The sequence below is a fragment of the Stylophora pistillata genome, chromosome 14 (assembly GCF_964205215.1).
Source record: "Stylophora pistillata chromosome 14, jaStyPist1.2, whole genome shotgun sequence".
Taxonomy (NCBI): Eukaryota; Metazoa; Cnidaria; class Anthozoa; order Scleractinia; family Pocilloporidae; genus Stylophora; species Stylophora pistillata.
This window is the reverse complement of record NC_142532.1, coordinates 21,290,936-21,360,982: the sequence shown is the minus strand read 5'-3', so window position 1 is coordinate 21,360,982 and position 70,047 is coordinate 21,290,936. Positions and strand designations below refer to the sequence as shown.

The 70,047-nt window shown below is 39.8% G+C and overlaps 6 protein-coding genes and 2 pseudogenes across 11 annotated transcripts in view; 4 read left to right on the top strand and 4 right to left on the bottom strand.

Annotated features, from left to right (window-relative positions):
* Positions 1–1,487: 1,487 nt before the first annotated feature.
* Positions 1,488–6,869, top strand: LOC111330915 (homeobox protein goosecoid). The gene is made up of 3 exons (XM_022935910.2): positions 1,488–1,734; positions 2,165–2,346; positions 6,221–6,869. Exons 1-3 carry the CDS (start codon positions 1,608–1,610, stop codon positions 6,497–6,499), a joined length of 588 nt encoding a protein of 195 aa, XP_022791645.1. The 5' UTR covers positions 1,488–1,607; the 3' UTR covers positions 6,500–6,869.
* Positions 6,870–16,354: 9,485 nt separating this feature from the next.
* Positions 16,355–27,535, top strand: LOC111330895 (monocarboxylate transporter 10-like). 2 transcript variants are annotated; one of them, XM_022935877.2, is made up of 4 exons: positions 16,355–16,446; positions 23,479–23,818; positions 25,548–26,098; positions 26,248–27,535. In XM_022935877.2, exons 2-4 carry the CDS (start codon positions 23,578–23,580, stop codon positions 26,926–26,928), a joined length of 1,473 nt encoding a protein of 490 aa, XP_022791612.2. In that variant the 5' UTR covers positions 16,355–16,446; positions 23,479–23,577; the 3' UTR covers positions 26,929–27,535. The 2 variants fall into 2 exon arrangements, with proteins under 2 accessions (XP_022791612.2, XP_088601196.1); XM_088745070.1 differs by lacking the exon at positions 16,355–16,446 and adding an exon at positions 16,767–16,845.
* Positions 18,126–46,528, bottom strand: LOC111330894 (uncharacterized). Of its 2 annotated transcripts, none has more exons than XM_088745069.1 (20): positions 46,365–46,528; positions 41,310–41,371; positions 36,211–38,437; positions 35,693–35,922; positions 31,745–35,210; positions 31,361–31,460; positions 30,886–30,953; positions 28,208–28,270; positions 28,039–28,095; positions 27,536–27,604; positions 27,153–27,269; positions 21,690–21,824; positions 20,712–20,768; positions 20,406–20,468; positions 19,928–20,047; positions 19,610–19,681; positions 19,267–19,338; positions 19,058–19,115; positions 18,713–18,798; positions 18,126–18,345 (listed from the first exon to the last, which is right to left on the bottom strand). In XM_088745069.1, the coding sequence occupies exons 1-20, from the start codon at positions 46,407–46,409 to the stop codon at positions 18,283–18,285; spliced, it is 7,230 nt and encodes a 2,409-aa protein (XP_088601195.1). In that variant the 5' UTR covers positions 46,410–46,528; the 3' UTR covers positions 18,126–18,282. The 2 variants fall into 2 exon arrangements, with proteins under 2 accessions (XP_088601195.1, XP_022791610.2); XM_022935875.2 differs by lacking the exon at positions 46,365–46,528 and adding an exon at positions 43,770–44,068.
* Positions 46,529–48,833: 2,305 nt separating this feature from the next.
* Positions 48,834–52,572, bottom strand: LOC111330896 (histamine H2 receptor-like). The gene has a single exon (XM_022935878.2). It carries the CDS (start codon positions 51,846–51,848, stop codon positions 50,892–50,894), a length of 957 nt encoding a protein of 318 aa, XP_022791613.1. The 5' UTR covers positions 51,849–52,572; the 3' UTR covers positions 48,834–50,891.
* A 5,341-nt stretch (positions 52,573–57,913) lies between these two features.
* Positions 57,914–59,575, top strand: LOC148717048 (uncharacterized; annotated as a pseudogene).
* A 113-nt stretch (positions 59,576–59,688) lies between these two features.
* LOC148717047 (uncharacterized) lies at positions 59,689–64,309 on the bottom strand. Of its 4 annotated transcripts, XR_015995237.1 has the most exons (4): positions 63,861–64,309; positions 62,205–62,344; positions 61,815–61,942; positions 59,689–61,577 (listed from the first exon to the last, which is right to left on the bottom strand). XR_015995237.1 is itself a non-coding variant. In XM_088744781.1 (3 exons), exons 1-3 carry the CDS (start codon positions 64,201–64,203, stop codon positions 61,506–61,508), a joined length of 555 nt encoding a protein of 184 aa, XP_088600907.1. In that variant the 5' UTR covers positions 64,204–64,309; the 3' UTR covers positions 59,689–61,505. The 4 variants fall into 4 exon arrangements, 3 of the variants coding, with proteins under 3 accessions (XP_088600907.1, XP_088600908.1, XP_088600909.1); XM_088744781.1 differs by lacking the exon at positions 61,815–61,942; XM_088744782.1 differs by lacking the exon at positions 61,815–61,942 and having other exon boundaries at positions 62,218–62,344.
* A 1,559-nt stretch (positions 64,310–65,868) lies between these two features.
* LOC148717046 (uncharacterized) lies at positions 65,869–66,630 on the bottom strand (annotated as a pseudogene).
* Positions 66,631–69,270: 2,640 nt separating this feature from the next.
* Positions 69,271–70,047, top strand: part of LOC111330935 (protein Wnt-1) — a 5,876-nt gene continuing 5,099 nt past the window's right edge. The window contains exons 1-2 of the mRNA XM_022935939.2: positions 69,271–69,931; positions 70,028–70,047. The exon at positions 70,028–70,047 is cut by the window's right edge and continues 228 nt beyond it. Coding sequence (XP_022791674.1) covers positions 69,846–69,931; positions 70,028–70,047 — 106 coding nt within the window. The 5' untranslated portion in view covers positions 69,271–69,845. The remainder of the gene's footprint in view (positions 69,932–70,027) is intronic.

Sequence of the window (70,047 nt, the reverse complement as noted above, 5' to 3'; positions counted from 1 at the left end):
CCCCATGTTTCCCGAGTGTATGTGTATTTGACAAAAGCGCATGTGCTCAGATGAAGGTGGTTGAATAAAAAACAAAAATATTTCAAAACGGTCGAAAACAACCTAGTTTAATACCAAGTGGAACTTAAACAAGAACTGTTCAAAAACAATGATTGAAGGCTACTAAGAGTTGGTAGGTTTTGGCATCGATTTGAAAAACAAATTAAAGATTAGGGAGTAGAATAAACTAACAACAGACAAAAAATCATGTTCATTAACTTCAAGTAAACAGGTCCATGCAAATATACCCCCTTAAAGGGGCAAGAAATTATTAAAACAAAGCAACTTTATTAAGCTAACACATCACATTTGGGTTCCCCCCACGATGAAAAACAACAGAACTGTAAGAAGTTAATGAAAAGCCGTCAGACGGTAACGAGTTAACTTATATACCTTAATGGTAATGTAATTTTGTGTTTTGGTCTTGATAATTAAATTCTACGATGACTTTTCAATAAGAACATTTAGATGTAAGGAAGAAGTTTATTTTTGGAGACGTACAGTTCCTTGAAGGACCAAAGCACCGGAGACAGAATAAAGACAAAAGAAATTAAAGTGCTAATTAAGTAATTACACGCCAATTCAATTTTCTCTCGCAGTCAGTTGCAGATTACGGGTGCTTTGCCGCCAAAGGGTTTGCACGTCTCTGCTAAGGTGTCAAAACAGGTAGACTTGATAACAAGTTTAAAAAATTCTTTAATTTTCCCGAAAATGGATAAAAATGATCAGAAACAGTGTGAAATCATATTGCTGATAGTAAGGAATCGTTTGGGGCTAATCTCAGTTTCTGCATAACCAAGTGAACCAAAACCAAAAACATACGGCACCCAAGCAGGGTGTACTCTTAGAGAAACCCCTTCGTGGTATGTAACTCTACCCCACAAGAGGTACGGCCAAAATTTTTAGAAGCCTTCATTGACATGAAAGATTAGAAGTGTATACATTTCAGCTGTCAATCTACAGCCTTAGTGCTTCAACAAAATGTTTATCAAGAACAAAAGAGTTTAACAAGGGTTAAGTTGTTAGGTAGAACGTATTCTCAAGAGTTCAAGATGAGCTTCGAGGCGGAAAATATAAAGGGCTGAACAATTACTCCAATTCGTGCTACATTAACCTCTAAATCGATGGGGCGGTGCTTACAGAAAGCATTTCTGTCAATCATGACAGCAATGCCTTCACGATTTATGAATTGCACTTGCGCTAAATACTAAAGAGATGCTGTCAGTAAACTGCACAATTTCGAGCTAATTGACTTTGCTCCTTGTGTTATTTTAATCAAAATTCAATTATCTCTCTAGTTCGTGATTGGCTGATTTCCGAAGAGCTGTCCCCGGTCTAAGAGGGGTCGTTCACCGGAGACAAACACCTCTTATGACGTAACGAATTAACACTGTAAGTAATTCGTAAATCCTTTTGGCTACAAAGCGGCTGGCATATTGGGCCTATTAGTCAGTCAGTGTGATTCGGTGACACTGATCAAGCACATTTCTTCCGGGCGGTTGGTGAAACAGCGTTAAGAACCCAGCGTTTAAGAAACTTCAGTCTGAATTTATTTGGGTCAACGGATCATGTCTGCTTTCAGATCCTCCTTCACTATTGAGAGCATTCTTTCGCGGCCAACCCACCAGCGATGTGTGCCTTACACAATTCCACACCCGTACCCAATTATCCCAGCCCTGGCTCCAGGCTATATCGGTACAGTTATTTTGTTTCTTTTCATTTTACAGGCACTTAACTCGACAAGTGGATTGTGTTCCATCCAGGCGCTTTTCTGCAAAGCTTTCTATTGATCCATCGAAACGTGACGTGGGTCGGTTCTGGGGGAGCGGATTACACTTCGAAAAAATGGCAGTTGATTCCGTTCACGTGGTGTTATTTGCAAGATTATTGTATCATATAAGGACTTTGACGATTTGTAGCCCTTGGTGTCTCGATAACACTTTAATTCGCTACGGCCTTGGAACAGTTACACCCACAGATTAAAGTTTCAAAAGCTTAGCGAGTGCAACTCTCAACAGATGGTGACCATAAGACGTACAGAGAAACTAAGTGAAGACAAACAGACCAGATCTCGTGCACTCCTCGTCGTCACTAATTTATTTGTTTGTGCGATTCTATTTTTCAGGATTTCCGCGATTCGAGGATCTTTTACGTTCACAACCGAAACGTAAAAGACGACACCGAACGATATTCACCGAGGAACAACTCGAACTGCTTGAAGGAACGTTTCAGAAAACTCATTACCCTGATGTTCTTCTTCGGGAGGAACTCGCCATGAAGGTGGAACTCAGAGAAGAACGCGTCGAGGTAAGAACGGAGGGGGTATTTATTTCGCTTATCCAAGCCTGCGTGTTCCTGATGCTCTTGTTTAACCACCACAAATAGAAGCTATTGCTTTTAATATTGCTGCCACTTAGTTCCTTCTAACTTTGCTTTGTGAAGAGTAAAGAGAGTTGGCAAGAAACTATTTCAGAAGCTATTCAATTTGTTTATCAAAGTGTTTGATGTTAACAGAGCCGAAAAAAATTACGGAAGCGAAGCGTAAATGCAATTATGGAATCTCGCCGACTGAAACGGAGGAAACCAAAATATGGCCCATGACCAGGTAAAATGTGTACAATGAAAAACGCAAATGACGATAAACTCCAACCGATTAGATTTCGTGCAAACAAAGGAAAAGTTTCAAATCTTAGACATAATTTTCCAGTCTATTTTTACGATTCCGAAAAAATATTGTGCCTTTTGCGCTGTGGCACTTTCAAATCTGTTTTTGCATTGTACAAACATATCTCGACCTACTTGACGCTATCGCTGGCTTTTCTAAGGGCACCGCGACTCTAATCGTAATAATCGTGGAGTAAATACGATAGCATATTGCTGTCAAAACTTTGAAGATTAATGATTTCTCTAAATGCCACAAGTAGACGTGGCATGTCCAGAAGTTTGAGTGACATGGTCCTTCTGTAAATCTTGAGCAGTAAGCCCGTTTCAACTAAATCAGTCCAGGAGTTGTGCTATTCTTCATTTTAAACGTGAATAGAAATGGTACTGGAAATAAGTTTTGGTATTTACTGTTCAGTGGAAAGGAGTTGAGCAATGTAGATCTTTCAACTTTTGTAAGAGATGTCACTTCGCACAGATACGTGAACTCGTTGTTTGAAGCAGTGGCGGTGCATGGTCAGGTACAAAATCTTTTTAAAAGCACAACTACAAAACCCTAAAACTTAAAGCATGATTTTGTTACACGTTCTTGATGTCTGTCATACTTCTGCTGCACAACTATTAAGATTTTTCAAAGAAGCTTTAAAATATTTAGAAAGGAAAAGAGTTTCTACGATCCGCTGGCGCGCCATTTGCAATTGATAACAGTTGAGGTACACCCATTTTTCTTGGGTATTCATCAATGTACCAAAGTTCTTTTCTCTAGCGTGGTCACCTAATAAGAAGGCTATGATTAAAGAAATAAAGTTTTATGTTTATAAAAAAAAGGGCGTCTTACTAGAGAGAAGCTCAAAGGCCTAGACTAACGATTGCTAAGTATTCGTAATTTGCCAACGCGAATTGCAGAGTGGCGACCATAAGTCTTGAAGATGTGTGAATTCTCGCGCTTTATAAATCCCGGGTATTAAACTGGTAATTGAATTATGAAAGCCATACTTAAATTATTCAAATGGAGAGTAAACATCGGGAGCTTTTATTCTAATCACTTCCTTGCAAAAAGAGATCGTCTTTGCGAGTAAAGTTGACTCCGTTTGTGAATGACTCCATTGATCGGGTGGAATGCAAGGCAAAGACTTCCAGTCCTGTTCCATGATATTTTCAATAGTTTATACCACAGGCTTAAGGTGTTGAAGTCGGTTTAATATCAGACTTTCTTCCCTTAGTATCCAGTTTATTTCAAAGTAAAAAAAAATTAGGTTTTAGGGAGCATTGCTATGTACAACAAAGTAGCTTATCAATTGGTAGTTTCGACTGCGTTCTTCTGACGTCAACACACAAACAACTTTGGAATTTCCTAGATTCATGGAGCTTCACTGCGATCCGCAAAGTATAGAAAATAAACTTTCATAAAGAAAACTATTTAAGCGATTTTTTACTGATCTTATTTTCCTTTCAAATTATGCAGTAAAATTTAGGAATTGGCCAGTTCTCGGAAGACTGTGTTGATGAAATCCTAACAGCACAGTGAGCAAATTCTATGCACTTTCTGTTGTAGGTTGGTGTGAATCACTGTATTTCCTGATCTTTTTATTCAAGTGGTTCATATATCTCTTGCTTAGATAGCTGAAAACTTACAAACGATCTAATAGAAGGTAAGACACTTTCTCCGCAGAGGTCTGATTCTTTCGCTCATATCACTAATATTGGTGGATTTTGCTGAACATCGAGATTGAGAGAAAACAAATCTGAAAAGACACAAACTCAGTTTGTAAAGTCGCACAATGTTTCTAAATTTTCGATAAACACTGTTCAGTGGGTTTAATATTCAGTGCGTCTATTCATTGGTATCTAAACATCATAGGTAAGATAAAAATCGTAGCCTTTATGCGTTTCATCGGTTTTCATGTTTCGAGCTTCAGTTCCAATCGTATCAAACAGTTTGGTCGATCAAAGGTTTGTCGATTGGGAATCGACGGCTGAAATAATCTGTTGAGATTTCTCTTTTTTCTCGAGCGAAAGTGCGTTTGGATTTTCTTTCCGCTAAGATCGAATAATTCTATGATGAAGTCTTGGACTTTTCTGGATTAGAATACGGTGTCACTACGCACATTCACTGATCGCTGATCGCACATCAAGAAGTGAACACAATCAGGGAAAGGTAAAAAAATGATCCACGGCGTTAGTTCTCAAGTCAGACAAAAAAGATCCAGCAAAATAATGAAACATGGATTCTTGAGGATCTCTATTGTGCATCGGTTAAGAGATCTACAGTTAACACAACATTAATTATTCTCTCCTCGGACGGCTGACACGGAGGCGGATAGGAGTCGGGTCTGCGGGGTGTAGGATGAATTGTGGTTTCGAATTCAAGTGAGCCGGCAGGCCAAATGTAAAATTTTCACACTTAGACATTGTGAAAATCGTCCGATTCTTCAACAGATTTGTGTCTGGGTTAAAGTAATTTTAATATATTGGGTGCTAAGTCAATTAAGAGCTTAAACACAAATTTGTTCATGGACAAAAGTGCGGTTGAAATAAGTATGTCAAACAGTTAATTGCGAATCGTAAGCTTCGCTTTCCTGTTCCAGCCTTTGTGAGCGTTTTCTTTTAGTTCACCGTATACATGTTGATACAATTCCAGGTATCTTCTCTTTATTAGATGGCGAGCAAATTAATTCCTTTCCTCATTTTCGCTGCCTAAGGACTTATTAAGACCTGTTCTTCGAATCAGCTGTTTCTAATATTAGTTTCGCATATGATGAAACAACCTTGGCGGCTAACCAACTGCTTTTGATGCAAACAGCTAATCCGCTTAACACAAAATGTAACTTGTCAAACATCGATTTACCAGTTAGTGCTAAACTTACATGCAGGTGGGTTAGATTTGATGATAAAAATTAATTTTTTTTTAAGAATCATATTTTGAGAGCTATCATAAAAGAACGATATGTCGACGGAAACAGTCAGTATAATGACGACATTGAACATACATTGTGAAGTTAAAGGTAGCAGTATTCTTCAACAAATGTACATTAGTGGACACACTTAGCAACATTTGGCAACGTTTGCCAACGTTGTCTTTCATGTCTAACATACCGCATCATAATATTCCCTGAAAACCGGTAAATATGCAACTGTAAACAGTATTGGCCTTCATTCAGCTCATCGAATTAATGAACCAGTTATTATTGATTGCCTGAGAGGGGGGATGGGGTGAAAGATTTGGGGGGGGGGGGGTTACAAGGTTTCAGGGGAAACGGAGGGGGTTCAGTCTTCGCCAATAGAGTATAAAGTGGGAGGGGACTGTAAAAAATTGACTGCCAGTTAACCAATTAAAAATTGAGAGAGATTGTAAGAACAAAGGATAAATAAAGACCAGTCCTAACCATTCTTTGTCATGCTAAACTTTTAATTTTCATTTGAGCTGGTAAATGCGCCTTTTGCAATGAATTTACACTGAGGAAATGTATAAGCCTCAGACACTTTTTTGAATAAATTATATAACTAAATCTTTCTGCAGGTTTGGTTCAAAAATCGAAGAGCAAAGTGGAGAAAACAAAAACGCGAAGATCAGGAAGTTAAAAAGAAGAAAACACAAGCTGATTCCACGACAACATTAATACCAACGATTGAAGAGGAAATACCAATACAGAACGAAGAAAATGATAGAGACGATTTGTACAACATACATGCACCCAAAGAAAACAAGGATTCGTGCGTGGTTCCTCAGCCTTTCGCTGAAACATCAAATCTTGATGCAAACACATCCGGGCGACCGCTGACATGGAATTCTTTTTAATATTTCCAAATACGTATGGATGACACAATATTCGTAGATACACTGTACAATGTATATTATTACACAGTCAAGTAGAAATACATATTATTTATTGTTTATATTATAATGAGACTGAGAAGATAAACATTGAAATCATAGCATGTAAATTAGTTATTAAAACTATGTACAAAGTCTGTCAGAGTTAAAAATATATTATTTTGGATTTTAGATTTTTCAAGTTTAGTTTAACTTGATTAATTCAGATCAGCCTGCTAAGACTTGTGGGAGCCTCGTTATGCTGTATCTCTTTTCAAGCCAGTCTTTCGCAGTGGAAAGTGTGTACATCAACCTGGTGCTGACTAGTAAAGAGTTAATAAAATATTGGATTGTACATATCTTTGTCGCACACTAGGAGGAGGGACTGTGGGATTTTCGGTCAGCGGTATTTAGAGCTCGCCAATACCCCCTTCCCAACCCCCTCGCTCATCAAGTAGAGATGACTTAATGAAAGTAAAAAAAGGCTCCAAATATGGATACCCCAATACCCGAAACCCTTGGCCCGGCCTGAATAATCGCAGATATCTGGACATGACTGGGTCAGTGAAACGAACGTCTGCAATTCTGAGAACATTTCAGGCCTTCGCTCTTCAAGGATTATTTTACCTATTCAGAGTAAATTAGTTTTAGTCCCAGTTTCAAGATGGATCTTGATTGGGAAACATCACAAAATTAAAGGTCCTCAAAAGGGACCAGTGATTATCTATCGCCTGGTATAACGAGAAGAGGGGTATTTTTGGGGATCGAACACATGGTTTTCAGGGGAAAACAAGGGGGCTCAGACGTTGCCAGAAGAATATAAAGGGGGACTATAGCAAATTTACTGCCAATTACTACCAATGAGGAGATTATTGGAATATTACAGTGACTTATGGGGGATCAGACACCACCAAAACTTTCCCTCCCCCCCCAGACCCCCCTGCCAGCAATAAATAATGATTGTTTCCTGTTTCCTAACTAAAGAATGTGGAGTGTGTATGTGGCAGTGCCATAAGCCGGTATGTCTGGCGTCCGAGAAGTGAGGAAACAGATAGTTAATTCACTTGATAACTGTGCACACTTCCTTGGGCTCTAGTCATGCATAGGTCGATTCACATTTTTAACGCCTTGTGTGGCTACTGAGTGACATATCTCTAATCCTCTGATGTTATAACCGTATGGAGAATATGTATGCTCCCTTAATTAAAAAAAAAAAAATCCTTCAAATCAATGTATGCTATTGCAAAAAAAGAAAAAAACCACTAGGAAGCCTATTAGAACATTTCTTTAAACTGGACATAACCTAGCTACTTCAGACACTAGGTTAATTTTCCTGATTAGCTACGAGTAGGTATAACCGTATGACCCGGTGTACCCAGTGAGTGGCATAGATACTTGAATCTCACAGCGTTTCTTGCATTTTGTGTGCCCCATAAATTGGCTCAGACGACCTAATACTTGGTGCGTGTGGTATTCTGTGAAGAGATCAGGCAAGCCAGGCCAGGGAGGTCAAAATCGCTCCAGATGGAAAAGCAATCTTCAAGTCAAGCGTGCAGCTTAGTAAGTTAGTTGTTGACATTGTTAAGATAATGACCTACACTAACTATGGAACTGACAGGATGTAGTTTTTTTTTTATTGAGGTCAAACAACTCAAAAGTAAGATGGCAACGAGAAAAACGACTAAATTAGTGGAATGCCATGTTCCCACCAATCACGTAGTTCCTTTTTCTGCCTTTAAAAGCACACACAACCCACAATTACCCTATTTGCTCCGACGAAGGGCTAACGCTCGAAACGTCAGCTTTTATAATCGTAACGGTGGCCAATTTACCATTTCAACTTTGTTGATATATTCAAATTATTTCGTTACCCCCACCGACGCAGCCCCAAACAGTTTCTTTAGAAACTATCAGCCGTAACTCAAAAGTAAGGACTGTTATAAGCCGTAGGATGTTGAATGGCTACTTCTGATAACTCTGCACATGGAAGATCTGGTCAATGTCAATGTTGAGACGAGGTAGGGAGTTTTATCTGCAAAACTTTTACGAAAGCAAATCAAATCTGAAAGCCCATTGTGAAGATTGTATTACGCAAACAAACTCAAATAAAATTCTAATCATCGCAAAAAAAGTCAGTAAACCTACGACTTCCATGAAATAGTAATTAAAACGCTGAATATCTTTTTCAAATATTTATTGTATTTCAGTATAAAGGAAGGCTTCTAAGAAAATGCGCCACAGAAATCTTCTTAAGAAATCATAAATCATTGAGGTTACTTCTATTATCCCCTTTGACAGGGAAACAAATTTACTTTTGTTTGGTTGAAGACCGAAAGAATACCCCGATAATATTACAAAGCGAGATAAGATACGATTTGTTTCTCCTCAATTTTTCTCATACCTGTTAAAGAAAATCTCCGACCTTTACATTCCTTTCCCATCCCAAATTCTTTCTCTGTCTTCACAGCGCCTTCATTTATATAAGAGAGTTGTACAGCTGAAAGTATTTTCAGCTAAAATCACTGTTATAGAAGTAAACAGAGGAAATGATATTTCTTACTTTTGACAATTTTTAAATATCATCGCTCACATTATAATGCTCCATTTCTTTTCAGTGAAACTTATGCACTTTCGAGGCTCTTTCATCTTGACCGTAAATTTATATTCAGCCCTAAGCGTGACTTTTCCAGTACATCCCTCCCTTAACATACTTGTCTTGATAAGTTCTGAGACTTATTACACGACTCGGGCAGTCAGAGGGCCAATAACTAAAATCAACCAATCAAAATGCTCTGTTCTGAGACATACCTGCCCTGCCACATGAGCAAGATTACGTGTTGTAAAACTAGAAGATTTAGAAATAAGCGTAATGTTAATCCACAACAGTCGAAAGCTACTGTTAAAAACTAAAGTTTAATCGTTGATTTTCTGTCTCCTTTTGCAGCAAGATTCCCTTAAGGCTAACCCAAATGCAAGTATTCCTCAGAGTTTTTAATTTCGTACTGAAAGGTTTCAGAGAATGTGGCTGGCTTAGCTATCAGTCACGCGCATGACAAAAGTAGTACTGCTGAGTACATACCTGGCTTAGAAAAATGTCCCGTGGATAAGGGACCGGAGGATTTTTTGGGGATCATACGGCTTTCAGGGGGGACGGAGCGGGGATCAGTGGTCGCCAAAAGGCTATAATACAAAGGGGGAACTATAGAAAATTGACGGCCATTTAGCTGCCAAATAGGGAATATTGCAGAACCTTATGGGGGGGATCAGGTAAATATTTATCCTAACATAACCAAAATCCTCCCCTCCCCCCAGGTAATAGATAGTGACCAGTGCCCAAAATAGCTTCTACTTTTAAAAGTCCTCCCTCGCACATACTTATTCAAACATCACTGACAAGTCGCCATTAATGATTTATCATGCACGCATGGCATCATCAGAAACAGGAACTAACGTGAAATATCAAATGCAAAGAAAACACTCGTGGGGGTTTTATGTTGAGTTTCTTGTTCTGCCCCTAATGGTACTTTATCAGCGCGTGATCAACATGTACAATCTGCAGAAAGGCAGACCCAGTGCAATATAATTTGATACGACCTCTTTACCAAGCCATTATCTTTTGCATCTTGTGCTATTTGAAGCTGTTTTGGCACGGGTCCTCGCCTTTCAATTAACATCAGATCACTGATTCTCGCTGTATGTCTAATTATAGGATTTACGATCATGACATGGAATTCAAAGGGATGAATTATTAAGTGCTAATAGGAGGTTATACCAAAAATAGTCTGTATAAAAGAGAAAGTTTTAAACCTTTGATTACAAAAGACAGTGGACGATATTTCCGTACATGAACTGATATCCAGTAAAATGAAACTTAGGTTTAGGGTGAAAGTGTGTAACCGCGGCACGAAATGGCGGGAAATCTACGATCACGTTTACAAAAGCTAGGTGACACTTTCACTAAAGGGTGTAAAGAAGACGTTTTAGTGGTCTCAGAGACGGAGTTTAGTTTGCTTAACCCTCCACATGAATGTGTAGACAACAATGGTTGTTCATTCTCACTGTCCCTTTTGATTGCATACAGCCATGCAGTAAAATTATGTCGGCTTTTAAATTTGGTTTTTTAAGCATGCGCGAGATTTATCCCATGTTTATTCTCTCCTCAAACTGTAAGTGAATTCTTTTCGTATTTTCAGGATGTCGGGGAATCGTTTGAACTACACTCAGCGCGCGTGATGTTAAATGGAAGGAAAATACAATTCTGGAGGAGAATTCAAATATTCATGGGTGGTCTTGGATGGATATGCCAATACCTGACTGTTGATGCTTAAACCAAATCTGTAACGGCAAATGTTTACTTTGGCTTTTCAATTCCTTCATCAAGAAGGCAAACTGATCGATTAAAAGCGCAGATATGGCATATACTACGCTTTCCCAAAAGAATTATCTTTGTTTGACTCAATTACTTCCGGCCGGCTAGGATAAACACGCATGCATGTGTTGCACAAAACCCACTCCTCGCATTTTTCAAACGCCTTCAAAAGAAGTTGTGTGAGCTAGCTCAAAATATATTAACGAGCACGTGCCTTTCGGGACATCTGCACGCGTGCGTTTAAAACACATCAAAGATACAAAGTATTCTAGGATTGTCCAAGGGGCAAATATTTTGGTTGGAAGAGGGAACAGAATAGACCATCATCGGCCGCACCCAGCTTCCGACTAGTTCTTCCTCAGGCGCCAAACAGACTCCGTTTTATTGCGACAGAACTGGTGACAAATTTATATAAAAAGTTTAAGAGCTAAGAGCTTTTCTTAGAAACGTGCAAGAATTCAAAAGAATTCCGTTAAATATAACTCTTAATCGCGAATGACCGAAGAAATGTTTTCATCCAAAACAATGGAGAGTAGTTCTTGCAATTAAGTCAAACCCATTTGTTTTATTTCTTTGCATATGTCAATGGAATATAAATTTGTGTGTCTGATGTTAAGATTCCTATCGGACCAAGGTGAACAACGATCACTTTTAAGGATTAATCAATTAATCAAAAATAGGAACGTTCTGAAATTATGCCGGATGTTCTACAGATAATATTAAATAAATATTTTCGTCGCACAAAAAGAGACTTTGCACAAGATGTTTCCTCTAGATACACAAAGAATTATTCTTGGTAGCCCAAACGTCAAAGAGATCACAATGCGCAAATCGGATTATTCTGAAGTGTTGACTACTTTAAACTTGACTCGGGATTAAGCGAGTAAGACTTAGTAATCTTTCAAACTGGATATGCCTAAATAGAGATTACTTGGTAAAACAAGCCAGTGGAAATGGCCGCTTGTTGTTAAAAATGATCCACTATCTTGTTTATCGTTTTCCGACTGGATGCATGAAAGACAGTTATGGCTGTACGGCGAATCGGAAGAATCCTTATCTATCAAGTGCGTCCTCAAAACAAAATCTATACCAAAAAATGTTTTCGTTCAGCCAACGCAACACAAACGGAAATGTTTAGGTGTCTCAAAACGTTGACAATTATGAATGTCTTCCGACCACCACTAAACACACTGCTAAAAGTCATGCAAGGAAAACACTACCACAAAGGGACCGGTCATTATAAATCGTTTGGAGGGGGAGGGGGGTGGGGTTCTGAGGATTTTGGTTGAGTCATAACAAATTTTACCTGATCTCTCCATAAGGATCTGTAAGATTCTTATGATGCTCCCCCCCTCCTCGTTGGCAGTTGATCGGTAAACAATTTCCTAATAGTTTAACATGACAAAGGATAGTTAGAAGTGGTCTTTATTTTTCCTTTGTTCCTATATTCCCTCTCATTTGTTAATTGGCGGTCAATTTTCTATAGTCCCCTCTTCATACCCTGTTGGCGAAGACTGATCCCCCTCCTTTCCCCCTGAATATCATGTGATCCCCCCCCCCTCTAAAATCCTCCAGCGCCCCTTCCCCAAAGCGATGGGTAATGACCGGTCCTCAAAGGCTTCGCGTTAATATGTTATGATCCTATAGACTTTGTTTGTTTATTATTATTTTTAGAACATCAGAAGCAAATTTACACAACCCGCATGTAGCATTAGCTAGTCTTGGCGGGTATTAGTAATAAATAAGTAAATACTACACATTGAAATTTCATTACCACAATAAACTAAAGAGATTTTATAATAAACTAAAGAGATTTCATTACTACAATATTATTGGGGTTATAAGCCATGCATTAGTTTACTACATTATAAGCTAAAAGATACGTACAGTTGTCATACAAATTAAATACAATAAAATTACTAGTGAGTTAAAACAAGACACAATAATCAAACACAGGCAGAGCAGACTTTCTGCAACATATGTTAGGGAAAGAAATACAAAGATCCCATGAAGATTATACGTTCCAGTTGTTGACATCCAATCAAAAAAGTTGTCGGTACGTTCGTAATTAGAGTCACAACGCGGAGTCTTGGGGCAACTCTTTTAATGAGTAAGCGCGGGATCAGTCCCGCGGCCGCGAAACGTCAGCTGTGTTGTATTCTCTGATTTGATCTTGGAGTCTCGTTGCAGGAGAGTAACCTTTCGCTTATCCCCTCTTCATCCTCATCATTGAACTTGACCCAGTTTACGGTCTACATGACAATCGCAGCAATCAACGCCAAGCCGTCTCTGACATAAAACGATACACTGTAATTTTTTGAGGCGTCAAAAATCCATCCAACCATTGGTGGGCCTAATGTTTTGGGAAACGCCATTAAACAATACAAAGCACCTATCGCGTTCCCAACGTATTTCAATTACCAACAATGTCACGCGTTATAACGGGAAGTAACAACTCGTAACAACCGTCGCACACACCAAACGTGAACGCGTACACGACTATCCACTCGTATCTCGTTGCTGCGGTTACAGCTGGCGTAGAAATAGCTATGCATATTAAAGTGGCTGGAAAAACTTTGAGGCGATTGAAGGGAGGGTAATCAGAGGAAAGACGCTCTAGATTTCGTTACTCCTTTGTCTTCTGCGAAGCGAACCTAAACGATCAATCAGAGAGGTGGTTAGTGAGTGAAGGCACATGCCTAGAACGCAAATAGTCACTATTACCTTGCACAGCAATATAACCTAGAAAGCATAAGGGGTTAATTAGATTTGTGTTGCCATAAACTTGCACGGGGAGCAGAACAAAGAGACTAATGTTGGTTGACCATTTTCATTTCCCCCATTCGTTATAAAATTTGAAAAGTAAGTAGCTCCGACCTGGACTCGTAAAACGTTGTTTCCAGTGGTCACTTTCAGCCGCTTCGCCTGCTTAACTTCCTCCCTCACTCTTCAACTTTACCGCGTCCGTCATGAAAATGGCATTTTAACCGTGACATTAGAAGTTATGTCCCGAGATGTACAACTTCACAAAACACAAAATCAAGTTTCTTTATAAAAATTAAACTATCTGACCAAATGGACAAAGGGCACAAGAAATACTACCATAAAGACGCATTGCGCCACAACCCAGATAATATACGCTTTGCTCCGGAAAAAACGAAAGTCCATTTCTCTGTTACGTGGCGGTTGATTTGTCCTTGTTACCGAGGAGACGGGGGTAAACGTCAAGGCGCTTAAGAGCATCAAACTTTGAAGACCCGCAAGAATCCGAAACGTTGTTGAGATGTTTGGGAGGCGCGTGGCCAAGTGGTTAGGGTGAAGGGAAACGAAGTTACTCCTCTGAGTGTTGAGTGTAAAACGATTAGCGAACGAGTTCCTTCTTTCATCTTCAATAGTAGCGCGCCTATTGGGATTTCGCCTTCGGGATGTTCGCAGTACGATTCGGGACGGGGAATTCTTGTGGTTGGGTTCGGAAAGCTCTTGAGGAAAGTTGGTTGCAACACAGTATCCTGATCTCTGAAAAAGACTGAATAATACTATTTTTTTACCTGTTTCTCCTCTTGATGTGGAATATTCTTCCATCAAAGCATCATATACCACTCCCGCGCAGTTTTGTCGTCTAACAGTCAGGAAGTTCACAACAAACACATCCAGACAAACGACCCATCCCCACTCTCCCTCGGGACTCTGGAGGGGGATGATTGTCATTTGTTTCCGACTCTTTCTGCTTTGAAGACGCTGTAGAAACATCGGGCTTTTCTTCAAAATTGTAGCATGCCATTCTAAAGGTTTCTTTGACTGTTTTTTACTCTGAATGAACAGCAAAGAGTAATTTCACAGATCAGAAGGGATTGTTTGACGATTTAGAAAGATCTTTAAGATGAATAACGTTCAAGTTGAGGAAAAGAGGTGACACAACCAGAAACTTACGTAATAGCAGTTGAGAAACATAAATGTCAACAACAGTCCTCGAATGCATAATTACCATAATTGTCGTGTCAGCATCACGACTGTAATGTAACACTGTATACCTACATATCAAGAATGAACTCCAATATGGCCAGATTCAACTTAAGTTCTTTGACGTGGTAACAATAGTTTTGTTCTTCGCAAATTTAGGTGAGCTGGCTCGTTGCCTGCGTCGCGAAATAATTCCGATAACACCACGCAGGGAAAGGTTGTAGCACCCATCCGCCTCCAGCAAAACAACAACTTTTACCGAAAACATCCGTTCCTGCTGTGGACACGAGTCGTCGTGATGACTTAAACTGCAGTCACACAAAGCGATCTGTCGCGGCGATCTGTCGCGGCGATCTGTCGCGGCGACCTGTCACAGTGGATTGTGATGCGACCTTCATTCTTTTGCGCTTTGACTTACGAGATAGTTACAATATGATAGAAGGATTTCAACTTTTTCCAATGCTTACTACTAACTTTATGGTTCTCTTAGGAAGCGTATTTCTTTTGTTCACGCACACGTCACGGGATGGGTTGAATCCCGTTTGAAACTTGCTTGAGTTTTATTTTTTCCGTCTTTCCATTGTTGAGGATTTCATGTCTCAAAGTTGAAATTCCAATTACGAGATCCATGTTTACTAGGCATAACTAACCAGCAAGTTTGCATTTGACCTCTAACAGATTACATGATTACTTGCAGACCTACTTTACTTACGGAATTGAAGTGCAAGCGTCTGAAAATCCAAATGTTGCTCTCCCCAGCCCGTTATTCCAATTTGTGTTGAAGCGATTCCTCAACTCAACTTAGGGGGTAGAGGAGAGACTTACCGTCAAGTTTCAGCCAAAAAAATTTGCCCGTAAAAGAGATTACTCAAGCCTTGTTTGGATGTGCACATAAAAGAATTTCGTTAGACAAGCATTCTTATCTAATATTATAATCACCGCACGTAGGTACCTCCAGTAATAAATTGCGTAACTCCTCACCATGTCACAACAGGTCATTAGACGTTGAAATTTGACGACGCGGCGGAACCACGAATGAGAAGTCTTTCGAACGATTGAAGGAATAAATTGTACGATAATCTAGTGAAAGCTTACCTGCAATCAAATCGTAGGTATACCTCGCACGGATGCAATGCTCACAAAATTACCAAAAAAAGTGAGCATTGATTTTTGCTTTGATTGTCACGCAATGGGATTGTCACGAGATGCCACGAGAGATATTACAGCATTAATCATAATACCCTAGATTGTTGTCCAGTGTGATTACATTAGTAGAAATTCGTTACAAACTAATTTTGCTCTTCAATTTGATTGTAATGTGCAGCGGAATACGACTTCATTTCAGAAGAGGGGCCTATTGCAACGCTTTTCGTTCTCATAATTGATACTCTAACTAGATGCTGATATTCCTTTTGGCTTAGTCTATGAAAAAGAACTTTATATATTATGCGAAAATTATTCTCAAATGCCCAGACCTCCTATCGATTGGTCTTCATCACTATGTCACTTACATTATGATAATAAAGATACTCGACGCAACCACACGTCTTGTAAAAGACGCCAAATCAAGCCATTGATTGCTGGTCTTCAAGACATCAGGCAGGTATGTTAAAGGCATATCCTTTTCTTTTCTTTAATTGTATACGAAATCGGAATAAATCGATAGCTGATAATTACTTTAAAAACAGAAAAACTCCGTGACGACCAACTGTCTGAGAAAATGCTCCATAGGTAAAATTAACATAGGCATCAAGATTTAAACCAAGCTTTCTCTACGTGCAAGTCGCGTGAAAAATAAAAATAAGCTAAATGGCAAAAAGAGGGATACAATATCGCAAAAATTAAAACGCACCTGGTCAAGGAAAGTTCGTTTAATTGTGCATTAGACACTAATTCTGATGATTTTATTTATGTGGGACTGACAAAAAACAGGTGAGATGCAAATTTTATTGCTGGTGGTAAGGGGTTGTTTTGCTGAAAAATTGCCATGAAGGAAATTAAGGTATTGCAGTGCAAAATACTTTATTAGTTTTAAAAATTTATTTGCTTTGCCTCAAACCCTACAATCTTAATATCGATTTTAAAGACCCCTTTTCGAGAATAAGCTCGTCCCTTGAATACATGAGTTTAATTATATGATCTATTACAATATTACAAAAAATATGCACTGCCCGCAGTTAGCAAAGGCTAGTCGAGGCGGGAAGTGTTTAATACGTATATTATAAATATAAAATAAAAAGATTTACAGAGCAAGAGATTCAAAATTCTAGACAAATTACAGCTACATCAATACATTTAAGATACGGCAAGAAAACAGAACAAGCTGGGGTCTTATAGTTGTGCTATTAAAGTAGAAAGTAGACAAATCAATATAATCGTCGTATTTTTCGAGTCTCTGGAGGAGGAAATCATGAATTTTACTCTTAAAGTTGTATTTGATAGCTGGCGCACTTCACAAGACAAGCTATTCCAGATTCTAACACCATTTCTTGAAAATGCCCTTTTTTGTATATCTAATCTTAAACTTTCAACAAAATAGTCGCCTCTTGAAGATGATCTTGTCTTATGGGCATGAATATTAGCTTGATAAGTGCATAAGTTAGATATGTTAGAAGTTAGATATGTTAGATTTGTCCCTGCAAATTTCGTCCGGAAAAAAGTTGCATGTTGATGAAACGTCACAGGTTTCACGGTTGTTTAATCAGTTATTCTTATAGTATTCCTTTTATTCTTATAGTATTCTTATAGTATTCCTTTTAACATAGCCCAAAACAATTATTTCTCAAATAGCAGTCGCACTACCAGAGCATTAATGCACAGGTTCAACCTCTATCAATTTGGGCTCAAAATCAACGCCTTTCAAAATTTGCTAAGTTGGTTCACCGAACTAAATCTACTAAAGTTCTATCAAAAATACTGAAATTTAATTGGCTGTGCCACTCGCTAGTGTCTGAGTAAAGTGGGTAACCCACCAGTGTTAGGTTAAAAACAAAGAAAAATAAAAAACACAAGCCTGTCATGTCTTGCAGCTAAGATTTAAACGACTGGTAGGCCTCTACTAAAACGATGAGATTTTTTGCTCATTATTTATATGTGATGGCTGATTTAGCGTGGCCCTGGTGAAAGAAGTATCTCGCGGTAGAGCTTTCAATAAGGGGAACAAGTGTTCGTTTTTCATTTTCTACTCCGGTGATAATTCTTTGAAAAGATAATGAGTTAATATTTACAGAAATGCGACTTGAAGGTCAACTAAAATGTCTTGGAAAAACACGAACACTCAGACACGTTTTCAACTCATTTTTATTTAAAAATTTTTCTTCGCGATAGCGAAATATCATTGCTTCGACAATAAAACGAGGTTTTAGGGTTAAACCGTGTAATGATACAGTTTTCAAGTTAAGAAACAAGTCACAAAAACACAAAAAAGAAAGCTGATTGCTCAATTCACTGATTTTCTGGCTGTTCGTGCTACCACATGACCCAGCACATGGTTAAGAACAGTCTAAGGACAAGAAAAAATATATAAATAAATTAAAATCTTTCATATTTGTTTTAAATCGCGGGTTCACCTGTAACAACACTGCAGGTGAGTTTTCATTTTGATATGTTTCTCATCCAATCCAATGAAAGACGATTATCAAAAAATAGACGTAGCTTGAATAGGTAAACCCTGTAATGAATCCAAGCTGTAACCAGTTCTTACTGGTATTTCTTTTCATCTAAAATTGCACTAAGTTAAACTGGCAAACACTAGCAAGTAAAGTTTTCTTCGAGTATGTCAATAAATCAATCAACCAATCGGGTCGCTCGGTCCGCTCGTCCTTCCGTCCGTCGATCCGTTCCTAGCATTGAAATATAAGTCAACTTACCGAAATGTCGTCATCGGCTGAGAACTCGTGTCCACACTCGGCCCAGTGACACTCTTCAACAGAGCCTTCTTCCACGACGTGATGTTCTGAGGAGCAAAACATCCAGCGCATATTAGCATGTACAGAAGTTAACAGAACATAGCGCTAAAATTTGATTTTGTTGGGACCGAAAAGAACCTTTGGTTCTCGTGAATCTCAAGAAAAAAAAATTACGGTCTTTATCGATAATTTATCTCGCGTGACTTGTACTTAACAACTATTCATTCAAGAAGGCTTACAGTTGATCAAACAGGTTCTATGTCGTCTGTCACATGGAAACGCAATCATAATGTCTCTAGTGTTTACCTCGAAGGTGATTCTTAAGGTGCGTGACGACACCAAAATTGAGATCACAGTCTCGCCACTGAAACAGAGAAGAAGTAGAACGGTAAAAAAATAAGAAGAGAAAGAAGTTATTGGTAACACCTTGAAACCTTGCATTTGACCACGTAACATTGAAAATGCTGTAATCAGTTTTCTTGAGCACAAGCCAAAGGATTGATTTATTATTGTACCTTGCAAGCATGGTAAACACGTAAATCCAGTTTTACAGCCACAACAGACCCATCACGTGCTCCGCTGTAAATCTGTTGGAAAGAAATTCAAAATGAAGCCATGAATTTGCATAGAGTGCTAGATCCTAGGAATCTTTCCGCATTTCTCAAAAGGCCTTTAAGTACCTGTTGGCTAGCGGTTTTTCTTGAGAAAGAACCTTACATTAAAAGGCTAACAAAACAAAGTATCGTTCACATGATACGGCGTAGATGATTTGTTCTGAAATTGGAATTCAATCAAAGCAAAACATCTGGGTAAAAAGAAAATAATAATACAACACAAAAAGCTGTTTTTTTAATTTACCCTTCCATTGTTAACGTGTACTGAGAAAATCATGTCCATCTGACCACCATACACTTGAAGAAGATCTGCCGACTGATAAATACAAAGACAAATATAGATAATAATTAGATATAAGAACAGCTGTGAACTCTGGTAAAGAGCACTGCATCATTCTAGTCCCTTTTGGGCGAGTCTCGCTCGCTCTTTCAGCTTGCGCCGTGCAGTGAACTGGTTTATCATCTACTGAAACTCTTGGCGATTTTTTCGACCTTGAAGGACAAAATAACTTTTAACACACGAAAATTTTTACACATGAAACTGACGGCTTTTTGAACTTACTGTGAGGTCATAGCAACGAATAAGTTTATCCAAACATGACGTCACTAAAACATTGCCGATAATTTGAAGTCCGCTGACACTCATTGGATGACCGTCGAAGCTTCTCAGAAGCTCTCCAGTCTGAAAATGAAATAATATCAAATGTTAGTCGGTCTTTCTTACAGCTTTCTTTTTTCAAACTAGAGACAAATTCAAGTTCAATTTATCACAGCGAATGGATACTTCGTAAGAAAATACCCCAAGGATATTAATTTATCAGAAATGACGTATTAGACCATCTTCGAATTAGCCTTGGCCTCTTTTTCAAAACGAGGCCTGGTGCTCAACCATTCTCGCGAAAATGAGTTCAATTTGCATGTACCATAAACCCTCTAATAAGCCACCCCCCTCTAATAAGCCACCCCCCTCTAATAAGCCACCCCCTTCTAATAAGCCCCCCCTCTAATTTGCCACCCCCCTCCAATAAGCCCTAACTTACATTCAAGTTATGAGCCTGAACTTTCATATCAGCAGATCCACTGTATAAAATATTCTCCACAACCTAAGGGGATAGAAAGAGATAGCTGTGAAGTGATATCCTTTAAAAATGTTCTTTCCACTTATGGCCTAAAACTGTTCAAAGGGTGCTGGTCTACAGAAAAATATAAAGGGACCGAGAGTAAAAACTCGAAATGCCTCGGAAGATCACACAGTTTTAACTGTCACTGACCATGTTAGCGAGGGCAGAGCAGAAACATAAAAACCAGAGGAAAAAAAAAAGACGATTAAACAATCTAAAACAAACCTGAATACATAAAACAGTCATGCTGTGATCATAGAGTGTCCGAACGAGAAGACCAGTCTGAGAAAAACAGAATGACAAATACGTCAATGACAGTTCTTATCATAAATAATTCAATGTTCTGCATTGCGAAATTAGAATCGAAAACAAAGTGAGTGAAATAACCTACTCTTTGAGCAATATTCCTTTTACTGCAAATAGGACCTTTGTCCAAGACATAGCGAAACCAAAGTTCTCTTTTTCCCGTAGTTCATTTTATAAAGGGCCAAAGAACCATCACTTCTTACAACTGCTACGAGTTATGCCCTCTTTAACTTCAATACCCTAACATCAAAATGCATTTTCTCTATATTGTCCTCCATACATTTCTTTGGCATTAACAGGAATACATTGTTTCACAATCAGGTGCTTCTTTAGTTGGCCATTGTTTCCGTTATTCTCTTGTCCTTTAACCCTTAACTCCAATGAGTGACCAAGGCAGAATTTCTCCTTACAGTATCAATACAACATCAAGCAGAAAAGGGATTAGAATATAGTTAAATATCAAAGGGATTATTGGTTGATCCAGAACCAAATTCTCAGAGGAAACATTATAGGAATTGTATGGCAGAGACTGAGGAGAATTACTGATGAGATCTTGGGGGTGACATTGTTAAACAAAGTCTTTGAATCATTGATTTTCGTGACTTCACATATAGAGCTTGTTTTGTGATTACATGGAAAGCGGAGATTTCTCCTTAAATCTTTTTAAAAGCAGTTGAAGTAGTAGGTACCAATGACTTAATTTCATATGGCGTTGATGTTGAACAAAGAAATGTCGCTAAGAAAGATGTTAGGACAGGGAAAGTGACTTCGTTTGTTTTTCAATGTGCTATAAAGCAAAGCCCTGCTCAAATAAATTTGCAACCAGAAGGCAGTTAAAGTCATCCGTAAGTATAGATTTCACATTCAAAGTTTATATTCAACAGTTACAAAAAATACCTTGCAATCTCTGATAGCAATAGTTGAATCAAATGAACCAGAGCACAAAAGCTTTCGCTGTCCTTCAGTAGCTGTTGCAAGACAGCTAACTCCACGGGGCTCATGGCAATGGAGGCGCTCTTGGCATATGTTATTCTGGCAATAAAGAGACAATAATTAGCACGAAAAATCGTTCAAACCTTTCAGTTTTCAAGATTAGGTAATATTCACGGCAGCTGTTACCGCCCAAAATCGATTCAACTTTGTCATCTTGAACTGGCAAACCATAGTCTTTCATAGCGGTTGTCCAGTGCTACGTGAACTGCATTGAATTTTTTATCTTAGGCTGAACTTTTTTAGATGAGACTCGATTGTTCCTAATTTTATAGAACAGGGTCAGGGGAACTATATAGTTTCTAAACTGATTAAACCATTAATTTTTTACCATTTGACCCCAATTTAGAGGAATTGTCCATGATTACATGTCCATGATTACCATGTACATTATTCTTTTTATTCTAAGCCATTTACATTGTATGTATTTTTGGCGGTAACGGTTGCCCCTAGATATTCTAAACTGATACGTTTTCCACTAGTTTAGATACCGTAGTCCCTTCTATGGGTGGCTGTCACCACCAAAAATACATCGGATGTCAAAAAAATCAGCAAACATAAAGATCGTCTAAGGATCAGTTACAGAACGGTATGGATTACGAGCAGTCCCACCTTTTCGGCGAAGTCCTTCGCGCGAGTGAAAAAATATTGGTGATGTTAGCGCGGGAGCTTCATGGAGCTCCTGTGGTGCATCGGCGTCACTTCAAGAGTTCCCCGTAGCGCGCTAACAACAAACTTTTTTCACTGACTTATTTTGGCTCGCGCGACGAACTTCGCCGAAAAGGAGGGACTGCTTGTAGTCTGGGAACGGTATAGCTAAAGAAAGAATGGCGTAGCCAAATAACGAACGGTAGAACATCCTAAACATAAATAGGAAATCCAACTGATAAACGGTTTAGCTACCTAGGTAGAGTTGGAAACAAAAATTACGAGATGGATTAGTCTATATGCGAATAACTTAAATCTCATTTGCAAAACAGTGTAGTGCATTGCAGGCATCTATTTAGGGCGCATAAACGTTACACGCTCGCAATTGTTTATTCCACCTGTCATTTTCGATTTAGAGTTAAAGTGAACGGTTGAGGAGAGGGAAGTCGGGGTTGCCTTGAAAATTTGAGCAGCCGAGAAAATTATACACGCATTTTTCCCATACTGCTGACTCGACTAAGTCAACAAGTAAAAAATGAAACTCGATCTTTCCGTTGTGTTTTAATGTTCATCATGGAGATCACTGTTCAAAATGAGTGAGTATTTGCCTTGTTTGGAAAAATTTCCCCAGGAACTGTCACAGTCATCTTTAAAAAAAAAAAAAGGAAATAACATTGGTGGTTTGTCGTTGATTTGTTATGTCTCTTTTGTGTTTTTTTCTTTTAAATTATTGAATTATGCTTGAGGTAAGCTTTTGACAAACAAGCAAAAGGAACAAAATAGAGAAGCAACTACACTCTGATCGAAGACTATCCATCTATTCCCATTTCAAAAACGAGTGGGGGAGTGGGTCGACTTCGCCGCGCAGGTTAGTCTGGGATCGTTACTCGGGACACAAAATCTATTGCAAACAAAGATTTGTGTCCCAAGTAACGATCCCGGACAAACTTGCGCCGCGAACTCGACCCACTCCCCCACTCGTTTTTGAAATGGGGAATTCATGCTTTTTTATCAAGCTGTTTACATGATTCTGTTCTATTTATTCCAGCACAGTAGACACGTGACAGCCAAATAACTACTGCACAGTTTGGGACAAAGCGCTTCAGGTGAACAGGGAAGCACTTTCCCTGTCCTCAGGAGGAGAAATATGAGTTCCTTGTCGGACATGACTTCAGAAGAGAAGTGCGACGAAGTTTTGGAGGAAGACGATCAGCCAGCAGATACTGTGAATCAAGCACATCACAAACTTCCGCCCGATGGAGGGTGGGGATGGGTGGTTTGTCTTGGAGCATGGATGGTGAATTTCTTGACAGTCGGACAGCAGAATGCAACTGGTGTAGTGTACTCGGCGCTTTTGAATGAATATTCCACAAAAAGAGGAGAAACAGGTAGAGTGGCTTGCAGATTAAACTAAACTGCAAGTTCAGATTCTTGAAAACGTAATCTAGTCACAGTTTGTTTTACTTTTTTCAAAACGATTCTCCGAAAACGGAAACTGAAAATGTAAATAAAGAAGGGATGTAGTGAAAGATGGTTTTCGTCTTGTCGCGAGCGTGGAACAAAGAAAACATTTTGACTCCCTGTGAGGAATCGAACCTCAGACCGTCGCATTCTGCGCTCCGATGCTCTATAGTGAGCAAGGTCCATATATGGCACGCGTCCTGCATACTGCTTTCATCGGCAATGTCGATAGCGTCATGTTTTGTAAATAGAAGGGACTTGTGCGTAATACAAAGTTTTGTGGTTTTCTTCCCTATTTTGACGTTCAGTCAGGGCTCGAAATTGCGACCGATACGGTCGCTAATGCGACTAAAACTTTTAACTTGGCGACTAAAAGTTCGAGTTTAGTCGCCACTTTGGCGACTAAACTTACTTCCTCTGATAAATAAAAGATTGTAGAGGAGAAAAATTTCTTAGGTCTCGTTTCTGCGTTTCTGCCCAAGGAAAAGCAAATTAAGTCTGTTAACCTTTAAGCTAAAGCTTGATATGGCTTTCAAATTGCGTCTTCCGAGAAGACATATTACGATGGCTTCTTCATGGTGATCGCGGGCGCAATATTTTGTTGAAAAGCTTCTGAATTTAAAATTAATCCGTTGAGAACAGGAGGTCTGGTACTAAATGCCTATCCGCCATGTTTGATAAATGTTTGATGCCTTCGTATCGTACGATTTCTTGCATGCGATGCGACATATTTTTCTTGCTAAAGTAGCCCTGAAATGTTCTTATTACTTTTTTCGCTTACTGCTTAAGGTAAGATTGTCAGCAAAAGTCTTTCGGAGTTTCTTCTTTTGTGTTTTCATGTTTTAAGTCATTCAAGATCGAGTATTTCGGTCTACCCTACAATCGCAGCCACAATCCACCAGAAGCCGAACAACAACGCCAATTGAATAAGGCTCTAATCTGATTTCTGTTCTTGTACTATCTGGCGACTGCATTTTTGCAGTTGGCGACCGTTTTTTCTCTGATAGTCGCCAAAAGGCGACTTGGAATTTTTTTTCAAGGTCCTCTGTAATATTCTGATAGTTTTTGCGCAACGCAAGACATGACGTCAACTTTACTTTCTACTCTCGTATAAGCAGAAGCTTCCGTTTCAGAGACACGTCTTAGGGCTATGTGACGTACACAGTACATGTGAATATTTGAAAGTCGTTTAGAAATAATCGTGACAGTTATTGTAAAAGCTCGCTTTGAATTGAACCGAGTTTTACTCGTTACGATTTCCCTTCATGGTCTGTTGGCTTTATCCAATCAGATTAAGAATTACATGTGTATTTAAAAGATTGTTTTATGATTGGTAAGTATGAGCAGCTTTGTTTAAAGGCCTGATTAAAATGTCTCCAAATCCGTCATGTTGCTCTTTTATCGTTGTTGTTGTTGTTTTTTTTTTTACCACGCCTACATCACTCCTACCAGGTCTATCGTATCATTCCCTCGTTCACATCTTTGAAGCGCAAAGTGGCCTAACAAGCATAGCCCTTTATCAATTGCAAAACCTTTACACTATTCCTTTCAACGGCATGAAAGGGTTGAAGTAAAAAAAAACATAAGTACAAAACTCTCTTTCCTTATGGAAAAGGTTTTCCGATTCAGTAACTAGCTTATCTTATTTCTCAACAGCTTGGGTTGCCTCGCTTGCGTCCAGTATGATGTATCTGTTCGCTGCTGTGGGCACCTCTCTCGCCGAACGCTTCGGGAGCCGACTGATTGTCATCGTTGGATCTTTCGTCTCAGCCTCAGGCCTCCTTGCCAGTTCCTTCGCACCAACGCTTACACCCCTGTATGGAACCTACGGAATTATATGGGGTCTGGGAGCAAGTCTGGGCTTATTTCCCTCGCTCGTGATACTTACAAAGTACTTCAGAAAGCGCTTGGCCCTCGCATCTGGGATAGCTCTGGCGGGTGCGGCGTGTGGGACCCTTGTATATGGACCCGTAATACAATTCCTTGCATCAACGTATGGGATTTCAGTAACATTCCGGATTCTCGCCGCCGTTCAGAGTTTAATGTTTATAAGCGGATTGATGTTTCGACCTGTGGAGGGCCATAAAGCCTGTCGAGAAAGACAAAGAGCAAACAACGACAACATTTTCAAGAACAAAGCGTACGTCATCTTCGTTGCTGCGCTTTGTGTATTCATGCTCGTGTTTCTCGTGCCTTTCGTTCATTTGGTAAGTTAAGTGGACAGCTGAATTTGTTCTCCACTAAAAGGCTCTAATTCCAAGAAATTGCTCTCAGTTGGTAGAGAACATTGATGTTTTAATTTCGTTTGATACCTTTCCCTTTGTCAATCTCCTGATCTGTTCCTTTTTTTGTTTAGGTTCGATTTACAGAGGACAAAGGAATCAGCAGTACCAAAGCCTCTCTTCTAACAGGCTATATGGCATTTGGAGGACTTACAGGAAGTATCGCTTTTGGTATTGCGTGCGATCTCCCGCGATTTAACCGCCTTAAGGTCTGCCAGCTCTCTCTCTTTCTCATGGCTATTTCATCCTCCCTTGTCACCATGGCAGCTAAATACATCTGGATTTGCGTGTACGCGTTCACTTTTGGCGTTTTTGATGGATGCTACGAAATGCTTGTTCCCGTGATCACGCGAGATATCGCAGGCCCTCGCAGAGTAGCGCACGCCATTGGTTTGCTTTACTGTATAATAGCGTTTCCAAAAACACTTGGCCCACCAATCGCTGGTTGGCTTTTTGACTTGTCCAATGACTACAGTGTTTCTTTTTACGTCACTAGCGCTGTAACCATTATTGCGACAGCCATCATGTTCCTTCTCAATTGGGTTCCAATCCACAAAGATCGCTTGGAGATGGAAGAAAATGAAATGAGCTCTCCGACCATCATAAACGAGCCTTCTCATAAAAGCGTCTGTGACGACTTCAGGATGAACTTAAAACCAGAAGCCGACGACTCTGTAACTCGTGGGTGGCTGCCAATTTACTGGGTAGAAAGTCGCGGAGAATACGAATATCGTGAAAAGCTGACAGTACTGTGACCAAACATAGTTGCAAGGAGAGTTTCAGAGGAGGAAAGGTGGTGTACTTGTAATAGTTCTAGAGCTCTCTTTTGGTTACCCAGCAGATTTAGCTTTATAGTTATTTTGTGTCTCCAGCTATGATATGTATCTAACTAAAACGCTCAAATAAATTTAGTTACAGTTTAGTTTCAAAAACAAAAATGGAAGTCCAGCGTGTACTACGCTCTATTCCCGAGTCTTACCACCAAGTCGATGGAGGCTACAACACCAGTACTGAGTCCAACAAACAGAAGATCAAAAGCGGCTTGAAGACACATAACACGACCATCAAAAGTAAACCTGTGGGTGCAGTTGCCACTCTAAAAGCAAATAAAACAGTCAAATACAACATTGAGTTGAGAATTTGGGAGAATGGTTGTCTGCCTCGTCTCCTACAGCCTTATTGATTTGGTAGGGCGCAAAACATGTAAGGAAAGCAATACTGCTTGCTTGGTAAAATCTCGCTCCCCAATTTATTCGAGACAAACCTAGTTGAGGCCACTAATAACCTTTTGGCCCAACTACTTCACAGAAAACGAGTAGTGATCCGGCTTATTTCATCGTAATAAAGGACATAGTTCGTTACCTTTATGTTGTAGCTCCTGACTGTTTGGTCATTGGATCCGGTGAATAATCTGTCGTTGTCCGCAGAAACCTATTGTGAGAAAAGGAAGCTTATGGTTATTTAGTATTTCGGGCGTCTCAAAATAGCAATAAGACATACCACAACAGTCCACAGTAACCGTTATCACCAAGATGAACAGAGCTTGTCACATCCTAAAACGCTACCTTGTAATTTTCCCTAGAAATGTTATTGTTCAAGTCTTGAAGAGGTAAGAAAGGATTCATAAACAGCGGCTCATTTTGAAAGTCACACACTCTTTCAATAGCTTATTCAATCCACGGTGAAGCACCGAAGTAAAAAATTTGGACGCGCAGGTAACTGATCATGGATGTGTCACGTATTCATAAGTTTCCCACGCCAGTTTTTGGTGATGGAACTTCACTTCACTAAGGTTCCTTATTTATCTGCGACAATCGGAAAAACATGATGTACAAGAGAGACTTAAGAGCCACATGTATACAAACCTCAATGCAGTTGACAGCTAGGTGATGCCCTTGATACATTTTGACACATTCCCCTGTCTAAAGTGACAAAATAAAAGATAAAGCTCTAAGAAGGAATTCAATGAGCAAATTTATAGAGCCACGACCGATTTTATTGACACACGATCAAACAAGGGAAGGACCAACTCACCTGAATGTTGAATGATCTCGTAGTTTTATCGGTGGAACAAGTAAACAGATAGCCATTGTGTACCTAGAAATAAGGTAAGGTAAAGTCTGTTTACGAACCTAGTGGCGCATTAGGCCGGTGCTTAACTCCGTAGCATGAAGCGACTAGGAGTATTTCTAAAACCCCTGGATGGGATGCCAGTCCATCGCAGGGTTACTCCCAGCATTAAATTGCCGGTACCCATTTAAACACCTGGGTGGAGAGGGACAGTGAGAGTAAAGTGCCTTGCCTCAGAACACAACACAATGTCCCCGGCCGGGGCTCGAACCCGGACCACTCGATCCGGAGTCGAGCGCACCAACCAAGAGGCAACCGCGCCTCCACACCTAGCAATAAGACACACTCTTAACTCTTGGTTCACAACCGTCGTTTGTGGTAATTACTCAATCCCTTGACTCAGAAAGAACATTTATCAAATGACCCGACTGGCCCTGTGCCCACAATCCCATAGAAAACCTAGTGAAACCCGACGTATGTAGGACCGGACGGGTTGTCCTGAGCCGGTCCTGAAAAGGTTGTCTTGCCCCGCCCTCACCCAGTTTTGTTGCAAAAACCTTGAAGGAAAAAAAAAAGACCAAGAAAAAAAAATTGGCCGCTCAGACTGCATATGGCTACTTCTGCCGCATCCCACATATTCATGGGTCAGGCTTGATCCACAAAAGAAAGATGATTCAAGAATATACTGACTAATTGACACTCAACCACCAAAAATTAAATGGTGACAAATAATCATATTAACACTAATAATAATAATAATAATAATAATAATAACAATAACAAATCCTCCATTTTATTAATAAAGCAATTATCTACAATTTCAAACCATTCATCTCATTATTTACAAATTAGATAATAATAATAATAATGACAATAATAATAATGATAGCAATAGTACTAATAATGATAACTTATTGGGGCTAGCTCAAGAACCTCACTGTTCCTCTATCGGTCTATTCTCTAGGCTCCAATAACGATCAAACTAGGCTTCTTTTAATTTTAACTTTGATTTTACCAGTAAATTACAAATTGCGTTCTTATTTCATTGTAATTCCATTTTTGTGAGACTTTTGTTTCATACAACAAGGCATTCCGCGTTGTGAGTTATTCCACCATACCGCCGTTCCATAGGGTCACTCTAAACTCGGGGTATCGTATTTCGGACCTTGCCCGCTTCGCCAATTTAGCCCTTTTGAGCATTTGTAGCTGATTGAAATTGCAACGTGTTCTCTATTTGAATATATATTATTATTCTTTAAAGTTTCCACGATGTGCAGATCAAACTTATTTAGTTATTTCTGAGAGGAAAAGTCTTTTTTCAATTTCGTGCCGGAGACGCCACTGTGAATCTATTTTGAGATGTTTATCATCTTTTCTAGTGTCACGGCAAGTTTCTATCATGCGCCGATCACTCCTTTCAAAACATTTCTGCAAGGTTAAGCTTTGTTTTTTCAAACGCCATCCTGAAATCATTGTGAGATGTTTAATATATAGATTTAACCAAGCCTAAAAGCGGAGCTCCCAAATTTGTAATATTAATGATAACATAAAAGATGTGTATTTGCCAAGACTCACCTGAGACACCCCTCCCTTCATTTTGATAGTCTCCCCTACCCTACCCGTGCAATCTGAAGGCACGTACGTACGTACGTACGTACGCTCAGTAAGTCACGTGACAACCAAACGAAAAGAGGTTGACCATATTCCCTGGGTATGGGGCTCTGCTTCGCGCGCGTGCGAGCCCCGCTATAATTTTCTTATGTAGTGCGGAACAAACAATAAGTAACATCGGGAAACCGTATGATCACGTACCAATTCCGAGTAACATCCGAAGCGATCCGAAGAAATCGTCAGCGAACGTTGAACGTCCGAAGAAGTTCCGAAACAGACAAAAGCCGAAAGCGAGGAATATCGGGTAAAACTCGGCAGACTTCGTTGTGAGCGAAGAAGTCGTTCGTATTATATTGTTACACTCAAAAAACAAAGGAAAAGTAATAATTGTAGAACCTTTTTTATGGATGTCCTGCGTACGCCCGTCTATCGCATTTACGTTGAAACATTATTCCCGTAATTTAGTGGTCACATGATAACACGTCAGATAAAATGCTGATTGACTGAATTTGGAAAATATTTGGTTCTCGGTCATGATACACGGACCTTGCTGTACTCGGTCTCGAAAGCCGGTAAATTCAGTCCGTCCAAATGATATAAAGTAAAAATAATTAAGAACATCGCTTGTTCGAGCCCTACCGAGCAATATTGACCTTCGGTCGCTTTGGTGCGGACCCTACTGTGCTCTTTCCGTACTACCGCAACTTTAGGCTACTATTCCCCATTTCGACCCGCGCTCAGTTAGAAAGGAGTTATTACTTTTCATAAAAACAAGTATGTATTCAAGGGCCTTTCAAAATGAATCTCATCTCGCATATTTTGTACGTAATAACAAAGATTTACTGTCTCTGTAACAAAGTGTCAATAAGTAGGAAACAAACCAGATTTCCTTTAAAATGTTTCCTACCAGAATTAAACTGGTAGCAAAACATGATTGGCATTGTCTCAGATTTTTAACGGTCCACCGGACTAGAGCATCCCTGTCCCCTCCTACAAAGGCAACCGTGTGAAAAAAATGCGAGATATCTCACCCTTAACCCGCAGACAGCTCCAGTGTGTCCGGGAAACTTGGTCGCCAGTACACCACGGAATCTCCCATCTGAGAAAGTATTCATACAAAGCAGTTACGAACGTGTACTGCATCTGTGCAGCTTGCTTCAAAGAAGTAAATGAATGTTGGAAGTTTAAACGACACCCAAAATCGTTGCGTTAAAGTAAATTCAGAGGAAGCAATTCGTTGGAGCACCGATATTCACGGGACACAAACTCTGGTTCTGTAAAACGTTCCCTTACTGCCTTTGTTTCTGTCACCTTCATTGAAAGGACACCTATTTGGGGAATTCCCGTTTAAGTGCTGCGGAACTACTCTATTTGGAGATTACACTTTAAGCGTGTAAAGCTATAGCACAGAATCCATTTATTTCAGCATTAAAAAGATATCGCAAGTAAAACAAGGTACACGGACATGGAGATCGAGAAACACGGTGTCTTTGAACTTACACAAACCTTTTGGGTTCTGCAAACTCTTCTTAAGCGACTCAACAGTTGAGGAAGGAATTTGTAGATGACTCGGACGGCTGGATTTCATATTCCCTGACTGGCTATCCTGAAAAAAAAGTAAATACAAAATGCACAGCTTTCATATGATTCCTTGTAACGGTTCCGTGGAATGGAGAAAAATCAATATTGCGTGCCAGGCTTGGATGGAACACTGGTCCATCGCAGGTTACCCAAGCTTTTGGATTAGTCTCTCTGAATCCACCCATAACTCTGGGTGGAAAGAGAAACTATAAAATTATCGTACCAAGCACACACACAACAGTTATGTAGAGCCGGGTAAGCACGCCCAAGATCAGTAACGACTCATTCATTTTAACACGAGGCACTTACCACATCTCGTGTTGGAATTTCATCTTCCGTGTGGCTTCTTTCTTCGGATCCAGGTCCTTCCAGGTCAGTTGTGGTCGTGTGAGCCGCGGCACTCCCAACTTGATTCTTAATTTTGGATACAGGTTTCTCCTTCAATGGAAAGGTGGAGGATTTGTTGCACGAAGTGTCCGCCATCTTACGTCGTTTGACAGGAATAGCGTCAGTTTTATTGGCTTTCTCTTTCTCTCTAAGTTGCGTTTTGTTCAATTTGTTTTTTTGTACCTCCTTGGGGTTTTTCTTCTTCGATTGGAAGAGACTTGATTTTTTCAGCTCTTTCGTCGTCTTTCTGGACGCGTTCTTTTCGTGAATAACCAATTTACGAGGTAAACATTCCTCCTCCACTATATTTGAATTATGGTGATTCTCTGCACTTTGTGACCTGGACGAGCTGGTCTGTTTTTTAGTTTCGTTATCATTTGATTCACGCAAACCTTCACTTTCCTCTTGACATTTCCAGCGCTCCATGTTTTCTCGCACTGACTGTATTTTCTTTCTATTCGCCTCAAAGGTCTTGGAGATACTAACATCTGAACTGCTCTTTTTCCTAAATGGCGCTTTCTCTGGATGATAAATTGGTTTCACTTTCTTCACAAGACCTTCTCTCGCTTCGTTGTCGTTGTTTGCTCCACTTGGATTATGCATAGGTGCATTCCCAAGGTTTCCTGAACCACGAACGGCACCAAGCCCAAGATCTATGCCAAAACTGTTGGTGTCACTTTTTTTATGCATGTCCGAGGTCTCTTCGGCAGGTTCACTGCACGCAGCTTTAACGCTTATTTGAACCCCTGACGATATGATATTCTTAGCCCCTTCAATAAAACTGATCTCTTGTTTTGATGATTCCGCTTGCTTCGCGACGTTAAGCTTCTTTAAAACTTTTTGATGAGGTAGTTTTTGGCGGTGAATTTCGCCTGTCGAAACAAAGTTAGTTGCAGTCCCAATACGTCCACCGCTAAAATTACTTTCATTTAGCAAGGGTTCTTTGTCTTTGGCACGGGAAGTATTGTCACTGCTATAAACCTCCTCTTCCGCGTCCTTGTTATAAGGCCCCCGATGAATCTTATCTTTGACGACTGAAACATTGTCCTGACATTTATTTTGCCAAGCAGAATAACTAAGGTTTGAGGTGTCACTTTTACCAGACTCAGAAGAAAAAGACAATGATTCCTTACCATCAGCGGTAGATACACTAAGTTCTCTCGTTACTATTTCAGTCCTAGTCGTTGGCACTTGCCTTTCGTAACAAGCATTTTCGAGAATACTCAGTCTCTGATTACGTAGCTCTCCCATCTTGAGAGTAATTTTTTGTTCCTCACTGCTCAGAGAATCCAGTTCCGTACATAATTTCTGAATATGCGAGCGAACAGATTTTAATCTTGATTGCACTGCATGCAAATTCTGCAGCTGATTTTGCTCTTCTCGTTCGATCGTCAGTAGTTCTTGAACATTTATTCCTGGCCGGTAGGTGGCTGCAGTGTTCTCTTTAGCAATCGCTTGTTCTTGTTTCAGTCGTTTAATCAGCTGTTCACTTGATGAACTTGAGGAACTTTCAGATCCTTCTGTGGAATTTACTCGCTTACGCTTTATTACTGAAAGGGTCCCTGGACTGGCTGCCTCCCTAATGCCAAGCTCCATGCTGGTATTTAAATCGATCAGGCCTCGATCTTGAAGTACTGAAGGTCTGAAAGGTGACTTTGAATTATCAATAGTAGGTCTGGTCGCTGCCAGTGATCTACCCTGGTTGACAGAAGTCCCTGGTATTTCTTCGAAGTATGAGGTCGAGCTCAAATCAATAAGCCCTCGACGATGAAGTTCATTTGTATCCTCTTTTGCAGTAGCAGCTTGTGTACCTAAAGGTAATGCATTCGTTGAGGGTAACATAGCACCTGACCTTTTGAACAAGCCTCCTATATTATGGCCTGATGAAATCAAACTAGTCTTTTCACGTCCTTCGCTTGTCTCGCTTGAAGGCCTATTGAGAAACCGATTCTTATCACAAAAGTTTCCTCGTTCAAGAAATGCTGCTCGTGAAGAGCCTTCACCGTGCAAATTTTCTTTCCTAACCAAAGGCGAGTCTAAACTAACACTCCTTTGCCCTCTACTGCGAAGTCTCGCAGGTAAGGGAGATAATTTTCTCCCTTTATCAATCTGATCATCAGTTCTTGTTGAGTCTGTGAACAGTGGATGAGATCTACGACCATCAGAAGACTCAACCGTTGAGCCACTGGCAGCACTCAACACTTTTTTGCTATTGTAACGATCAGCTAAAGCTTTGCGGACTGCTGGAGGAAGATTAAACCTTGACAGATCAAGAGAATAATTTGGAAGCGAAATCGTAGGAGATGGAGACTGACCACGTAACAGAGGTGACGTACAAACGTTTGAGCCTTGAGGTGATGGAGAATGGATGCGAGAAGCTAATTGGGAGGATTTAGTGGAAAGTTCGGACGGCGATTTGGACATTTCTCTACCTGGTCTAGTATTGAAAGGATTTACAACGGAATGAGGAACCCCGAGAAGCTTGGTGCTTAAGTTCAAATCAATCATTTCCGTGTCAGCATTTGAGTTCGGAAGCATACTTGCACCAGACGGATGTCCAAGTCTGTCGTCCTCTGCCGCTTGAAGATTTTTGTGCCTCAAGCTATCCAGAGGTGCTCGTGAACTTCCTGTCAGGGCTATGGTCTCATTCAGGTCACTATTAGCTGCATTAGACGATCCACCCACTGCCGCACCATGGTAAGGTGCAGTTAAACTAGGATCGACTGTTGGCCTTGTATCAGCTTTCAATCGCTGTTGGTTCCAAGATTGATCATGCTTCGGTCCAGTTTTGTAAAGATCAATTTTTGGACCATCGGTTTCATCTGCCGAAGATCCATGAAGCGCAAGTAACTCTTCAAGGTTCGGCACAGTGCCACTCAAATCAATACCGGTATCTGACGTTGTTGCAGCTTCCAGTGTGATACCCAGAGGCTTCGTCGGTACCCTATCGCTCGAGTCAATGTTTGGTCCACTCCTTCCATTTGCCAAAGACTCGTGTGGAAATAAGGTCCTTGGCACTCCTTGAACAGTAGAGTTGAGATCAATTGTTCCAACAGGGTCACGTGAGACTCGGGACTCTGCGTGGGGCACCTCTGGACCTCGTGGGGCATCTCTAGACCTCGTCGGAGCATTCCTGCCGCCCTCACTTCGGTTGTTGTCCTGTTTATCATGGATCTTACCACCGTCCAAACCAAGACGCTGCGGCGGATGACATGGGGGAGTTATTGGTCTAAAGATTTGCGCACCATTTTGGCGATCATCCACAATCTTCCTTAACGAATCAGACTCACCCTCATTTCCCTTGCACTGGTTCCCTCTCGCGCCACGATTTTGCTGATTGGTATTTCCCTCTTCCCTTTTAAACACTCGTTGATGATATGGACAGTATCTGTGGTGCAAATTGCGAAAAGTTAACTGCACGAATTGACTGGAATTCAAAATACAAAGTGCCAATTGTAGAAGTTTACAGTAGACTATGACGAACAAACCCCTCCCCCCCCCCCTAAACAAACAACATTTTCAATTTCATTCTAAACTGTTCCCTCTTCCTCAAAACTAATACGCCATGGAGACGGTCTCGTGCTCATTGAGATAACTTGCTTCAAGACTTCTCTCACTTAGGCGAAAGATAAATTTAAGAAACTTTTGTCTCAAGGAGAAAACTTGAAAAACTCAAAACCTTGAAAACTCAGAGGCCAACTTTAAATACAAATTCTGGAGTTGCGGGAGACGTCAACTTATACCTGTAACGGCTGTTGGTTGGTTCAATCTTGACTGCTAAATTTTGTTCACGAATTCCACACAGGCATAAAAATAACAAATTTTTACAGTGGGCGAGATATTAGATGAAGATAAAAAACGGTGCCGTACTTGTTCTCAGCGACTGCACCACATGGTGTTCCGTCAATGTGAACAATACTGCACTGCGACTGACAGAACGGTAACTGGGAGAAAACAGGGACACCCCTTGAGCTGTTGGATTTACTTGGAGAAGAAGTTGAGCTGTTCACAGTGGATGCACTGCCGGTGGAGATGGTAACATTTTCCTCACTCGACGACGATGTCACCCTGGACACTGGGAATGCAATGGTGTTCTGGTCCTGAAGAGAAAAGTAAATTCACCATCCTATAGTCCTCGATGGGTTGACATTTAGCAAAAATAATTGAGAAAAGCTTCCCACTAAGTCAAATACTTAAACCTCCCGTAGCGTCCATTACATCACCCCCCCCCCCCCCTCTCTCTCTCTCTCTCTCTTTCTCTCTCTCTCTCTTCGAATTATCAAAATCCAAACAACGTGAACATTTAAAATTGGTATAGTGTTCGCTCATTTACTAAACTGCCCATAAAGTAACTATTGGTTAATAGCCTCCTTATCATCAAATTTTACCTCCAAGTCTTTAGGCTCTTTCTTTATACCGAGCAAAGCTCTAAGTTGTTCTTCTCGCTTTTCCCATGGCAAGGAAGCAACTGCTGAAATGGTTGATAATTTATTCACTTGTTCGCTTTCTTTCGAACTGTTTCTTCCTTGGTTATTGGCTGTTTTTTCTTTTTTGCTCTCTTGCAATAAGTTACTTGTCTCATCAGCACAATTAGTCGAGTAACCCTCGTTGTCTTTGCTCAAAGATAAGAGTGATTGTGACTGTTCATTTACATTCAAACCAAATTCTTTTTGGCCTCTTGCAGATAACGAAGAAAATGCACATTTCTTTCCTGCTTTCTTGAAATCCTGAGACTGACTCGTTTGCTTATCAAGAAATGCAACCGAATTTACCTTCCCATGAGCAACCGTCACTACTTCTTTACCATTTTTGATCGATTTCAGGGATTCGTCTGAAGTTTTTGGAGCAGGATTTTCTACCGTCTTTTCAATCGTTGCTTCTTTAGCGAGGGCTGGCGCAGAGGTTTCTGTTGGCAGTGAGGATTTCCCATTGGTTGCTAAAGAGGATTGTGGGTTGTTGGATGCAGATAAGGCTCCTCTGGTTTGAAGGGAAGACTCCTTTATGGCTGTTATGATGGAACTCTCTTTCAATTGTAAAGTTGCACTAATTTTTGTCAACACAGAAAAACCCTCCTTCACTGATGAAGAAGAATTCCCTTTGACTGACAGCAAAGTGGCAGCAGCTGACGAGGAGTCCATTTTGGAAGATAATGGACTAGCACTATTGTTTTCTGACAAAGAAGGTTCTCCTTTTATGGGTGGCGAGGACAAATCTCGAGCTCCTTTAGCTGAAGATAGCGTATCCCCTTTAACAGATGAAGTTGACCCCGTTGTGGTTGTTGATGCGGTGTTTTGTTTGGCACCCCGATCACCTTTTCTCGCTTCGGGCTTTTCGGTAATCGAGTCCTTGAAATCCATTGTTGATTTCCCATTCCTGTTTCCTTTAACTTGCTGAGAGGAAGCCCCAGATTTGGTCTGATCTTTCTCCTCATCCATTGTTTTGTTCCCATCGCTGTTCTTTCCTTCTAACTCCTTACCCTTTGGTGAATGAGAGTTGACCTCAACGTTTTTTGAAGAACTATTCTTACTAATAGGGACATCTTTGTTCTGTTCTTCTGCTCGAGTCAGTTTACGTGGTTTACTCTTCCTTGCACTTTTCCCACTAAGACTCTCTGAAGAAGGACTTGTTTTTACTTGTGACCCTTCTTTGAAGTCTTTGTCTCTGTTGTCTTGTGAGGTCTTTCGTCCTCCTGGATCCTGTGTGCGGGGTGGGGATTCCCTTTGGCTTCGATTATCAAGACCCTTTCTCCTATTTTGTCTCGAATAAGTTCGTTCATCATTTTCTCTGGAAGTCGTAAAACTCGATTCAACCACACTTCTTACCCTCGGACGTTCTTCATGAAATGATTGCGACGAAGTACTCCCACGTCCACTGATTCTGTCCCTCAGATCACCAGGTTGTCTTTCATCAAATACCCTTCGTTTACGGCCTGGAGGATAATTATCTGAAAAGCTGCTATCATAGTTCCTTGAATGATTCATTCTAGCATATTCAGGGATGTATGAAGGCTCTCTGAAATCCCGTTCATTGTCAAAACCATTCCAAACTGGGCAGCCGTCATTTGCATCATGAGGCCATGGCGGGTTGGGCCCTCTACCCCTTCTCATCTCTTCTTCCTGATAGTAAAATCCATACTCCCCTGCACGACCAGCTGGAAGCAAGTGTGGGTCCAACAGACTCGGTATTCCTCTTGGTGGACTCTGGCCAGGATAACCCCCATATGGAGGCTGATGGCTCCTACCACATGGAGGCTGATGGCTCCTACCATAGCCATTCATGATTGCTTCCCCGCCTGGATCACTCAAGTAATTCTCAAAAGTGTTTACACCTGTCAAATCATCTGCAGCCCAATCAGACAGTTCTCCTTCTTCTTTTCCTTGCGGTTTTCTCTCCAGTTTCTGCTTTTCTGGGATCTGTGGTTTGTGTTTTTCTGACTTCTGAAGTTTTTCTTTGTCTGAACTTTCTAAGTGCTCTTTATCTGGGCTCAACTCATGGTGGTGATCTTTCTGCCATTTGTGTACCTTCTCCTGGTGACTGTCACCATGCAAGTGACTTTTAAATTCGGAAAGGCTTGTAAATTCCCGTTTGCACAAGCTACATGGATGCTTGCAATCTCTACAAAACAAATGGAATATAAAATACATTTTCAAATGAGCAAGCAAGAGATTTTTTTCCATAAGGTAAATACTGAAAATTACCTACATGTATCCTGAGGAGTAGTATAACTTAATTTTGTTTGCCTATGTATAAATTTTAAAATCAGTGCCATTCATTGTCAAAATCAGATTTTAGCCCGGAGAAAAGTGACCCACAGCATGTTTGTGGTTAGCCTCATGACTTTTTTTTAATGTCTGAGCATTATTACTTCCAAGACTACTGGACTACTTGTCTTTTTCTCTGAGTTTCCTTTTCTTTAGGTTTCCCTTTTTTCTGCTTTGTTGTGTTACTTACATGTATTTGTTGTCTCACATTTTGGGAGGTGGCAGTTAAAATTCTATAAATTACTGTACTATTGATATCATATAATAGTAAATTTTTTAATTTTTTTATAATAATATAATAAAATAATATATTTATATAGTACAAATTCAATGCTATATACAAATGGACTACACTATATATTTGTAAATAAACTTTCATCTTATATGTACGAGTACAATTAAAAAACAATGCTCGGTCCACATTTACCCACAATTAGTGGTGAAGAAAAACAAAGTTTTGCAATATCCAGAAGTAAATACATCAGATTTGATACAACAATCAGTAACAACCTTCATCATTGTCCCCTCCAGTAAATTGCTTCAGTCTTTCGTGTAACAATGCAAGTTCATGGAAAAGTGTCATTAGCTTTACTCAAAAAGGAGGAGAGTTTGACACCAAATTTATTTCAGATGTTTGCTTATAAATCTCAGTCCCTTTGTCTCGTGGGCTCGACACACAAAACAAGTTCACAACCCAAAATTAAAGATTTAACTAATTCATCTTGCAGGAAGGCTATCAAATCTAACACTTTTATTCTAAATATAGGATGAGGTATTCCAATTAATTCACATATTTTTCAAATGAATAATATCCAAATTTATACATTGTAGGTTTGTAATACTATGTAATTTGGAGATATCAACAAAGTTGAAATGGTAAATTGGCCACCGTAACGATTACAAAAGCTGACGTTTCGAGTGTTAGCCCATCGTCAGAGCTAATAGAGGAATTGTGGGTTGTGTGTGCTTTTAAAGGCAGAAAATGGAGCTACGTTATTGGTGGGAACATGGCAACGAGAAAAACATGAGTAAATTAGTGGAATGAAAAGCATTCATTGATCCATGTGGGATTTAGACTGCGATTTAGACTACGGTTTGTAATACTAGTTGTGTTCTAAATGTACATGTGGTTCAGATGCCAATCTGTTGTGAAGGTGGAGCTTTTTTTCTGTTTTCAGCACAATTATTTCCTTTATTCCCATCACTTCACAGGAACTGCTATACTGGATCCCAAGGGAAAGTATATAAACCAATTCATCTTTGAATATTAGTGAAAGCAAGTGAGATAAATTTAATAATACATTTTAGTCATGGACATTCTAGTCTTCTCACAGGTGGCCCAAGCTCTGTCACAGGCTCTTTCACAGTACATAATTAAAGAGTTTGTATAGTGGTTTAGTTGGACTTGCTTTTGAGCTCTGTAAATGTAAAGTTGTGTGAAATAATCAAAGAAATAAAGTCTTACCTTCGTATAGAGTAGTCTGTGTTGTTCTCCTTGTGATTTGAGGCCGTTTTGATGTGTTTCAGCTTGACGCCCTAAATTACTGTGCATAAAATACGGGAAGGTCGGAAACTTCTGTTGACACATGCCCGCCAAAATCACTCAAAAACAACACTTAAATACTTTCACTCAAATCAAAACTCAGCAGCACAAAAGCCAAGTAGTTTCCCTTTAAGTTCACAGTAAAAAATCCCACAAAAGTCAGTTTGTTGAGCAACCAATCCAGCGATAATTTCAAATTAACGGCCGTTCGGAATTCTTCTAATACATGGAAGGAACTTCTTGTGCAGCTGAGAGACTGTTAATGCGTGGTCAACCTGGACCCTAGTCGAATCTCTGTCAATGGGTCCTCCCCATAGTCTTCTAACACAAACTCTTTACACATACTAAGGTACCCTGGGTAAGAGGATATTTGTAAAAAAAAATCCATTGAAAACAGTGAAGATGGACAGTATCAACAATCTAGTCAAGTCGATGAGTTTACCCGGGGTACCTTAGTATGTGTGAAGAGTTGGTGTTAGAAGACTATGGGGAGGACCCGTTGAGAGAGATTTGACTAGGTTCCAGGTTGACCGCGCATTAACGGTCTCTCAGCTGCACAAGAAGTTCCTTCCACGCATTAGAAGAATTCTGAATGGCCATTAATTTGAAATTCTCGCTGGATTGGTTTCTTGACAAACCAACTTTTGTGGGATTTTTTTCGAGCGATTTTGGCGAGCATGTGTCAACAGAAGTTTCCAACCTTCCTGTATTTTATGCACGGTAATTTAGGGTGTCAAGCTGAAACACATCAAAACGGCCTCAAATCGCGAGGAGAACAACACAGACTACTCTATATGAAGGTAAGACTTTATTTCTTTGATTATTTCACACAACTTTACATTTACGGAGCTCAAAAGCAAGTCCAACTAAACCACTATACAAACTCTTCAATTACTCACTGTGAAAGAGCCTGTGACAGAGCTTGGGCTACCTGTGGTCTTCTAAGATGCAAACATGCAGTACATCTCCTGCATCTTCTCTTTACTGGTTAGCAGGGGATGTTAAAGAACCCAAACACTTCTTGCAAAGAGTAGGAAATGTAGCCCTTGGCATTATGGTCTGGTTTTGTCATTATTTAAACAGGCCCCCCTCTAAACCAGCTTCAAACCCATTCAAACCAGTTCAATAATATTTCATAAATAATTAAATAATATACAAATAAATGAAACACAGTTCCCCTTACCTTCCCTTTTTCCTGCTTAGGTTTGTATTGTGAAGTATGGACCAAGTGTGCTCCTCTAGCTCCTGTCAGGAAAACAGAAACAGTGAGTCAGTAACCTTTTAGGTTGTAGATCCAGAATTTTTCAATAATCAGATAGGATGGATCACTTTCATCTATGAATAACAAAAATGAAAACAGAATGCATTTCTCATCCAGCAAACTGTCCTTTATGCAAGCTTTGACAAAATCTGTCTTAAATCTGAAAGATTGCTTATCTGTGTACTAGCATCAAATTGAGTACATATAATCTGGTTTAAGAGCCTGTGTAGGTGGTGTCTTTTTTTGTGATGCTTGATGAAAAAAAGGATGTGAAGCTGCTAAAATAGCAAGTCAGGCCTCAAGTAGAGAAACTGGACTGTATATTCAAAAGGTTTTTGAGCACCAACACCCAACACATTTCTTATCAGTTTAGTTATTTATAAACAATCCGTATCAAAAGGGATTTCTTAAGACATGAAACTGCAAAAACGAACGCTAAAATCTGACGTTTCAGAGTAGTCATGACTACTCCGAAACGTTGGATTTTATCATTTGTTTTTACAGTTTTATGTTGTAAACAATCATGGCTGAATAGCTTGCCACATGACACTGGTTATCACAGACATGAGAATCAGAGCATCTCCCTCTGACCTTGGGATAATTAACAATTATTCCACGAGCGTGTGTTGGATATGAGATGATAGATAGCCAACTCGGTGCTACGCGCCTCGTTGGCTATAATCATCTCATATCCAACAAATGCGAGTGGAATAATTGATTTATTAAAAAAAAAATGCCCCCAAAATATTAGACAAATCTTCTTGACTTTATTTTGTAAGAAGAAGCCAGATGTTACAATGTACAGATATTAGGTTATGGTATATTGGCTCATATACCATAATGGCTAAGCCAATATAAAGTCTTGAATTGCATTATTCAATGACCCAGTTTTTAATAAAAGCTATATATACCAATACCACCAAACGAAAAAACACTATGATAGCCAGTTGGACCAGAATGACCTAAAAAGAGTACAAGTATCTGACTTATGAATTACAAGGCTGTGGTCAAGCAGTGCCTGGTGGCCCTTGGCACCTTACTTTTAGTTTTTTTCATGCTGGATACCCTGGATTTCACAGTTTCATAGCACTGGGCTCCATACAGTTTTCCCTAGAGCACAGCCTTGAATTATAATTTCTTTACAAGAAAATATCAAATTCACTCAAGAACAGGAGTAGTCACCTCTCATTAAAGAGGTAAAAATGCAATTATTCTATTCAAATAATGTATCTTACCAGCTTGTCCCCATTAGAGACTTAAAAGCTTTTGATCACCATGATAAAAATTCACACAGTGGACTAAAAATTCCTGTCCCTTTGCTTAACACTTGTTAAATTATCTTTTATTTTGTAACCAGATTTTTCCTATTGGGTATCATCAATTTAGCTTCCTGTGTGCCTCCCTTAAGAGATATTCAAGACATCTGATCGGCATGACAGCGATCTCAGTCTTTAGGAATACTAGATCTGTTAGCATGCAGTCAAAAATTCAAAACCTTGTCAATTTGGGCCGGCAGTTCTGCCAATATTCCCATCTCAACCCTCTCATTACTACACAGCTCAATTCTGTGGAGGATACATCAACAACTAACCATGCAGGCTACTATATTATTAGTCGAAAAAATTAGCCAAAATGACAAAGTTGAATAGATATAAACATTGATTAGTGAAGTGTTTAAAAAAAACCCTGAAATCCAAAAGAGAAAATAACCATGAAGTACAGAGATCACATTGGTTTACCCATGAATCAGTTCCTCATTGAACCCGATTGATCATTTTACTAAAAAAAAAAAAAAAAAAAAAAAAGACACGGCAGAAGTTCAAGAAAGTACTTACTACTACAATTTTTTTAACAAAGATTTGGAGTGGTGACCAAATAGTATCACTAAGCTGAGCCATTTTGACAGCTAGAAATTATTCACAAAGATCTTTTTTGAGGTCAGGAACCAGACAAGAGTGCCTCTTATAATGTTGTCATGACATTATATCGTTATATTGCCGGCACCAGAACGTTTCGATTCGCTTGCCGACCAAGAAACGTTCATTATAAATTCATGCAGTTAACGATTGATCGCTTATGGACATGAGCAAGAGGGTACTATAGACCCTACGTCTGAAACCCTACTGTTATGAAAAGATAATAAACATAACGAACGATAATTTTTCATAATGATATAATGTCTTCTCAGTTTCCATCAGTGTACCCATATAGTCAAGATGTAACGTGCTTGGTTTGCAAATGATAAAATCATAGAATGCTGAAATGCTCAAAACACTCATGATAGAAGCTTTCAAGAATATAACTAATAACGCATCTACATGTTGGAGCTGAGCTAAAAGTCGTGTCATGCATGCAAAAAAATTCACAGATGCTTGAACTTACTCGTCTAGTCGTGAAATCCAAGCTGCATAATTCGCAGCTGTAATCGCAGTAACCAATTTCGTCGTCCATATCTTCCTAGCTTTAAAGATGAGCTTTGGTATTTGGTGTTTGGTCGAAAATAACGTCAATTGCCATGCTATTCCAAACAACTCTCTACCTCATGTCTTGAGAGCGGCTTCAAGTTACTAGACGTGTCAACATAAAACTGCTAGAATTTCCATAACAATTGGCCACCGAACAGTCGTGATTTTCAAATGTCGTGTCTCAAAAGGTCACTTAGAACGTGGCGTAGAAGAGTGCGTGGTGTGACAAAAACTGAAGAGAAAACCGGAAACGGTAGATTTTTAATAGCATTTCCGGAAATGCGCAGGAATTCCTTTCCGCCTCATAACAACTTCATGGCTATTAAAAGCCGAACAAACTTCGAATGGGCACTCAGCTAATAACTTTTGGGTCAGTTTTGCTTTGTGTGAAATAAGTATATAAGAATCGCTAAGCGAAAAAGACGCTGACTGTGAGCCTCGTTTACGTTTTTTTTTTTGCCTTTGGTCACCGGAAATACGCGTCAAACTACTACAAATCGGTCACGTTTGGAGCTAAGACAGGATGGGCGTTTCGGAAAGAGGTGGGCTTTACTGACGGAAGCGTTCTTTCCGTTGTAAGTAAATGTAAGAAAATGAGCGAGATTAGCTTTGTTGAGTGCATCACAGTTATGCGTTAGCAAAACGCATTTTTTAATGGCGGATACGCCTGCAACTCTGAGGTTTGGGCGAAAGACAATTTTTTTACTGCTTTTGTGGTGAAATTCAATTAGCTACTTGATTGAAAGTGTACCAGTTTTTAACCTTTAGAAGTGGCATTAGAACACAAGCAAACAGAAAAATGGAGCAAACACCTTCTAATATAACCAATAAATGAGATACAATGAATACATGAAGTTCATATAGTTTGAACTGCGGTATTAGATACGTATGATTTACGATCCTCGCAGTAGATCGTACATCATACGTATCTAATACCGCAGGTCAAAATATATGAACTTCATATATTCATTGTATCTCATTTATCACTTTCACGGGTTTATTACGAATCAACTTAACGGCCTGCTCCCAATTGGCTTGTTAGCTCAATTGGTAGAGCGCTGCACTAGTATCGCAGAGGTCAGTGGTTCGAATCCCATACAGGCCTGATTTTTTTCAGGTCTGATTTTCGCTATTGCATAAATAGCGCTATCTACTGCGAGGATCGTACATCATACATAACCAATAAAGTAAAAAAGGGCCAAGAAGAGGTAAAGAAAAAAAACAAAACAAAACAAATGATTCCCAGTACGAAAAGAAATGAACAAAGCCGAAGTCATGATAAACTTCCCCTGAAAGATTTGGACGTGAGGTCTTGGCAGAAGTTTTCTTTTCTGATTTCCTGTTAGATAAAAGAACCAGCTGTTTTATTTTTGGGCTTAAAGGTTAACATCCGTTTTCAAATTGAGTCATGCCTGTACCAAAGAACTGGCAAGCAATAATAATTTTACAGTTGTATTGCATACGTCTTCTAAAGAAATAGGAATCAAGGAAAATTGAGGTTATGACAAATTAATTGAGCTATCGAACGAATGATGTCCAAATTCTTCGCGTCAGTTCAAGCTCATCAAGTTGAATAGTCCTTTTTACAGTTGTGTGCTTGGTTGCCAAGCCTTTGAATGGGAGTGAGGCTGGGGGTGACCTTGTTTTCCGACCTTGTTATGATACAAACTTCGCTGCCTTTCAAATGTAAATCACTTTGTTGTCAGGCTAACTAGATACAGGTCACTATCACAACAAGGTCACCTTCAGCCTCACTCCAAATCAAAGGCTTGGCAACTAAGTACACAACTATAAAATGGCCTGTTTCGATGTTCGTTTCATTACCTCTACCGTTACACAAAAAAAGGAAGGCCAAGAATCTGGCGAGCTATTTTAAGCAAGTTCAGCTACTCTTAGCGATATTTGAGAGGGCAGGAGTTAACAGTCCTTTTCAGGGCATAGAGATTCTTTTAATATCCTGCCTAATTTGTTAAAAATATTTTCCCGTTGTTTTGTCTGCTACCTACGCGATTTTAGAAGAAATGCTCTTCATCTGGTATTGGTGATAGCTCTAGACAATCAAAGCTCAATGCGCCCGAAACAATATCTGATAATAATGATAATATAGTGAGGCAAAATCGAGCTCATCGATCGACCCCTTCGTTTGAATTAACTCACGATGCACAAATTTAAATCTCACTCGATTTGCGTCGCTAATAGTAATTAACAAGACTCCGTCGCTAATAACTGATGTCGGGTATTTGGTATTTTATGCTATTTTGGCCAGTGACATCATTGTAAGCACACAAGTAGTCCAACAGAATACACCGAACGGCTCCATACTGAATTATCTCTGTAAAAACCAAATCAAAATACAATTTATACGATATTGCATCAAAGCAAAGATCATGATTATGACCTAGATGGTTTCTCGGTCTTAGATTTATCGGGTACTAAAACGTTGAACGTCAATATTCCATGTAGAATTTTGGCTAAAAATTAGAAAGATAAATAATATCTAACAAACCCTTACCTTAAGCCCGCTATTTATGAATTTAAATCCCCAGTATGTTTTCATGCATGTACTCTTTCTTCTGGGTCAAAGTTTGACCAAGCATACGCCAAAAATTGACAGAAACGCAATACTTACTTATTAATTATTAGCATCTAGTCTCACAAGTCAGTTCACGCTGACAAAACATAAACGTGCATGCGAAAATGTGCGTGTCGCTCGTTCCTGTCCCAAAATGCATCTGACTAGCTAGAAGTACGTCTGACATATTTTCGCGCTAAAAAACGCGGCTGCAAGCTCAGGCTTTCGCAAGCAGTTCAACTCCAAATATCGAAGTTCGACGATGGTTCAACATTTCATTGAAAAGTTGCGTCGGCAAAAAGACGGAAAGCACGAAGGTGAAATTTGACATTTCATAATTAAAGCAGTTCTAGAAAACCAATAACAAGAGGACGAGTAGAAAAATTATAATTCGTGTTGTAAACAACGAAATTATTTTGTTTCAGAAGCGTGGTATTTTTATTCATCAGTCCCTGGGGTTTAATGTCATTTAAATTCCCAGACAGACCTTTTACAATGAATACAATATTATTGAGCTTAAACGGAATGAGGAAGTTTCTGATGTGAAGTAGTTGTGAGTACACGTCTCGAACCAAACGGTCCAGTTTTATAAAATAGTATGATTTATCATTAACTGTAGCAATCATTTCAGCCAGATTAGCTGATGGTTTTAGGTAAAACGAGGTGAGGTAAATGAAAGACAGAACAGCTCCTCTTTGGGCATGACGTAAATGTTACTAATTGTAAGCCTTACATGAAGGGAAACTTTGTGAAAGTTTTCCGTTTAAACTGAACCTTTCAAAAAAACAAAGTATGTTTTCTGTTATCAAGTAACTGTAATGATAATGCCAAAGTTTGAAGCATACAATAGCCACAAAGATAACTTGAACAATAGCCGCCACTGATTAAAAAATGTCTGGGACAGCATAGGACGAAGTCAACCCGTTCGCCAAAATCTACTTTTCAGCGCATTTACGGGTCGATACAAGCTCCATAAGAGCAAAACAATGAGGTCAACTTGATCATCGTTTGCCTTAATATAAATCGGTATTTGTAGTGAAAGGAAAGGAAGATTACAACTTGAAACAATTCAGTTTACCTTTGTCCTCCGTCTTCTTTTGTTCCACATTATATATTGAGAGCACGAATGGTTTCCAGGAAAGATTGTCCTTGCATGTCAAATACTCAGTTAAAATCAACCCAAAACTCATGACTTCTACTTGATTACGACTTTCTGTAAAGAAGTAGTACTGAAATCATTGCTAAAAGTGAACTCTCCTTCGATTAGAGAAAAAAAGACGAATAGAATGCTTTGTAGAGACGATATTTTTCAGTAGAAAACGATATTAGAATTGCAAATGCTTTTGTTACTCAGTTTCCTTCAGGTGTATTTGCAAAACAAAAGGAGAAATCAGTGTGAAATTAGGTTTATGTTTTCATCGTTCAGTTGGCTAGGGAAAGTAACGCACAAAGGAAAACGGTTAGTATTTTCGGAAAGATTTCGCATACCAGTCAAAAACAAAGCCGTAATCCCAAAGGTAATCTGTTGTTTTGCCCTTGCTTTCTTTTATGCAAGACTTGTATGCATTAAGTATGGGGTTATACGGAAATCTTGCCTTATCGGGTTCTGGTTATCTTGAAAACGAAGTCACAGACTTTTGCGATAAAGATTAGAGTGCACGCTGGTTTACCAATTCTTAGTTTCAGCGTTTCGTTAGGAGTAGCATGGAGACCAAAAGCCAACATTTTCTATCAGTACCCGCAACGTTCAACAACGAGGTAATCACTTCCAAACAAGCAGTCCATAAACCAGGAATCGTAATGGTTGTGACTATGTTATCATAATAACAGCTGCAATTAATGTGAGTCGACATACATAGGTACCAATCATACAGAGCTTTCATTCATGAAAGTTTTCCACTCTGATGCTGTTGTCACTGTAGAGATCATATGACTATACTCAAGGGTTTATAGTTTCTTTGAGTATCAGTCATCATCCAGCTATCATCATTAAATGCTATTTCCTGGTCAGTGGAAAAGAGAACATAGGGGTCGCACGAGAACTAATGGGGACCGAAACTGGTGGGAGTCCGAGAACCCGGCCGGGGGTCTATAAAAACGCTTTTTTGCCCAGCCTCTCTCGTCTCCCGACGACAGAAATAAATTTATTATTCTCTTGGGGATTTTAAGTAATCTGCTACATTTGCCCGCAGGCTCTCGCAATTAAAGAGCATTGTAAAATTCGACGTGGCATGATTTTCTCTAACCTTTCATTCAAAAATCAAACAAATTTGTGACATTTAAAGAGAACATTGCTTACAGCAATAAAAACGCAGACAACAAGGAAGAGTACAGGTATAAAATAAAAGCTAAAGAATGTGTTTTAAGTTTTTCTCGAGGATGCCCATAAGCTTGGATTAATCCCAGAACTTATTCAATCTCAATTCTTTTCCTTCACTGTAAAATTACATTCGAAAAGCTAATTGAAATTCTCTGCAGTACGTAAATTTTCAAACAAAATCATCCACAAATGTTTCCTTGTCGTAAGAACTAAGCTTATCAACCCGCTGCAGCTATGACCTTTCAACTTTTGTCGACATCAAAGTTCAGAGGAAAGAGGTATCCGAGAGATCTTCAATTTTTACGTATACAGAATTCGATAAAAACGAAAAAACAAAAAACAAAATACAACTATGATCTCATATTTGGAATCAGACTCGACACACTCTTAATTGTAAGGTAAATTGTGATTATTCAAAGCACTCTACACCATTACCGGCTCAAACTACATGTAAATGCGATGCTACTGATAAAGCATAAGTCTTTGGTTACTCTAGCCTGCAGTGCCGGCGTATTTTGGGCGCACGAGTGCACATTTTCGTATTAGGCCGCCATCTCAGATTTGGTAACTGTGGGGGATTGGGGCGAGGAAATATTTGCCGAGGGAGTAGGTGTTAAGCGGAAAAATGGGCAATGGGGGAGAGAGAGGGGAAGGAAAAAATACGCCTGCCTGCAAAGCCTGTGATTTCGCAAAATCCGTACACCAGATGGACGGGGCCTCTGATTGGTGCGGTAGGTTGAAACTGGATTGATGCCTGTCATCTAAAGTAGTTTTCTTCCGGTCGTTCCGCGATTGGGAGCGGGAGTGATTTGCAGAGAAAATGGCGGATACGCTAAGCTTTGATGCCGCTCTCGCAGAAGCGCTTTTATTTCTCTCTGAGCTGGGTATGTCGCTTGTATTACGCCCGGAACAAAAGGAAGCCATTTCTTCTCTTGTTCATGGAAGGGATTTACTAGCAGTTCTTCCGACGGGCTTTGGTAAAAGCCTCATTTGAAAATCCTACAACTGTCGTTAGGACGTCTTTCCGACATAACTTTACTCACATACTCACTCGCTCGCTTGATCGATTCTGTTTCGCACGAAGTTGACAAATACACGTGTGTCAATGTTTTTGTCGGAAGTAAATTTTTGGCTTCTATCCGGTAAAAGCAAAAATCGATGTTCATTGGCAGCTTGCACATTTCCGGAAAGGTGGTCAAGCGCTGCTAATTAGGAGGCGTTTTGCGAAATCACAGGCTTTGCGGGCAGGCCTATTTTTCCCTTCCCCTCCCTCTCCCCCGTTGCTCATATTTCCACTTAACACCTACTCCCTCGGCAATTATTTCCTCGCCCCAATCCTCCTCAGTTACCAAATCTAAGATGGCGGCCTAATACGAAAATGTGCATTCGTGCGCCCAAAATACGCCGGCACTGCAGGCTATGGTTACACGTCATACTTCATCAGCCACAAATCGCTGAACTTACCTCATATATGTTGGAAATTATTGAAAGTTTACACCATGATTGATAAAACTGCAGAGTTTTGCTCGGCGTGCCGCGTTACACGAATAGATTAGACTGTACTTTCTTCAGTGGTAAGCTGTTAACGAAAGTCTTTGTCTTTATGTTAATAAGTAACGTGCTTTTCAGCCTTCAAATTAAAGTGAAAGGTGTCGAGGGAAATTCAAGCGACTCATAACTATTGGTTGATCGAGATTTTTTTGTGATGCGATTCTCTAGAGAGGTATGAAACATACTTCTTTAATAGAAGGGGGTAACTAATAAAGAAGCCAGCCTCAACATTTTTTTCAGTCTACGCTTCGTCGTTCTTTCCCGGCTGATATCATGATCAGAAAGACCACTTCATTCTGCCCACTGGCCAAGAGTCAAACCTACTGAGGTACAAAACAATCCCGGGGAACCGTTGTGCCTTTGAAGACTCAGAGTCTCTTTTTCAAGGCGTCCAATCAGTAAACGAGACGCGATAATAGCACAAAGCAGAAAATAAAGGGAAAGTTCATCCATTTTTACGTTCTGCGCTAGGCGTGGCTTGTTCCCTGTGCGCTTGTTTCATATCTGAACTCCTGGAACAGCCAATTTAGGATCGTTAACTGATGATAATTCGGCTATGTTCCGTAAACAAAACCCCCTTTTGACTGCATAGTTTATCAGTATCTCGAAAAGGTTGTCAGTTCGTTGCCAGTCTCTTCATTTCTTCTTTTAAATATTTTCTTGAAGGCCTTTCTGAATTCTTGATTTCTCCAAGTATAAACCATAGGATTAATGCAGGCACTGACGGATGCAATTAGTAATAAAATCTTCATGACATGAACCATCTCCTCTCGCTCATCATTGTCAATAAACTGTTGGTACAGAGTTCCTATCAAGAGGGGTAAAAAACAAGCCATGAACGCGCCGATGATAATACCGTAAGTTATTGCTACTCTGATTTCGAGCTTTCTCACCCTTTCACCCTCCAAGTGAGCATCATGTTTAAGTTTCAATTGCTGATCACGTGACACTTTCAGGATATACATGTAACTGCTAACTGTGACAAGCCAAGGCAAAACGATGTATATGGAGATTATAATTGCAGCAAAGACTTTCGATGTGTTTTGGAATTGGTGCGCATGATATGAAAAGCACAAGTGAAATGAGTCGTAGTAATCAACGAAGTCTTCGTATTCTGCGTCGGGAAGCGAATGGGGAGACACAACAGTTCCTATCGTAGGGAGTATCCATATGCAAACAAGTGCAATTTTCGTTCGTTTCCCTGTTACAATAGGTTTGTAGCGGAGTGGAAACCTTATGGCGATAAATCTGTCGATGCTGATGGCTGTCAAATGTAGAATTATCACACAGATTGTACAGAAGGCAAGTTCTGAAATAACATGGCACGTTGAGTGAATCTCCTCGCTGCTTATGAGATTAACAACTCGGTACACAAATACAACTGTCATGAGCAAATCGGCGAAGGCTAAACTGAAAATTATCATATTTGGAACAGTTCTCAGAGCTCTAGTCCTCCATATCACTGCACAGACTAAACAGTTTCCAAACCAAGTTGTCAAGGTTAAAACAACGTGAAAAGTGATAACAAAGATATCAAAGCCTGTATTGCGCATCCTCTTAGAGTCGCGTGCTGCCTTGATTATTCAATGTTGTGGCCCCTCAGCCCAAAAAAATCCTTTTAACCAAACGTTGTACGAACGATATGCGCTGATTACGGTTAAGTAACAACATGGGATCTTCTTTTTCTTCTTAGTTCACTTGGATAATATCCTTTGATAAAAAACACTGTTTCAATTCTGCCTTCCACTAAATGGCGATAACAAGAAGTAAATAAGCTTTGAAAAAAACACCTTGCTCCAGTTTGAGCGTCGTCATCAATGATATTCAAGACCAGCTGCCGCACAAGCAATGAATATTATTATAAGCTCGTGACAAATTATTACTGATGTCGATTAACACCCATTTCAGCCTAATTGTTTAGTTAAATTCCTCATTAAACGGAACAACAAGTCCTTTATCCCAAACTAGGGCCATTAGGGATGCCTGCTCTGGTTCACTAAAGTCGTCCGCTTTTTTCCCTTGTTTTCTAGTTCAAACACATCTGCACATACACAAACTGCGTCATGACAACTTTCCATCGTTGAAACAATTGCATCGATTTAATGACTGTCATCCTAGTGTATTTTAATTTTCCTTTCTTTTAAAATGCGCCACAGAAAGCTCTCCAGTTACCATGCACTAAAACAAATTCTAGATATGCTAATTTTACTCCTTCGCTATTATTCAATTTAAGTAAAGAAGAAATTTTCGGGAGGTTAAAAGCGACTGGATACTGTTACCGGGATACAAATTAAAATTTTGGATCATTCGACGGTGCATTTAAGTATTTGTACTTGCTACCCAAATTATAAAGTCGTACTCGGAAGATGAAAGCGAAACTTTCTCTTGAACTTCGAAGTAACCGAAAAGTGTTTTTAAAAGGAGCGCATTAATGATTTCTGGGGATTATTATCAATTCTCCAATATTGTTTATTTCTGTCTTACGAAGTATTCCAAAAAGTTTACAAATGATATTACAGTAACTATAGATTTTTATACCTGAAGTCCCACCTAACCACCTAAATATTGGCCGGATTCCCACTAATATCCACACCAGTTTTCATTTGAACAATTCATTGAGTTACCTATTTTCGTCATAACCATGCTAAGCCAGATCCGCCGACTTCTTTAGCCTCCCCCCCCCTCTCCGAATAGTTTTGTCGTCGTCATATATTTCCCTCGCTAAATGAATCAAGATGGCAGCTCCATGTAAAGTAATTTTAGCCATTTAAAGGGATATTTACATCATGAAGTCACTATATAAGATACCTCGTTTACACAGTACTCACACAAGGCCACATTATTTAGGACTCCGTACTTCACAATGTTCCAAACTACTCAAAATGACTACAATACACAAACATTGTTTATAATAGATACGGGAAAACAATGTGAAAGTGGGTGCATTGGGAAAAGGGTCGGGGGTACCCAAAAATTCACTCAGACTGTCCACAGTACATTAAGGAAATTTTCACTGTTTATAGTGGATATAACGATCCACTCGATCTGCCTAAAGGGCATACAGAGGGTCGTAACGAGGTATATGGGATCAGAAATCAAACGCCTAAAAAGGGATGGGATCCGGGATCACAGCCTCGGGATCTGGGATCACAACCCCCAGGATCGGAATCAGCGGTGCTTTTCAGTGGATCAAGGATCAGGCGTTCTGGATAACAAAAGGAATTCACCACGCGCACCTTAACAAGGTTTTTTTTTTTTTAAGGCTTCTTAAAAAAAAATTGGTCCATTTCATAAAGTAATCCTTGGTATTTGGACTAGCTGGGTGATTAATCTGTTAATAGAGAGCTTAAGCATCGGACGTTTTTGTTCCACGGACGTCAACCGGAAGTTTAAATATGAGCTTCGCAATCAGTACGCATGTGCAGACGTTTTTGACGTGAGGTCGCAGACGTGAAAGTGGGATGTTTGCCGTGCGTGTTGTTTTGCTCTGTTTCAGGACTGTCTCAGTACAAGACTGACACCATGTCTTCATTTTCAATCGTCAAATCAAACCCGTAAGTACATTGTAGGTTTCATAAGAAAGTAGTTTTTTATCTGCACTTAAACAATAACTTTTAAGAATGGGACAAAATGTGCCTAACTTCGTGTTTGGCACAAGTTTCCGCAGGTTCTGTTACTTGGTTTTGTTTGATCGTGAATTCTTTTTTGTTTGTCGCCATTCTTTTAGTTATCCTCCGAGCAGAGGTTTTTTCCAGAACAGGAAAAATACTTATATAATAGCAAGTTATCTTGCCATGTGTTTGTTTTTGTTATTAGTTGTTTTCTTTTTGTCGAGAGGTTTATGTCGTTGCCGTATTTCACGTTCAAGAAAGTGCATTAATTTCCCCGCCATTAAGCTTTTTATTTTTAGTGCTGAAATGTGATCAACTATTTTATACAGCTACTACCCACAGTAACACTAGCTTCTATCTTTTTTCTTTTATGTAGTGGGCCTATGGAATGGTCTGAACAGCACGCCGTAGCACTAATGAAAGAAGTCAGAGTGCAGAATCCGTTTAAAGCAAAGAAGAAAACGAGCAACCGAGCGCAAATATGGCTGTCGATCGCAGAGGCGCTAAGTGGATTACAAGATCCGTTATTCAAGGATTCAATGACAAAAGGATCAGTGCAAGATCGTTACGTTTTGTAGTGCAGCCCCTTTATTCGATATAGCATCCGTGTAGGTGTTGAAGTCACGTGGATTCAGTAGATCATGATTCCACTGACACAGTTTGTGACCATGTATATCGTAAATATAATTCATCACCGTATTTGATATCATGCTAAGTTCAGGAACCGGTCGGCCGAATCGTGCGAGCATGTCGCTATATCGGCAAGGAAACGACATTCGCCTGAGCAAAATACATAGCCCCTCTAACTTGTCGGCGGTGGTTCTCTGATTACAGTGCAAGGTGTCCAGTAGTCGAAGCGCATCAGCCAGCAGTGGAAGGTCCTTTTTTTCAACTCTAAACTCGGACTTGCACTCAGGTTCCTCGATACTAAACCTCGCGTATTTTTCGTACGAAAACTCAGGGTTTTTTGTCGAATTCTCTTTCAGTAATAGCAACAGTTCCTCATCTGACACCAGTCCCTGGTCATGAGCGATTAAAAGTGATTTTCTCACATCCTTTAAATACGGCATGTTGCAAATTACGGCCACATTTCCTTTGTAAACAATGACCAAAAACGTGACAACTGTGATCAGCTGTCACGTTCGTGGTGACGCAGGTGTCCAGCTTAAGTAAAAATTTCGCGCCTAAAACGCCGTTGTCGATCCAGTCTCCCCCGGTATTCTGACGTCCGTGACATCAAAAACGTCTGATGCTTAAGCTCTCTATTAACTTGCCAGGATTTTGTTGTGTAACTCACACTGCATGACATTCTACTTCATATAATATGTCATATAAACACGTTGGATAGCTTTCGACAGAGCGCGTGTTGTTATAGGTATAATTTTTGGAACGTAAAAGTCAACTTTTCAGATCGGTTTCTTTTTTATTCAATGGTGTAGTGGGGAAAAGAAAGAAGAGAAAATACGATCGCACACTTAGAAGGTAAATTGATGTTAACTTTGACTTACGGTTTTTTCTTGTTAAAACCAGCAATCTTTTAGCAAAATTTAATTTCACGAACTCCACATTCTAGGTGACGTTCCTGGTCGCCCAGCTGAAAAGGCGATCAACGGGATGAGTGAAGCTCAAGGCGGCGTTCATCGAGCAGGTAAATTAGATCAATGAGTTGTTAGCAATCATTAAGACCAGAGTATACATAAAATTGTTTTCAAAACTGCGAAAAGGCCAGACACAAAACCATGATCTAAAAACCGATAACACATTTACAATCGATAACACCAATCAGTTGTGAGTTACGTTTTCCTTTCCACTTCGTTTAAAATCATACATACGTACATCGGGGTTGACCGCAAAAATCTCGGATCACTGGCTAACTGGAGCCCTTTTTGTAAGGAGGAGAGTTTATTTATTTATCTATTTATTTGATCGCTTTCACCATACTTACAATACTAAAAAGACTAAAATGACATATCAACAAGACACAAAAGAGAACGGAGGACAAGGGTGCGGGACACACAACAGAGCGAGGCTCCAAATTAAGTGTGCCCTTACGAGAAATACATAAATACTAACTATGTAAACAATACACAGTGTAAAAAGTATATATATATATATATATTTATATATATAAAACAATTATAAAAGAAAAACGATAGGAATAAATCCCTCATGCAGCCGATAAAAAGTCCTAATAGCAGCAGTTACCAACTAATAGAGTTTAGATACCTTTCAATTCTGTGTGTGAATCCAAGAAAGCTGGATGTAATTTATGGCTCTCCTGTTTGTTTTCGCGCTTTGGCGTATTAAAATCGCCTCAGTTCAGCTGACTGATCGTTATGTTTTCAATCGGTATTTGTGTAGCTTTATCTGAGAACCATGCTTAAATTGAACACGTGAATGGCTTTAAAAAATTGTTCTCTCTTACTTTTGTTATTTAACAAAATAAAAAAACAGACAACCGAACCTGGAAAATGTAAGAAGTGTAAGCTTTATTTGTGCACGATGTACTCGCACCTTTAAGCGGCTGTCAGAGTTCAACGATCGAGCGAAACTGAAAAAGTCATCAGAGGCTACCATTATTTTAATAAACCTTTCCTAATTAACGCTCAGGGAAACAATTATCTTTAACGTTTTTGGAACAGACGGATTTGAAACGGAAGACTTTAAACAGAAATTTGTTAAGTTTGTTAAACTTACTTGTTTTGCTCTCCGAAAGTAGACTTAAATGGCTTTCGATGCCAAATTGCTGACTCAGAAAAGAACTCTCTAAAATTGCTGCTATACATGACGTATCTCGAAAGTTTGAAGACCAGTTTGTTGTTCTTTTGGTCTTCTCCGAGTTTCTCTCAGTGTTCAGCCAGCTGATTCAGCTCTGGCTCGCTTAATTTAGTAAAATCTCTTAGCTAGAGGGACGTGAGAAAACTTGGGCTCGAATCGGTCAAGATGGCTGGATATTGGAAAAGAGAACTTGGCTAATATCCAGCCATCGTGACCTCGCGCTTGGTCAATAACGCATACGTGTAGTCTTGCGGACTTGTTTCCTTTCCAGTCGGCTGCTTCTATCGATCCTGCAATGGAGGTTCCGACAAAGTTAAGATGTACGATCGCCAGACAAAAGAACTGATACAATCGGGAAAAAACTGTATTTTGAGCCTATCCAAGTGTACTATTTCATGTAGTACATGTGATGAAGAAGATATTATTTGTGACGACTGCAAAACTCTTGGTTACGCTTCAACGAACACATTAAAACGAAAGTGCAAACTTTGTCAGCTGGATGGCCTTCCCTGTTCGCGAATGCACGAATTGTCATGGATATCTGACTCTGAAGCTGCCCAGAGAGCTTACGTGACTGTTCTTCAGGAGTAAAACCAAAAAGTACCTATTCCAGATCCTCTACACGTTTTAACCGCCTCCCGGTTAGCTCAATGGATAGAGTGCTGGGGTCCGTTTTCTACCCCTAAATCTGAGAATGAGCCCCTTGGAGTAGACGCGTCAATCTTCGCCCTCAGCTTTGACAAGAAGACCATTTTCAAAATATCGCAGTTTGACTTTGACATCCAGCAAAAGCATTTCAAATCCCAACTAGAGATTCATTTTGTGGTAAACTAGGGCTAACCGCTTTGCATTTATGGTGCTCCTGGAAGGACTCCTTATTTCGATACACAACCAAGGAATTCAATGCCTTCCTCATGCAGACGCCTTTATGGAGCTAACCAGTGTTATAAAGAGGGACCCGTCAGTTATTCTTGGCATCACTAAAACAGCAGAGAAGCTAGTCTTCTCTGACTCTCATGACTATTCAGTGAAATTTTGTAACGACGGCAACGTTATTCACTCTCTGGGAGGAAGCCAGCCAGCCAGGGGTGCAAGACGGTTTTACAGTTGGGTTTCATTCGCCATCAGCGCTTGCGTCATATGGAGAATCTATGTTTGTCTGTGACACAAGCAATCAAGCTATCAGATTAATTTCAAGCTTAAAAAGCTGTAAACTTCTCGGAGAGAAGTTGGGGCCATTTGTTAACTTTTTCAGCTTGAAGAAGAACTATCAAAGAAGCCAAGCGTTCAACCAAGTGTGGAAGACGGTTTGAACATTATTAAAGAAGCGGCCGATGGCATGAAAAACATAGAGGGGCACGCATATTTTCGAACAGGACGAAGATGTCCTCAGGGCCCTGATCTAGCATTGTCCAAACCTACAAGGGACGCTTTTAAAATGCTTCATTCGTCATTTGAGAAAACGAAGTCGTTCTTCTCTGAAAACGATTTGCAGTATATCTCTTTTCCAAGTTTCACAACACTACATGTGGAACATTTCTTCGCGGGATTGAGAACCCCAAGTCGTCCCACTCCAGACATGCATGATTACGGCAGCCGCAGGCCAAGCTGTATTGTTGAATCTGTACAGAAGGTGTATCGCTCTTCCTTTTCAATGAATACCGGACCCCAAAGTCACTACACGGAACGGACAATAAATAAGAGGGAGCCTGAGTGGCTTTATGATCGTGCAAAGCTCGGGGGAGAACATTATAGGCCAGAGGATAGTGTTAATGAGAAGGATGATTTGCGTGAAGAAGCAAGGGAACTGAGGCTGTTTGCTAAAGCATTTGGACAAGGCTTACGACAGCAAAGAGTGAGAGACAGGACGAAAGAAAAAGCAGGAACTCTCCCTCTGGCCCTAAGCATGACCCGAAGAGTTCGAACAAGTCAAACTGAAAATGCTGTTGACATGCTCGAATAGCTGCAAGCCTTAGACGCAGGACAACCTGAAAGAGCACAGATTGAAACTCGTCCAGTTCGTTTTGCAAAGGGAGATGTAGTCGCCCTAAAACACTACTGGAAACGTTATTTGGAGCCCTTTTTCCCAGCTATTCTTCGGGAGGACCTTCATCGCAGCAATGATGGCATCTTTGAGCGCACCATGCATATTAACTGGCTTGAGCCGTCAGAGGAAGATTCGTTAGCATACACTGTAGGCAATGAAGACAACAACAACTCACCTCAGTGTATTTTAGATAATGCAACGTTGGTTCAGGTGGTGGGAAGTTTCCCTTAAGTCGAAACGAGGAGCAACGCCTGAAAAACTTGGCTAACGGGTCCAACGAGGATGATTATGAGAGCAGTGGTGAGGAGGAAAGTGATGGCGACAACCGTGAAGACGATGATGATCAACCGACGCGTTTCGAAGCTGGACGCAGTAGATCCGGCAGGAGAGTGACACGATTTGTGTTTTAAAAAGCTCAGAAAAAATCCCGGGCCTTTCCAGAGTCAGACTTTGCTCAAATTTTCTCGATAGACACATTTCAATAGATTTCTTACTAAGAAGGCAAAGTAGACTCACGCGTTGAAGACCAAGTTTGAAGCATGACCAAACGATGTTTTTAAACGAATGGTCAAGGAAGGTTACTGCGATAAATACGTGTTATTCCAATGAAAATGAACTTTTTAAAAAGTTAATGAAGCTAATATTTACGTCAATTTCAAGCCTTCTTTTTTTGGGCAGGCGGATGGAATCGAAAGGTATTAGATCTTTCCGGGAAATTTGTTTCCCTGTGTTTCCCTAAAAAAGTTTAGGAATTGTATAGTCGCACTAGTTTGTTTTGAATTTAGGGAAATTAACCTTATAGTTAAATTTAAGCAAAATCAAGAATGTTTACATGTGTCAACGAAGTGTCGGACCCTTCGATGATGATTGTGAAACGTAATATTTTCCACTGGTAAAGACGAACAAAAGAAGTGGAGATCGAGTTAATTCAGGTAGGATCCTCTTAAATGCTTTGGGTCATTATAATATAGTGAAAGAAATGTAAAGTAGCATATTTTTATAGTCTAATAATGTCGCATTGGCGCAATGAAGAGAAATGCCCTGGGATCAACAAAATTTTGCGGGATCAGGGATCAAAATTCTCATCACTTTTGGAATCAGGGATCAAAAATTTGGGTAAAATTACGGGATCAGCGATGAAAAAATATACCTCGTTACGACCCTGACATACAGCTATCGATCTGTCTGCACTAGATGTAAGTGATGTAGTTATCTATGCTGTATACTAAGATAAAGCTTCATTTCCTCACCGTCTACATTACATAGAACGATCAATTTTATCTGTAGAAGATACAGCCGACACGGTAATATTGGTATCAACTTTGTCTGCAGTGATGCTGCTCTCTACTCTGTCACCATCCGCAGACGTGTATATATTTGAATCTGTTGTACTGATAGAGTAGATTGTTTATTTACTAAAGACAGTGTAGGTTGTGGCTGGACACAATTATATTGTATCCAAAGTATTTGAACATGATCTTCATGAATATAGGATACATGAAATGCTCGACAAACTAACTAAATTCATCCAGTATGGAGCATCTACGGTAGAGCCAAAGGAACGAAAAATTGTTCCAGTTAGCGAAAGTTCGAGTTATTGAGATTGAATTTCATTATCCGTTAATAATTAATAACGAATTATGGTTTTACCATTCTTGCACAATTAACGGTAATTTTCGAACAGTCTGTTTTATAAGAGCTTTTTCACGATAACGTTAAGTTTGAGTGGTTGAGCTAAATGTAGTATGTTGACATAAATGTTATCGCGTTCCTATTTCAGTCGCGATTGTCAAAAGTGTCGATCAGCCATGCTCTGATACTTTTATGTTTATCGAGCAACGAGGGGCCGTAAAGGGGGGTCACGCGCACAGTTCACGGCAATTAAAAAACGCATATCACGAAACACGATAATTAATTTTCGAGTTTCACGGTTCACGGAAAATAAACTTACACATGAGAAAGACTTGTCGCCTTACCCTATATATATAATATTGTTGACAGTCGTTTCAATGTATTTCAGAAGGCGCTCAACTCGTGATTGTGTCGTTATTGGCAATGTCAGATTCGGTTTCACAGCTTTGCTCTGCAGCAGACAGACAGTCGCTTAAGATTTCAGTCTCTCGTTGAATTCTTCAATCTCTCTGTCGCTGTCACACTGTGCCACGTCTCCAAACTCGTTTGCAGACGCCGCTGCCTCAGGGCCATTGTCTTGAAATCTGTAATTGCAAGGTAGTATAAAAAATACACGATCCACTTGACTACTGAAGTCTTAAAAGTTTTAATAACTGATATTATCATTTAATCTTGAAAGTTAGCAATTAGAATTGACATTATAAAGGTGGATTCATCTTGTCTTGTGACTATCGGTGTAACAACAATTAAATACGCCATTTTGCAAAAGACCTTAAGATACATCGGGAAGTAAATAGATCAGAGGATCTTTAACATAAAAAAGTAAAGAAATGTTTTACTTAGGCTGATGGTGACAGATTGGTTAGTATAATATCACAATCTTACAAATAATGTGAAAGACTCTTACATGTTGTCTAACTCTAAATCACGATCACTGTCATTTCCCACTGATATTCCTTTAGGTGAACTGACGTTTCACATTACACTTCCATCACTTTGACTTTCTTGATCTCCTCCGCGGCTTCCACTCTTCTTCTAAATCTAAATCTAAATCTAAATATCGTTATGTCGGCAAAATCGTTTAGGACATCACGCCAACTCTAGCAACTTCAGGAAGGCTTCCATATTTCTTTTCATTCCAGCTATTGTTGCATTGTGTTTCTTGGCATTATCTTCCTCGTTTCGACGGTTTTGACAAGCTGTATTAAAGTGTTCTGTAAGGCAGCAACAAAAATACGACCTCCAGTAATCTTTACTTTTTTTAAGAAAACAATGAATTTTAAACACCTGCTTTATTCTTTGACAATACAGAAGTTCTCTGGATGGTCTTCTGGAGTGATTTTCTATTAAAGTAAAATTGATGATGATACTTCAAAGTGAAACTTCCGAAGCTTTAAATAGAAATGTTTCTGCAGACAAGCTTGAAGGATAATGCTCAACATTTTACGCACTTTTTTAAAGTATCGAGCTTTAGTCTGCGGAGTCCTGTCCGTTGGTACAATCTTTAACTTCTGGCAACGACCACACCTTATAGTAGATTCATTGACCGCTGTGCTATTGAACATACTCAGTGCCAGAGCTACAAACACATTGAAAGGCTAATTAACTAAATACATTAAAGACGATTTAAATAATCATCGTTATCATCATCGTCTCCATCATAGTAATAAAATGATAAAATTTTAGGAAAAATCATGGCTGTTAATAATAACAAAAATTCTTAACGATTTCTTTTGGTCGCACATAGCCAAATTTAGATCATCCAACATCTTGGTCTGTCGTTCATTTCGCTCAACACTTTCGCCCTGTTTTAGGTGCTTTACAAGGAGTTCGTCCTCTACCTTTGAAGCTGACCTTTTCCTTCCACCTCTTGGCTTTCGTTTGCTGACTTTGCTCTTTTGCTGTTCTTCGCCACCAGCAACGGTGATAATTATCACCGGGGAATCTTTCGAAAAGACAATTTCCTTTTTAAGAACATTGACTGAAAGAAAATAATGACAATAAAATTAATTAATCAAATAATAACCTTTTGACTACGTCCTTTTTGTCTTTTGTCTATCTACTTTGACATTTATATTGGTGTCATTTTTTCTGGGCAGTTTCAAACCCCACTCCAGTCTCTTTCGTAGTCCATAAAAATTAAATTTAAGTTGCGTTTAGTCGAGAAAAAAATCTTTGCAAATATTCTCTTCCTATTCTTCCTAGGTTGTTCCTATTCTCTGGTCTTCTCATTATTGTCAACACGCCCTTTTTGCAAGGATCAAGGATCATCAAGAAATATCTCAGGTGTGTTGAATATCGCCTCTATCGACCCTAACCGAAATCACGGCTCTCATCAATGACTCACTTTCTGTATAATTTCAGAGAAAATTGTCGATTCTTAAGCAAACTTCAAATAAAATATGTAGGGAAGACTGAATAAAACTTTTCGAGACTTCTAGTAATGTAAGGGCCTGTTTACATGGAGATAGGGTGACCCTTCTAGAAGGGGCACCCTCTTAGAATGGTAACCCTTGCCTATTGTATTTTCCGGCTTGGTTTACATGAGAGGTAGGGTCACCCTATCTGCTTGGTGGGGTAACCCTCCTGCGAGGGCCAACTTTTTGCCATGTAAACACTTGAGGTAGGGTCACCCTCCTAGAAGGGTCAACTTTTGTGGGTTAGGTTTACTGTCAGATTGCCGCGAAACTCTGTAATGGCTTCGCGCGCGTATAAGCCCGAGGAATATTTTCGCCGTTCTGTGGTGGCCAAATTGTTTGAACAGAGTTCGCAACAGTCGGAGGACAACAGTGTGGACATTTCGAAAAAAGACATAGATGATCATGAATTAGTGGTCGACGAGAGTACCATAGAAAGCCGCTCGACTCGGAAAGATATGGAAGAAGGCTTGCCACGTGAAAAATCAAAGAATTCACAGGGAAAGCGAAAAGCGTCCTTCGCCACTGCTCTGTGCGACCGGGATTCCGCCAAATTCTCCCTCGGCGACAAAATGGCTCTCCTTCGTACATGCCTCATTCGTCGCATTGCAACATTGTACTGGGCGGCTACCTGTAGCGCCATTCGCTCTTGTCGGCGTTTTTCTATTAGGGGATACGACAGCAAGATCCCACAGCACTAAAAAACCGCAGCCAAAGAGGCAAGCACAAGGAAAATTGAATTTACCGCCAAAATACTTCGTTTGTCCGCCATTTTGGTTGTTTTGTACTTAGCGACCGCGCAGATATCTCCCTCGGTGCCAAATTCAATAATCGCGATAGCCCTGGGGACAAGACTTTGCATGTAAAGGGGGGCTATCTTTTGCCCTTCTAGAAGGATGACCCTCCTAAGGGGGTCACCCTATCTCCATGTAAACAGGCCCTAAGAGATGTAAGAAATTTAACGCGAATTAAAACAATTAACACGAAAGTATGGATATCAGATACCTTTCACACGTGACTTTCAAGCAACATGTCATAAATTAGGATCTCTTATCAAATTTTCATGATGAAAACACTAACCTTGTAAAACTGCAGAATCGACAAAAAGCGGCCTTTTCATGTTCCACTGCGCTTGTGTATTGATTGAGAAAGCTTTACTGCCTTCTGCGCCTTTGGCTAGTCTGCACAGCTTAAGATCAATAGATGACCCTATTCCCCGCTTCTCAGCTTCGGCCTTGAGGCCCGCGTGTTCAACAATATGCCTTTTCAGGGCATCAAGGGAATTATGTTCTCTTTTCAGGGGAATTCTGATCCTTTCCTTTCCCCCCCAAAAAAAGAAAGATCCAGGAGATTTGGGATCAACGAAGTAGACAACCCCTTCTAAAACACGAAACGGCTCTTCGCTGACTTCGCTCTTCGACATTGTGGGTCGTGAGAAATGAAGACAAGACGTCAGACAATGAATAATCCGAAGACCTGATCGTTGGTGTCAAAGGTCGCATCAGCTTTATTTTTGGATCAACGGGTCATGGGAAACCCTATTGTTTGGTCATGCAAGCTGAAGAAAACAGACACGGCGATCACCTGGAGAGTTCCTTTGTGGGGTCTTCGTAGCCGTTCACGGAAAAAAGGGTCGTTTTCGTGTTTGTTATCGCGGGTATCGGAAAATTATTTCTCTGTTTCACGTATCACGACAATCATATCATTCACGGTTCACGAATTTTAAAACTTTTAGATTGCGGATCACAGAAAATAGTGCGATCACGTTTCACGTGAAACCCCCTTACGGCCCCTCAGCAACGTTTTTACTCAAACGGTTCGAGTTTTTAGGGTGAATTTCAGCCAAGAGAAAGGAATATTAGTTGGAGTTAACGGGGATTTCGAGTTACAACCGAGTTCCAGTTATATTAGCTGAAAGTAAATGACTGGGAAGACGGGGTCAAATCCGCACGGGAAATCGGAATGCTTCCTTGTGCTTTGAAAAAAAAAAACTGCACTCTGTATACTTGAGGTCAGTTATGGTAGTCAGTTGCGGTTATGTCCGCTCACAAGCCAACGGCCTTTCAGGTTCAGTAGGAATGTATTCCACTTGTCTAATTAAATTACTATTTCATTCACAGAATATTTTGAAGCCCTCCTTGACTCAACAGCGAATAATCCGAGACAACATGAAAAGAGAAAAAACGCCATGGCGAGACGAACGCAAGCTCTTTGATGAAAAACGGATCATTTTCCTGGACTTTTTTGTGAGTGTCAAAGGTCAAGACTGCTTTAACTACACCACTTTGTCGAGTTTCGAAATTAAAACATGGAAATTTGGACTGCATGTGAAACGATGCTTCGCGGTTCAAACATGAGTTAGCTTTAAGCTGAAAGCTTACTCTGGAATTCTACCATTATTATCAATTTTATCGATTACCCACTCAACGAGCTCTCTAAGCTTTCGGAAGACTCACCTCGTCAACTTGCCGGGATTGTCTCATAGCATACAAAATTTCTACGCTGGAAGGAAATGGGGAGCCATTTGTCTCAATATGAAGAAGGGGAAATCCTCATCTGTCTTTGATTTTCTTGAGTGGCGTAGCAGAATGAAACAGTGATGGTAAAGGTGGGGGAGGATGGTGCAAAGCTCGCACCTGGAAGGGCGTACTGCATGCACGTCGTGGCGCTTTTGTGACGCTGTTACTTTGAAACTAATTAGCTCGTTGGAGCACGAATCGTGATATTTGAGGTGGTGATGCCTATAAGGCGGAAACCTGCCTCGTTTCGTCTACCATTAGAGGGGTGACTGTCCGTTAAGCCTTCAGAAGAGCAACAGGGTTCAGTGTGCGCGAGCTTAGATGGACAGATAGATAGATAGATATATAGATAGATAGATAGATAGATAGATGGATAGTTTATTAAAACTGCATCGCAGCCAAAGGCTGAATTACGCAATTATTTACAAAAACTTTACAATACTTGAAAATTACAAATGGATCCTAGATAATAAATCGAAAACTGATTTTTTAAGATTTATTAAAAATTCTATACAACGTATTCATATAAATATGTTAAAATATAAAGCATGAATATAAGCGGGATAAAACTACAGCCCGGACTGTTTCGACATCGCATATATAAACGTATTACTTGTTCTGTTCAGCTTTGGCATATAAAAAAGGCGCTGTCTTCTTAGGTTATAGCGAGAGTTGACATGGTCTGGTGGAAGGAGCGCCTTCAATTTATGGTTTGGATCACTGACAATGTCATAAAAAAGCCTTCTACATAGTCACGTAATAACGCTCCAAAATGGGTGTTAACCCCACCTCTATTGCCGAGTTGTACTTTCCTGAGGTTATATTGATATTGCTATTTTCTCGAGCCGTACCAGCTCTTTCTTTAAGTACTGGGGGAGACCGTTAAAAAAGACAGTTGTTGCATAATCAATAACAGATCTCACGCACGATACGTAGAACAGTACTAGATCTTTTTTCGGGACTCCCGCTCTCTTTAACTGAGTTAGGAAGTAGAGTCTCTTGCTAGCCTTTTTGGTTATCTCAGTTACATGGTCGTTCCATGTTAGATCGTTCGCTATTGTAAGGCCTAGTAGCTTTGTACTAGTAACTAACTCGACCTCCTTTCCTTCTATGATGACGGGATCTAAGATTCTTTGCTCTTTAGCAAAGGAGATCCTGAGTTCTTTGCACTTATCGGCGTTTAGTTGGACCCTGTTCTCGCAAGACCACTCAATTACTCTGTAAGCTATTGCTTTCGCGTGACTTTCTCCGCCCTTAACTACTACCTCAGACACCGTGGTGTGGTCCACATATTTCCATTGCTGTGCGTTCGTATCAAGGTCGTTAATCATTAGGACGAACAACCACGGGCCTAGCTTTGTGCCGTGTGGCACGCCGGCGGGGACTGGGCCCCATTCAGAAAAACACTCTGATGCAAGTTCAATCCGCTGGGATCTGTTCGATAAAAAATCTATAATCCAGTTGCTAATGCTAGCTGGTAATTTACACTGGTTACGCAACTTTCTAACGAGTATACTATGATCTATCAAATCAAACGCTTTACGGTAGTCCAATAATAATGTTCTTACGATGGTTCCGTTTCCATCCGTACCCAAGGACCAGCTATACAGCATATTAATTAGCGCCATTGTAGTTGAGGAATTTGGGATGGTTCCGTACTGGTTGTCATAGAGGATGTTCATGACTGCAGGTTTCACGAAATCATCCACGACGAACTCTTCCGCCACTTTAGAAAAACAGGGGGTCAGGGATATTGGTCTCAATTCCTTTTGGATGTCGACCACTGGTTTCGTTTTGAGAATTAGAGTTTGAGGTGCACATTCATCGTTTCCCAAAATTATGGAGACTGTAGCTATAAGTTGTCAGCCGTGGTTTCTTAGGTTTCTGATAAAAGTGCCAATGAGGAAATCAAAATATCATTTAATATCAATGACTCAACAGAAGAATTTTATGTGCTACCCTAAAAAATAATCATGATGAGAAAAAAGAACTCCCTTTGACATTATTTTCGTGCGATCTTCTAAACAAGCGAGCAATTTATGCTGGCGCGGTCGATCTCGACTCGTAATACGTTTTTTTTTTTCTTTTATCTAATCCAATGTCTTTAACAAAATTCCGGCGCTAAAAATGTAACCTGGAGTTTTATTTCTTGCACTGCTGGCTCAGATGATAATAGCCTTGCGCCAAGACAACAATAGAGGCTCTCGTGTTCCGTCTTTCTTATCTTAAATCAGTCAAGAAAGTAATAGTGTCAACTTTTTTTTTATGATACCGTCCTACCACATCTGTTCGTGATCTTCCTGCTTGTGTCTCTATAAAACGCTCAGTTGTATCTGCATTTTCATTACCTAAGGCCTACGATTCTCTTTGGATAACGCTGACTTATATCAAATCAATACTTTCGTAATGAGACTCTCTTTTCAAACCTCGCACATATCCCGTTTTACTTAGCTCTGTGATCGTCCCATTTAACTTATAACTACCAGTAATTCTTTTTAACTATTTATTACGATTGCTATATTTTATGACTTCTTTTACACTCCCCTTCACAGTCGTCGTATGAGAAATTGATTAATTTTGTGGTCACCCTAGAAGTGGAAGAGTTCGCTAATTAGTATGAACAACCCCGGCGGAAACTCTAAGAAAAACCGAGCATTCATCTGTAACAATAAAGTTCAGCGCTCACTTAAAAATCCATATGATTCAGAAAAATTTCATATTGACAACCCATAATTTTTTAAAATAAACAGTCGACATCAAAAAGTAAGATTTGGTAGGATACCCCTTAAGAGCATAGCCGGCCCAAAAATTGTTTTTGTCAATGCCGTTTAGTAGCGTAAACTGACAGTTTCTTTGAAGAAAGCGACGTAGCGAATATCTAGAGTAACTTCATATGAACACAAAAGCTATTTGTATGACTCAATTATTTCCACCTAGGGGTGAGTGGTAAAACTTGCCTCCAGGGGCCGCGCATTGTGTTGCAATAAAAGCTACGTGTCTCATTGTTATTTTTCTTTTCTCGAAGTATCCTTTTCTCTCAGCCGCCAATATGAATGAAATGTGTAGGCACGTCCTAAGCTCGATTGAAGCATGGTGGGTTTCATCAGAGGATTTCGCCGGCTTGTTGTTTCCGATGGGATGATGCGGCAAGAAAAGGTAATGAATTGATGTTTTGGAAGTGACTCAGTCTTAAAGTATCTGTTGAGGAGACCTTTTTACCTATAATTTAGTATTTCCAAGCAGGAATTTGTCGCGAGGGCAGAAATTGTTGAAAGTGACTAAGAATTATCTGGACTTAATTACACATAAATTCCTTAGTACTATGATAAATGACTTTATTTGTATCCTTCTTTATTAGTTTTAATCATAGCGAGACAGCTTATGTAGACATTGGCGAGATTAAGTAGTCTTAAAGTTTTCCAAGTTCATCGTGTAACCGTTATAACAACAAAGCGAAAACCAAAACAAACACATTACCACCTTTGGCGAACCTTCTGCTAAAATAAGAGATTAAACATGTATTTTCTTGTCGTCATGTTGAGACGCGCTAAATTCGCCAAACGAAAATCATGTTCGCTATGGATTTCGTGGACTGAGCAATTTTTCGAGAGAAGCTAATTGACTGAAAAATTTTCGAAAAGTGCGGTCTCTGTTTAATCCATTAAAAAGCAGTGACACAAGTAATCTCTTTCTTCTTCCCATTGAAGTCTTAATCACCTAATTTGCTGTTTCTTAATTTGAAGCTTTGAATGAGTCTTGACGAGCCCAAATCCGTATAAATTGCTTCCTTTCAAATTTGAAAAAAGGTTCGCTTTATTAAGCTACCTGTGTTCACGCCTGTGAGAAAACTTTTACTTCTAAAATTGGTTCTGTTTCGCCAAAGGGAAGTTCCCCTCGACTGCCATGGACAGCGTTGTTCATACCATCCGAAATTCTCTCACGGGGATGTGGTAAAATTCTTCTTTTACAAAGTCACGTAATATCCTTATTGTCAACGTGTTTTTTAAATGAACTGGAACACAAGTTAATTAAAAGATAGAAAATCAAAGAGAATACTAAAAAACCGAGTACGCTTTTCAAAAGGGGTCACGACAGAAATCCGGCAAATGCGGGCTGTTAATCCCCGAGAAGAGTCCAAATGACCAAAGAAAACATACGTCTTTTCAGTAACAGGTACACATTCTAAAATAATATTTACCCGCAAGCTTGTTCATCATCAAGCCACTGTCCGACGGATTAAACTCCAAGTAGCAATTTTACCGGCTTTCTGTGTGGGGGCGGGGATTACCTTCGAAATGAGCATTACAAGTAATTAGACGTTATTAGAGAACTATGCTTGTTGAATTGTTAATTCTTAAGTGTATGCAGACTTCCATACAAAAATGATATAATGTTAGCGGTGCTTGTAAATGTTTCGGCAAAATCCATTGTCAATTGTGACGGGTGAGCAATCAGCACATGCGACGATTTATGAAGGCGAATTAAGATTCTTCAGCTATTACCTCGCTCTGTGGACACAAGTGAACAAGATCGTTAGACATTCAAGATGAAGTTGTTCAAAGCTTTTTACATGGTCGTACTGTTTGGTTTAACAAGTCTTGATGTTTTAGCAGAAGGCAATGGATCCTGGTGGTAAGTCAGTGTATCATACTTCCTGATTATGATATGATACCGTTATACCACTTTTAACCTTTGTACCTGAAACATTTGGGTTTACTCGCTCTACAGGAATCTTGGCGTAAGTGGCT

Excerpts from the sequence above, each read along its gene's own strand:
- LOC111330915 (XM_022935910.2), top strand. The coding sequence starts at position 1,608 with ATGTCTGCTTTCAGATCCTCCTTCACTATTGAGAGCATTCTTTCGCGG. Across the intron at positions 1,735-2,164 it reads CCTGGCTCCAGGCTATATCG|GATTTCCGCGATTCGAGGAT; the intron begins GTACAGTTATTT and ends TCTATTTTTCAG. Across the intron at positions 2,347-6,220 it reads TCAGAGAAGAACGCGTCGAG|GTTTGGTTCAAAAATCGAAG; the intron begins GTAAGAACGGAG and ends ATCTTTCTGCAG.
- LOC111330895 (XM_022935877.2), top strand. The coding sequence starts at position 23,578 with ATGAGTTCCTTGTCGGACATGACTTCAGAAGAGAAGTGCGACGAAGTT. Across the intron at positions 23,819-25,547 it reads CACAAAAAGAGGAGAAACAG|CTTGGGTTGCCTCGCTTGCG; the intron begins GTAGAGTGGCTT and ends ATTTCTCAACAG. Across the intron at positions 26,099-26,247 it reads TCGTGCCTTTCGTTCATTTG|GTTCGATTTACAGAGGACAA; the intron begins GTAAGTTAAGTG and ends TTTTTTGTTTAG.
- LOC111330894 (XM_022935875.2), bottom strand. The coding sequence starts at position 43,838 with ATGGACGACGAAATTGGTTACTGCGATTACAGCTGCGAATTATGCAGC. Across the intron at positions 35,923-36,210 it reads AAGAGCCTAAAGACTTGGAG|GACCAGAACACCATTGCATT; the intron begins GTAAAATTTGAT and ends TTTTCTCTTCAG. Across the intron at positions 18,799-19,057 it reads CCTTAAGAATCACCTTCGAG|AACATCACGTCGTGGAAGAA; the intron begins GTAAACACTAGA and ends TTTGCTCCTCAG.
- LOC111330896 (XM_022935878.2), bottom strand. The coding sequence starts at position 51,848 with ATGCGCAATACAGGCTTTGATATCTTTGTTATCACTTTTCACGTTGTT.
- LOC148717047 (XM_088744781.1), bottom strand. The coding sequence starts at position 64,203 with ATGTCGAAGAGCGAAGTCAGCGAAGAGCCGTTTCGTGTTTTAGAAGGG. Across the intron at positions 62,345-63,860 it reads CGATTCTGCAGTTTTACAAG|TCAATGTTCTTAAAAAGGAA; the intron begins GTTAGTGTTTTC and ends ATTTTCTTTCAG. Across the intron at positions 61,578-62,204 it reads GGAAAAGGTCAGCTTCAAAG|AACACTTTAATACAGCTTGT; the intron begins GTAGAGGACGAA and ends GCTGCCTTACAG.